Here is a 72,089-nt window from a genome sequence, read left to right as displayed (position 1 = left end):
ATAATTTTCTCCAGTCCTTGTAAAATTTGAATCAGTTAAAACGAAGGTGATATATGCTGAGGAATGCAGTTTTGGAAGGACTTACAGAAAAATATGGATGTGTATATTTTAACTAAAATTATTGAATGACATGTATAACATTTTATAATTGAATGAATTGAACAAGTTTATAATTATATACGGAATGTGACTACTAATAGTAAAATTGCTATTCTTTTAAGGTTTATTAAACTTTTTGTTTATTAGAGTCACATCTGACAGTTCCCAAGGCATACTCCTGGCTCTGCTGTACTCATGCACCTGCCTTTTCAGGGGACCATATGGTGTTGGATATTAAGCCTAAGTGTTTTAGGTTTCATCAGTGAACTGCCCCAGAGAAGGGTACAGTGCTCCTGTGAGCACCCACAATCCTCCATGTTTATCTTTAACCTTCCCTTTGTGTTAGTCACAATTCCCCAAGCCGTGGCTGATTACTTATAAGTCAAACTTTCTGATAACTCTGGACTTTGTATTTGTAGTGAATTACTTGCCTTTTCTCTACAGCCTTTTCGTATTTTACTATAGAGCAATGCTGTTTTCTTAACAGAGACCATTAATACTATGCTCCTAGTGTTTGGGCATTGATCGACTCTGTAATATATCTACTCTGGGCATCTGTCATAATCACTTGACTCAGGCTGCACTATGTCTCTGTCCCCTGTACATTTTTTGAATCCTTACATTTTGAATCTTACATATTTTTGAAATGCTTATGCCAAAATTTAGTACTGGGAGACATGTGGGAAAACGCATTTATTGCTAATAAGATGGAGAATATAAACAAAATTTGTGTGTAAATTAATATACTAGTGGTATGGTTTACTACCTTTGGTAAAGCTTCCTATAAGTTTGTGGGAGTGGAGAATACGCTTCGTTCGTGTGCTTTCTTTTTGGCCTGCCTCTTAATTTATTTTTCATTCATGTTCTGCTTTCCCCGCTGTCTGAGTACGCCAACTAAGTAGAGTAAATACTCATGTAAAAACGAAGTGGTATACATTATACCAATTTGACGGTGTTTTAATGATGTTTTCATTTCTTTTATCTTATTATACATGAGTTGGGTCTCTTCTTTTAATGATCAGACAGACTCTTTGAGTGCATTTAAGTCAATATTATAAAAAATTATTAGCACTTAGGGAAAATTAGATATTTGCTAACAATACTTAGCAGTGTTTTTCAAAACTTTACCGACAATGCTACTCTTTGCATACAGATTTTAGGAGCTGTTTCTTACAGAGTCACAATAGTAAGTTTATGATCGTTAAGTTTGACCCCAGTTATTTGGGGCTACGAGATGGCTCAAGGCCCAGAGATATGCCTGGCATACAAGTGCCTCAGGTTTGATCCTTGGCACCACTAGGTCCTTTTAGCACTGTTAGAAATAATTCTTGAACAACAAATGCACACAAAACACAAAGAAGAGAAACACCTGTACACCCAAATCTATCAACCTTCCATTAGATTGGCATTACTTGTCTGTAACTGACAACTTATTCTTTTTACATAAATATTTCTGGACTTTCATTTTCTTCCAACAGCTCCTGATTTGTCATTTTTAAAAGTAGTTTTGTCCAACCATCTGCTCCTGACTTCTTCTTTCTATTTGCATTATTTTCAACTCATCTGAAAAGAATTACAAATAAATCTTGCATGCAGATGTTAAAAAATGTTCCTTTTGCAAACCAAACCATCCACAGGCCACACACACACACACAAACACACACACACACACTTGCACACACTTAAAATATTTTTTACTTACCACCTCTCAAAATAAATGCTGATTATTCAAAATACTCCATTATATATATATATATTTTTACTGTAAAATTGCAAAGTTATTAATGCTTAGTTTCAGGTATACAGTGTTTCACACTGACACTTTCTCCAGTGTCAGTTTCCCTCCACATCAGGGACCCCCTCAGCCCCATTCAATTCCCATCCAACAATCTCTTTCTACAAGAGACACTGTTTTTCTAATAAGGTTTTGCACTATGCTTTATAGTACTGTTGCAGATAGGGCTTCTCACATTAGCACTTAGCACCTTTCAGAACCCCTCCCCTCCTCCCAGGTGACCAATTGCCTCCACCTTAGTCACCATCACCTCCTTGTCCTTACCCCATTACTGGCATGTTCCTTCTGAATACTAGTTCTCATGTATTTTGTTTTTATTGTCATAGACAATAACTACTCTGTTTTATCTCTCTCTTTTTCAAGTCATCCAAGTCATAAACCTTAGCAGCCTCCCAACCCCACACTCTCTTTGCCTCATTCATCATCCATCAGATGCACATGTTATATTCTCTATGTCACTTGCGTCTCTGCCCTTGATCAGATCTGGTGCTCCACCTTAGTTCCAGCTGGTCCCAAGCTCCGGTCTCCGCCTTCAACGTCCTCTGTAATCCCCCTCAGCAGTCCAATCTACATCACTCTCCTGTTCCCTAGTCACTCATTAATCCTGTCCACCTATGCTAGAATACTTTATTCTTACCTAACCAAAATTATCTTATATGACCCCATTGCTTCAAACCAGTTGCTGTGTTTGCATATATTAAATCGGAGATTAGCAAACTATGACCTGTGGAGCTAATGGATCGAACTTAAATCCAGGTTCAACAGACTTATAAGATTTTGTTGAAATACTGCCCAAACTATCCAAGTATAAGTCGTATCATGTTGTATTAGCCCTTGCCAAGGCAGAACATAAAAGCTGTGACAGATACCATATGGGATGCAAAGCTTAAACATCTCAACCTTGAAAGAAAATGTTTGTGACCGGTTGAAATACTAGTCTCTTAAGAGCTAGTGTAGCTGCTGTATACCCAGGCGATGCAAATACTCTGTCCTACAGTTATCAGGACATACAGTGGTATCAGTGTTGACAAACACTGACTTCAATACAAGCTTATATCTTTCTCTAGATAGACAGAAAGATTTGATATATATATATATATATATATATATATATGAAGTTATGTCTATGTGACTTTTTATACCTCACATATATATTTCACTTCAAAATCCAGCACATAACACAAGCATATGTTAAAAACTCTCATGAGATACAAACCATAACTTTGTGTTGTAAACTGAACTTAATCCACTTATTATCTATTGTGAATTAATCTGCCAGTCAAATCGATGATCTACCAGGTCAGTGACATCTTATTCCAGGGTGAAGTAACTGCTCTTTGTCGTGGTCTCTCTTTGACGTTCTCTCCCCTGTAGATGGTTTTTCATTGCAGACACTTTGCCTTGCTACGTCCACATGTGACTTTGGCTCTCCTATCCCTACAGAAGAGGCTGTGTGCATCTTTTTTTTTTTTTTGGTCTGTTTGTTTGCTTTTGTCTTTTGGATCACACCAGCAATGCACAAGGGTAATTCCTGGCTCTGCACTCAGGAATTACTCCTTGTAGTGCCCAGGGATTCTTGGGGTTGAATTACTCCTTGTAGTGCCCATGGGATTCTTGGGGTTGACCTGGGTGGGCTGCATGCAAGGCAAAGATCCAGCCCACTGTGCTAGTGCTCCACCCCTCCTCCCCGGGCTGTGTGTATCTTTATATTTATGCCGCTTCAAACACTATGTGTCCAAGTTGTAACAGTTCATACTTAGAAAATATTTGTGGTAGCCATGTTTATAGGATTTTATATGTATTGACTTTTGGCAAATTTTGTCTTTTGGTAAAATTAAGTATGAGGGGTTAGAGAAATTAATTTGTATCCCTCTTATTGAAAGATATTCCTATCTTAATTTTCCCGTACAAAATGTTATGTGTCTGTCACTGTCACTGTCCTCCCGATGTTGTTCATCGATTTGCTCAAGCAGACCAAGTAACGTCTCCATTTTGAGACTTGTTGTTACTGTGTTTGGCATATTGAATACGTCATGGGTAGCTTGCCAGGCTTTGCCATGCGGGCGAGATATTCTCTCTAGCTTGCTGGGCTCTCCAAGAGGGGTGGAGGAATCGAAACTGGCTTGGATGGGCTGACTGTGCGCAAGTCAGACGCCCTAGCACTGTGCTATCGTTCCATCCCATTATGCGTATAAGCAAAAATAAGTAATAATAATAATAATCAACAGTCTGAACCAACTTATGTCTCAGATTTCATTACATCTTCTACAATGTTCTGCTTTTGTAGTTCAGTTTTCTTTCTTGTGGTTTATATTGACATATTGGAATAAAACTCGACTCTTCTGATTTTTTAAAAAATGCTATTTGAGGGAACAGTGGGGTGAGTGAGAACGGGTCAGGTATCTGCAAACATTGGTGGATAGATTGGTAAGGTGCTCTGCAACTATAAATAGCAACCTGAATATTATTATTGTAAACTATGGCTCACAGATAAAAAACTAAATCAAAAAATTAAAATTCATTCAGCCTGGTAAAACTGGAAAATAGTTTTATTATTTTTATTCATGTCTACTCACAGCCCTGATATGCTAGTATCTCAGAGTATGTTACTGAATTCAGTACTGAAAACTAATAAACAGCAGATCTCCAGAAATTATGGAGTCATAGAACAGCGTGCTAGTATCTCAAAATTGATGTTGTTTTCAATGTACATATCTCTGTAGGAACTATAGAAGCATGTCCTATTGTGTTTTTGGTTAATAACATTTTTCCCCAATGTCATTGGCTAGGTTTCTTTTTCTTCATGATATAATGAGAAAAGGTAGAGTAAGAAATGATATTGTTTAAAACAATAAAACTTTCATAACTACAGCAAAAAAGCATAAGGCAATATAACCGCTCTAATTCTTGCTACCCTATTATTTATTTAGGTTACACAATCCAAGTTTTTCTAATTCACTGAAGAATTCTTGTAAAAATAAATATAATAATATTTTTAAGGGTAGCACTGTAGCACTGTCCTCCCATTGTTCATCAATTTGCTCAAGAAGACACCAGTTATATATCCATTGTGAGACTCGTTACTGATTTTGGCGTATCAAATACACCACGAGGAGCTTACCAGGCTCTACTGTGCAGGAGGGATACTCTTGGTAGCTTGCTGCGCTCTCCAAGAGGGGTAGAGGGATCGAACCCAGGTTGGCTGCATGCAAGGCAAATGCCCTACCTGCTGTGCTATCGCTCCAACCCTTTTAAAGTCAAGTTAATAATATACAACTTAGACAAAGGATAAAAATCATAGTTACTATACTTATTGAATGACTTATTTTTTGAGAGAGAATTTTTTCTCCCATTCATATTTTAGATGACATCTTAGATTCATGAATAAGATTCACTTGATCACTTGATCAGTTGACATTCTGTTACTCATCTATTTGCTCTAGCAGGCACCAGTGATGTCTCCATTCATCCCTGTCGCGTGCTAGTGTAGTCCAATGGTGTCTGCTAATCATAGGAACACAAAGAGCCTCAAACCGATTGTTCAGGGTCTTGACAAGAAGTCTGACCATCTGGTGGTAAGTGGGCGGCCATGCAATCTTTTGATTTCCCATGGAACCCAGTCGGTAATGGCTCTAGTCCAGTGGTCATCTCCAAATCTCATTACGTGTCCAGCCCATCTGATTTTTGACACCGTGGCAAATGAGACAGCGTCCCTGATTCTTGATCATTGATGGCGGTTGGAACTCTGGATTCCTTTTCTTATTTGAGTGAAACGTAATACTCCAAGCTTTGCTCTTCTGATTCCTCTTTGGGAGACCCAAATAGCATTCTCATACTTTTTCATAGAGCCCAGGTCTCTGAGGTATATGTTACTGCAGGAAGAACAGTGGAATCAAAGAAATATGCCCAGAGTCAGGGAGCTTGCCAGACTCTGCCGTGCAGGTGTGATACTCTTTGTAGTTTCCCGGGCTCTCCAAGAGGGGCAGAAGAATTGAACCTGGGTCAGCTGCATGCAAGGTGAAAGCCTTACCTGTTGTGTTAATGCTCCAGCCCAACTATAATCTAGAAATTGAAAATATTTCTGTAAGCACAAAAGTCACTATCTAATGCTGAAATGTTAAAGTAATTGCATAGGCCTTAACTATATTCAGTTATGTAGGACACTGAAGTTTACTACATATATATATGTATACATTATATGTATTATAAACTTTAATGTATGTACTATATACATTAAACTTATACCATAAATTAAACTTTATACTATAAACTTTAGACTATAAACTTATAAGTTCTATATGTAAATATCTGGTTATAGTTTGTTAAAGACACTATTCGTATGAATAAAGCAGAGACAGATGAACAGGATAAATAGATCCAGAGATCTATGTCAAGATCAGGATAAATAGGTCTAGATAAATATAACCATGCGTTTCAAGTTTTTTTTAATAGAAAGATTATTATGTGCTAAAGAACTATCAATGAGATATTCCCGGTATTATAAATTATATTTTGTATGCAGGCAGATATGTTTATTGAATAACAAAGAAATATTCAACCTAGCCTATGCGTTGAGCCTTTGGAGACTGTAATAGAGAAGTGAATAGAATAGCGAAAACACGATGTTGTGTCTTCCACATATTAGGTGTGGGGAGGAGTAAACACTAGTCAGGAGCAATCCGTCAAAGCCAGGTGTGTGATGGTCAGCAAGGAAAGGAAGGCAGGAGACGCTGAGACAGTTTCCTCGGAGCTGAAGTGTCAGCTGCCCAGTCTGCAGTGAAAAGGGAGCTTGGTCTCTAGAGCTGGAATCTTCTCAGGACACCTAACCATTGCCTTCCTGCTTCCCTAGCAAGAGGGTGGCAGCAGTGAAACCAGAGAGAGTGGGGGCCTGAAGATTTGGACGAGGGGCACCAGACAGAGAGATGGGGAAGGTTGTGACTGGCAGCTCCAGTGCCATTCCAGGCCCAGGGCTGGCATCTTGGGTTCAGCTTTTCTCAGTCCCTTGGCCAGAGCATGGTGGGCGTGATCAGGCACCTTTTCCACTCTGGGGGAACCTGATCTTGGTGCCCAATTCTAATGGACCCGGAACAAACCCTACAGAGGTTCAGACTCTTGGCTGTGGGATGGTTGTCACAGCTATTCTGGATGTCACACGTTGTTCATCTGCTGCTCACTTGTTGTTATTATTAGCTGCTGGCCGATACAGGTTCCACCTTCCCTCCATCTGCTGTCAACTCCTCTCAGTCTACGGCATGCAGCAGGGTGTGTGTGTGTGTGTGTGTGTGTGTGAGTGTGTGTGTGTGTGTATGTGTGTGTGTGAGAGAGAGAGAAGAGAGAGAGAGAGAGAGAGAGAGAGAGAGAGAGAGAGAGAGAGAGAATCACCTAAGCACAGTCCCATCCTTTGAGACCCCTGGATGTACGTAGACCTCCAGCCTCACCTCGGGAATGGTTTTCTGTCATATGTCTATGCTCTCTTCCTAACCATCTGTAGTGTGGACACATGATCACGATCACGATCACGGCCATCCTGTTATTCATCGATTGCCTTGAGCAGGCCCCAGTAACATCTCCTTCGTCCTAGCCCTGAGATTTTTAAAAAAGTGTCATAACTCTTTCAGAGTTAGGAGAATGAGACCCATCATTGTTACTGGTATTTGGCATATTGGGTTTGCCACGGGGAGTTTGCCAGACTCTGCCATGTGGGTAGGTTACATTCGGTAGCCTGCCAGTATGTCCAAAGTAGAGATGAGATAAAAAGATGTTGCGCAGCCGCCAATGCAGCCACACGCTTCCAGAAGCTATATTTTATAGTCTCTGAGTCTTGGCCATTGGTGGGATTACACGGGTGCCAGGGGGCCAGTTGGTGGGTGTGACCCCCGCCTACTGGAATTTGGAGGATCTGGGTGGAGGATACTCAGCCCCAATCTGAGTAGGCTTGGAGATCTCAGTCCCGGGACCCGCATGCCTCCGTTCCTCTGCTAGTACCTTCATGTGTGCGGAGAGTGGTCTCAGCATGGTGGTGGCTGGTTCTGGAGGTCTTTGGCTGCTGGAGCCCTGGTCGGGGCAGGGAGGGAAACTCAACCCGCTCCACTCCAAGAGGCCCCGGCGAGGACAGCCAGGCGCAGGGGCAGGAGACTCTGCCGTGTGGACACAAAGGCAGCTAATTTACCCCTACTATAGCTTTTTTTTTCAAATTTATTTTCTTCTGGCGGTACCCCCAGTTGTTCTTAAGACCTATTTCTTGTTCTGTGCTCAGGTATCAATCCTGGCAGGACATAGGGGACCTCATGGGGTGCTGGTGATTGACCCCAATCCTACCTGCTGTACTACTGCTCCAGAACCCCATATTTTCTTGCAGTACAAATCTGAAGGATGCACTAAATAAGTCTTGGTCAATCGCAAAATAAGCCACGATAAATAGTAGAACTCACTTGCTCTGTGTTGGAAAGCAAATAAATTATTTGCCCAGTGATCAGTAGAAACATTCTACATCAAACTGGCAGAGGATAACATAAAAGAATAATTTATCTCTCAATTCATTTTTAAAGCTTAAATTATTAAGTCTCATTCCAAATTCTTATAGGTTGGAGAGAAAGGAAGTAGGCATGAAAGGACAAAAGGTCAGTGAGCAGCCAGGAAGGACATTAAGCACTGCAGCACCGTCAGCACTGTCAACCCGTTGTTCATCAGTTTGCTCGAGCAGGCACCAGTAACGTCTCCATCGTGTGACTTGTTGTTACTGTCTTTGGCACATCGAATATGCCACAGGGAGCTTGCCAGGCTCTGCCATGTGGGCAGGATACTCTCGGTAGCTTGCCGGACTCTCCGAGGGATATATATAAATCTATGGTAGAAAAAATCAATTAAAGTTTGAAAATATAAAGGAGTGATAGACCCTAGTTTGTACAGTTTTTATGCTATGAATATAATTTTTCTGGCATTCGTTAGTCTGGTACTGACTGTTAAAATTGAGCAACTGTATGTTAACAAAGGTATGTCAAAGGCATTCACTTGATGACAACACCAAGTATCTAAAAGATATTTAAAAAATAAGAATATAAAACAGGCCAATATATTTTCCTAGAGGTGGGCTGTCTGGGAAGTTTGCCTACTGAAATGTCAGTAATAGTCATGTCTGTTCCTTAAGAGTGTTGGGTCTGTGACTGTTCCCTAAGAACCCTAAGAGTCTTGGGTCCGTGACAAGAATAATTCCCTGTGAGTTCTTTCCTCAGTTAATTCCAAGTAATTTTTTGTGGTGGGTTGGGGGGTCTTCTGGATATGACACTGAAGTTAGAGATTACAGTGAGGTTATTTTATTAGTTTCCCTTGTCTGAGTTGCCTCCAGCTTCAAAGCCTTTGGGAGGGAAGGAAGCAGCTCAGTCAGGTTGAAAGAAATACTTTCTATAAACCCTTGAAAAAAAAACAAAACGCCTAAGGGGAGCTCTTGATTTGATGCAGATCGCCTCAGGGGGCTCTGCAAGAGCTTACCTTGGCAGCTAAATATTGGTTTGAAGGCCCACCTTGAATAAAGTGTGATATTCAAAATAAAAAAAAATTCAAGCTAGGAGACAGTGAGCCCTGCACAAAATGAAGTGGGCTCAGGAAGAAGAATTCACCTGAGGAATGATGCTTTTGTCTTTAAAAATGTGTATTTTAGTCACAGTAGCCCTCCCCTCAGGGCTGGGGGAGCCCTTACCTTAGAAGTCCTGATTTTTCTGCTGGGGGCAGGGGTGGGGGAGTTCTCTGCATGGGTCAGTTCCTGCTACCATACCCATTGATTCTTTATTTTCAACAACTGGAATTTGATTGCAAAGAGTGTCCTTTACTAATTAACAACACAGGTCAGCCTACCAAATGTTACCTGCCCACACAGAGTCTGGCAAACTCCCCATGGCGTACCCAATATACTAAATACCAGTAACAATGATGGGTCTCATTCTCCTAACCCCTAAAGAGCCTTGAATATGGCACTTTTTTAAAATCTCAGGGCTAGGACTAAGGAGACTACTGGGGCCTGCTCGAGGCGATCAATGAACAACAGGATGATCGTGATCTGATCTTCACCCTACCACCATTCTGTGGTCTGTTCTTCCACTCAGGCACTTGAAAACCTTTTGGCATCAAGTAAGGAAGGAGCTTTTTTAATTTGTGACTTCAGGCGTCATTTTTCCATGCAAAATATTGTTTTGAATAAAATTAAGTCAACTTCCAGTAATAAATACAATTTTTTAAAAATGCCATTTATATATTATATGAAAATATTTAAAATATGTTTACATAAAATACAGTTACTTAATCTATTCTCATACATTATATTAGAAGATAAAATTCTAAATATCCAAATATTTAGAAGAATAGTTTGTGGTATAAATTCCATTAATTTTTTGGTTAGAAGTTTAAACTGTATCTAATTATATCTAGAGAAAGATGATAAATCTTAAAAGTCATAGATAAAAACATATATGAAATCAATAATCCTATCAGTCACTTAATTGTACTCCACATAGGTGAAAAAATTAAAAATTCATTCTTCAAATCAATAATCTTCTTAAGAACGGAAAACAATAAGGGACATTTTTATAAAAAAATCAGGTAGATGTATATCATCATAAACATTTGTGGCCACGCTACATCTTATTATCTCATTCTTACTTTGGACAATCTGGCAGGCTACCAAATGTAACCTGCCCACACAGCAGAGTCTGGCAAACTCCACATGGCATACCCAATATGCCAAATACCAGTAACAATGATGGGTCTCATTCTCGTAACCCTGAAAGAGCCTTGAATGTGGCACTTTTTAGAATCTCAGAGCTAGTACGAAGGAGACGTTACTGGTGCCTGCTCTAGGCAATAGATGAACAACAGGATGATCATGATCATGATTGATCATGATCATAAGCTTCAAGTAGGTAAGAAAAATAATGAAAATATGTTTAATCATTATGGTAACACAATAATGGTAACATAATAATAAATAACTAAATAATTAAAAGATTTGTGAATAAACAAATTTGTTTTATGGGATAATAACCAGACTTCAAAAATAGTAAGAATGATCAAAGTTCTAGATAGAACGGTTATTTTAAACATTTCAACATTTCATGAAGTACTTCATTCATACATGTAAAATGATTTTCATTATTTGAGGAACTGTGAAACATTAGCCAAAATGGCTGATATTTGTAATAAATATTTTATAAGGAAAATCAAGAGAAAAAAATAAAGGGTTTATCAAACCAGTAAATTAATCAATAACATTATAAAAATTAGAAACTATTATAGAATTTTGGAACATTTTTGCTCATAAATAATAAAGCAGAAACATACCTGGCATGTATAACCTTCAGAAATCTTATTTAAACATAGTCAATTGTTTGGAGAACCGTCTGCCTCTGCATTCATCTAACTTAAATGTTTTCCTGCTTTTAGCTGCTCAACAAAATAACTAGAGGACCATAAATTGTTATTTAATACTTTTTTTTTTTGGTCAGCCCCACAAATGCTCTGGGCTTACTCCTGGCTATGTGCCCAAGTATCACTCCTGGTGAGGCTCAGGAGTCCGTATGCCGTATTGGGGATTGAACCCAGTTCAAGAGCATGCAAGGCCAAGCACCGTACCAGCACTGCTATCTCTCTCACCCATATCTACAAGTTTTAATCAAACTTTACAATCATAAATTATCCTTCTTTTTCCATGCTTATGACTATTATTAACAAATATTTAATGTAAGTATTAACAAATATTTCATATGACTCATTCTAAAAGCATTCTCAATTCTGTCCTACTTGTCCCAAACCCTTAGGAGTAATTATCTTATTTAGTTGAGGAAGCCTACACAGTATTTCCTTGTAGCAATATATATTGTATCTTTTAAATGAGATATGGGGTTCCCTAAGAGATAACACAGTGGAGAGGACGCTTGCCTTCTATGGGGCCTGATCAGGTTCCATCCATCATGGTACCAGACTTGGTCTCCTGAGTCCTAGCACTGATTCAGGAATAAACACAGGCAGGGGGGATGGAGAGAGAGAGAGGGAGGAAGGATCCTTCATTGGCATTTCTAATAGCTTGTCAATTATATAAAATATTTTTTTCTGTTATCAATACTGTAGCTTTCCCTATAACTGTAAAGTACCTATCTCTTATAATGCCACAAAAATCACTAAGCCCTTCACAACTTCAAGCTGTTTTGGGTGGTAACATTTCAGAAAAGGACACTGCATTTAGTGAAGGTTATGTGCCTACTTTGCCAATAAATTGTTAAGATCTGATTAAAGTCCATAACTATCAACTATTTGATTATTAGTCTGATCTAAAACCAAATAAAGGAAAAATAATTTTGCCAAAGAAAGGACCAATGGTTAATACACATAAAACTCTTTATCTCAATTCTCTAAGTTTATATCATATACTGAATATATGTATACACAAAGTAGGTTTTTAAAACCTAATTTCACATTCTTATTAGTAAAGCAACCAAAAATATTTTATAAATGTTTTGTGAGATAAAGTGTATCTAAATTTTTGAGTGTAAAAATATCTTTGCCTTTTACTGTGATGTAAAATGGAACACAAACTTAATGTCTTTGCCCATCATTATAAATTAACATTTATTTTTCTTTGAATTCTATACATCAAGTAACAGATGAACTCCCCTAGTAGAAGACAAAAAAAAAAAAACTACGCAAGAATATGGTTTAAATTTAGGACGTTGGCTTCTAAAATTTATATAAAAATTTACCATTGACAGATACCATGCCACATACTAAATCAATTAGATTTGTATTTATACAGTTATTATATTCTGACTTATATGAGAGCACCTTGAAACATTTTTAAATGAAAGAGTAGCTAGCTTGCAACCAGTTACACTTTTAACATTTTGCATTGTATTTCTGAGCAGTGCTGTGATCTTTGGTGGCATATATCTCTGGTCCCAAAGGCAGGGTCCCTGAATACTGTTTGTCAGCCCAGTCAATCCATTAAAATGGTTTATTTCTTCTTTGCTTAACAATAAGAAAAAATTACTTTTTTTTTAAAGATTAATATTTTAAAGTCATGGAAAGATATTTAGAAAATATATGAAATATCAATATACTGCCTAGAGATTAATGTACTTGTCACTGCAACAGCCTGCAATCTTTTGATTAATTTTTCAGTGCTCTAAAGAGATATTATGGAGATATTTTCTTTGTAGCATGTCTACTCTTTAGAACAGTTATTGGATTGATGTGGAACACTATTTGTTAATGCTAAAAGAAGGAAAGCATTTTGATTCGATATATTGAAGTTTGTTTTGAAAGAGCGGTGATAAAGCAGAACTTTCATTTTGCTTTTACTTCTTCCCTATAAATACAAAATTTTGGAAGCATAACAAAATAATACAGATGGTTTTAATGAAAATGCGTGCCCTTCATTCAGCACAATGAAGATTAAGGAAAAAAATATTTCTTTTTCAATTAAAAAAGGCATATTAAGACACATAATTTGTACAGTGGCATGTGAGGTTGATAAAGAATTCATGAATGAACAGATAGATGATTGAGAAGTGATTGACAGCATAGACGAATATAAGGCATAGAATCATGATCACGACCATCCTGTTGTTCGTCGATTGCCTCGAGCAGGTCCCAGTAACATCTCCTTCGTCCTAGCCGTGCGATTTTTTTTTAAAGTGCCATATTCAAGGCTCTTTCAGGGTTAGGAGAATGAGACCCATCATTGTTACTGGTACTTGGCATATTGGGTATGCCACAGGGAGTCGGGGAGTTTGCCAGACTCTGCCTTGTTGGCAGGTTACATTCTGTAGACTGCCAATTTGTCCAAAGTTGGAATGAGATAATAAGATGTGTCTTCTGGGAGCTGGGTTTTATAGTCTCTGAGTCTTGGCCATTGATGGGATTACACGGCACTAGGGGGCCAGTTGGTGGGTGTGACCCCTGCCTACTGGAATTTGGAGGGTCTGGGTGGAGGATGCTCAGCCCCGATCTGAGCAGGCTTGGAGATCTCAGCCCTGGGACCCGCATGCCTTTGTTCCTCTGCCGGTACCTTCATGCGTGAGGAGAGTGGTCTCAGCATGGTGGTGGCTGGTTCTGGGTCTTCAGCTGCCGGAGCATAGGCATAGAATGGGATAGACAGACAATAAATGGATTAGAAGAAAGACAAATAAAGGAATAGATAGACAAATAAATAGATAGATAGGAAAGTATATGAGAGATGGAGGTGGACCAAGAGATGATAGATGAAGAGGTAGATAGTAGACTACAAATAAGCAGGTAGATGGATGACCAGATGCTAAATAGGTAGATGCCTCGCTAGATGGGATACAAGGCAAGTCTCTACACACGCTGCCTTACATGCTCTCTAAATCGGGATGTGTGAATCTCACCGCACTTTAGAATACCAACAAGTAATTTTGAGCATCTGTTTATTTTCAAACCTACATAGAAAATTTATATTTATATATTAATTTGGTAATTTTATGCGATGTCTATATAAATACATATGCATAATTTGTGTGTATACATATATTTTATGTGCATGCTTATGTGTACATATATTTTTTAATATTGTATAAATGAAATAATACTAGATATTTATGATTTGCAATCAAGCATCTGATCATTTCATCATCACACCTTACTTTTTTAAAATTAAATAATCAAAGACAGAGTTTTTTTGGTAACTGAGATAGTTTGGTTTTAAAAGTAATTGGTTCACTGACTGGTGGGCACAACTATTGCTCTGTGAGAGATTGTGAGCCTCTATTCACATTTTTCCTGGTATATAACATCAATTTATTTTCCTAAGCTGTTTACCAAGGTGCATGACTTTCTTGAAATCTAACACTGCCTGGCTCAGGTATTTTCTCTACAGAGTAGATGATGACTTCTAACAGTTTACTGTGCATTCTTTTTGCACTATCATTGAAGGCTAATTAAAACAAGAAACTTACCACAAAAACACAAACTTATTTAAAATATGACATAAAAAAACGCCATGAAAATCACATGAAAAGGTCTCTTGTTTACAATTTGAAAGCTGACAAAAATTCAAAACATGATATTCCTTATTTCAGCTGGGACATGCATTCAGGGACTCTGCACCTCTTCCTGAGTCCCCCCAAACCTGGGAGCTAATTATTTAGTTGTGAGTTTCTGCAGCAGAGTGAGTTGAGTCCCCAGCAATGACTGAGTGCTATGGTAGAACATTTCCAGTGAAACTACTATTGGGACAAAAAAATAATAACAGAAGTAAAGTCATCAGTTCTGGGACAAAGTGTAACTGTAAATTATAAGTTAACTAGAACTTCTCTAAGAGGAGTTTCCCTGAGCAAATGATAAAATGATGTTTTGGTGAGATCAATGGCATGTAAGGAGGCTGAGATAGGTCTGAAGCATTATCTAAAGGACAGGACGACTGGGAAGAATTATGGCTGTGCTGGGAAGGAGGGAAGGAGGAAGAAGAAGGGAATGGGAGAGAGAAAATGAGACGGGGGGGGGGGGCGGGAGACAGACAGAGGCAGAGACAGAGAGACAATGACAGTGACTGGAAGTGGGAAGACTTCAAATAAATCAAGTAGTATGGCTGATCTGCATTTCACAAAAAACTCATTAGCCTCTATTTGAATAGAAGGGAGGAAAGGGCAGGTTCTCAAGAGAAGAATCGGATTATGGAGTAGTATGTTCTGTGGAGGCTGATGGCCCAGCCTCCAGTGATAACACAGGGATGTTGAGAATGGCATTAGCTACAGCAGGTATGGTATTTGCCTTGTACATTGGTTGCTGACCTAAGTTCAATTTGCAACACCTATACAGACCCCTGAGCACTGCCAGGAATGACTTCTGAGTGCAGGGCCAAGAGTAACCCCTAAGCATAGCTAGGTGTGGCCCAAAAGCAAAATAAAAAAGTGCATTTAAGGATGAGAATAAATGACAATAAAAAGATTTGATTATTAGCCCTACTTCTCTAGAAAAAGTTTATTATTATTATTACTGGTTTTGGCATATCGAATACACAACGGATAGCTTGCGAGGCTCTGCCATGTGGGCGGAATAGAGCTGTTACCGACTGGATTCCACAGGATGTCAAAAGTCCAAGTGGCTGCCCACCTACCAGATGGTCAGACTTCTTCATCAAGATCATGAACGATCGGTTTGAGGCTCTTCGTGTTCCTAGAACGAAAAGACACCACTGGGCTACACTAGCACGCGACAGAAACAAGTGGAGATGTTACTGGTGCCCACTTGAGAAATCGACGATTAATGGGAAGTCAAGTGATCAAGTGATTATATTATTATTATTATTATTATTATTATTATTTTCATTCAGGGAAGGGCTGCATCCTGCTATGCTCAGGGGTTCCTTCTGACTCTACACTCAGGGATCACTCCTGGCCATGCTGGGGGTGGGGATTTGCATATGGGGTGCGGTGGTTTGAACCCAGGTTAAGTGCATTCAAAGCAAGTACCTAACTTTAGCCCCCAGAGAGAACATTTCATCTTTTTTCCCCTTGTAACTTTCTGTATAATTTTTGAAAATTATCTATATTTTAGTGAGAAATTAATTTTATCGTGATAAATAACACAATCCTTTTTAAAATGTTGCTTGATCTTATGACTTTAATGCTTCTCTATTTTCTAAAATAACTTTGATTTTTCAGTAGAGTTCTTCACTAAATATAGCCTTTACATTTATTTATTTTTCACATGACACAGTTGGATAACATGGTAAATACATTTATCTCTTGCCATGACTCTACATATAGCTTGAAACTCATACTTACATTTGACCTTAACTCTTTTGTGATTTTCTTGTATCTAATAGGAAATTTTAACACACCGGTTCCAAATATGTCCTTTCAACCATATCCCTTCCCAGCCCCGCCTACTCCTGCTGCCTTTTGAATCACTATGAATTGCACTATTATTCACCCAGGTGCTCATTTCCAAACATGAGATTTTTTGATTTTGCTCTTTCTACCATTCTAATCCATCATCAAAGACTGTCAGGCCCTCCCGTTAAAATACTGCCTCGATTGCATAATCTTTCATTTCAGGGAGTTCTACAAGACTTTTATCTGGAATGGTCCTTTTAAAGTGGAAAACACTTGACAATTCTCACACAAGTTTGAATCAGATCTAGACTGCTGTATGCCTTGTTTTCCCGAGGACCATGGTCTTGAGAATTCCTTTCTCAGGGAGAGAGAGAGCGAGAGAGAATCTTTCTTCAGATCATGTCTCAGACAATGTTTTTCAGCAGAGATATTCCTCAGAACGTTGAGCCATCACCAGTTTTTTCATCCTCACTCGCATCTCCTACTTATTTATTCTTTTGTCAAAAAAAAAAAATCATCTTCGGATCATGCTCTCATCACCAAATCCAGTGCTCCTGTTACAGTACATCTTGAAAGTTTCTGACATCATGTTTTCTCACCTTGATGAACTCATTGCCATTATTTTCCTGGAGTACTGCTCCCTAGCCCTATTAAATTATAAATAAAATATAATCAAAACAAAGATTATTTTTTCCTCTTTCTTAGGTGAAGTTCTCAGAGGAGTCATTTCTTATGAAAGGGCCACGTGGTTATGATCCTAGAACCCTGCACAGAAGAATTGAGAGTATTAGTTATATTTGGTAGAAAAGTGAGTACACATTTATGAGATTTTTTTGGGGGGTCACACCTGGCGATGTACAGGGGTTACTCCTGGTTCTGCACTCAGAAATTACCCCCTGGTAGTGCTCAGGGGACCATACGGGATGCTGGGAATCAAACCCGGGTTGGCCGCACATAAGGCAAACACCCTATCCTCTGTGCTATGGCTCCAGCTCCCAGATGTTTATGAGATTTTTCAAGTTAAATGTGGAGTGGGTTCTTTAAGCAAATGCCATAAGCCCTGAATTATCTCTCCTTCCCAAAGTCTGCTATTTTCAAAAATCCGCTGTTTTATATGTAAATTACCAACTTAAAATTATTGTCTTCAATATTAACACAAATGGGGAGAACTAATATTCATCTTAGAAAAATGTCAATCTCTAAACCTATTTTGTTAGTGTCAAAAACTCAATCCTTAAATCTTCCAAAATTTTTGAATCTGAATATGCGATAATAATTGTACATCCAATTAACATGATTTGCCCAGATCCTGGCACACATGTAAGCTGGCATCTTGAACAGTGAATGCTGATTCTCTTTTGCTCCAGTTTCTCCTGATCTTGGAGCACAAGAACAAAATGTTTTATTTATTTATTTATTTAAATTTTTATTAGTGAAACACCATGTACAATAGACTTACAAATTTTTGTGCTTGGGTTTCAATTATACAATGATTGAGTACCCATCCCTCCACAGTGCCCATTCCCCACCTCCAATGCTCCCAGCATTCCCCCCACCCCACCCACCCAACGCCTGTGGCAAGGCATTCCCTTTTTTTCTCTCTCTCTCCTTTTGGGTGCTGTGGTTTGCAAAAGAGGCATTGAGTGGCAATCTTGTTCAGTCTATAGTGTCTACTTTCAGCATGTATCTCTCATCCTGGCAGGATCCTCCCAACACCCTTTACTTGGTGCTCCCTTCTCTATCTGAGTTACCTTCTTCTCCAGCATGTGCGGCTGCTCTCCAAGCCACGGAGTGAACCTCTTGGTACTTATCTTGGCTATTTTTGGGTGTTAGCCTCCCATTTAAGAACAAAATATTTTTATCCTTTTGCTGGGAAGTCTTTCTGATTGAAGGGTTCACATTCCCAACGGAAGAAAAGAACTATGTGAATTATATTTACTAACATGTGACTATTAGATACTATATAAATATATGTATGATATGTGAAGTCTATAAAGGAGCAAACACAAAATTAGAAGTCTCGGTGAATATTTTAGGACTATCAGTGATGGAGTATTTCTGACGTGGTTTGAATTGGAAAACTTTCTACCACGGTCCTTCAAACTTCTATTTTAGGAGGTGCAAGATTGCTTGCTGTTACCAAATGAACCTAACTTAGTGAACAAATCCTTGCTGGGCAAGAAGTCACATAAAACATCAAACCATAAATCATCAAAACATTCACATCGATGCTTACTTGTGCGTTTTTTTAGGAGGGGATTGGGGTTCATACCTGAAAGTGCTCAGGAAATACTCTTGGTCCTGCACTCAGGAATCAATCTTGGCAGGACTCATTGGACCATATGGGGCATGGGGGAACAAGCTTGGGCCAGCCATGTACAAGGCAAGCATACTGTCCTATCTCTCTGTCCCCCACCCTGAAAAATATTTTTTAACTAAATTGTTGAGGTATTTAGATAAGATATATTCTATTAAAAAAAATAACCAGGGGGTGGGGTGCATGAAAATGGAGTAAGACAATATAAAGAGGGCCACGGAAGTGGCCAAGGTCACATGGTCCGGTCCATGGTCCTCACATGTACCAGGGACCAAGTTTGATCTCAGGCAAGGGATGGTTTCTTTACCCAGACATAAAAAGAAGTAGCCTCTTAGTTTTCCTGAGCACTGCTTGAGATGCATCCCCTGATGTCAAATTAAAATACCAAGTTATGCATGAGAACCAAAATAAATCAGAAACATAAAAAGACAAATAATGATAAAGTAATAACAAAGATCATTAGCAACCAGAGATGATATGAACAAGCATTCCCAAAAATCCTTCCCCTAAAACTGTATGTGGCCAAGATAATAAAAAGCCGGAAAGTTAGGCCAGTCACCAATTTCTAAAGAAGATTTACCAGCTCATGAAATTACAACAAACTAACCAACCAAAGCCAATTAATAAAGTCTATTAAGATTTGTTTCAGGCAGATGATTTTAATGATTTTTATAAACTCATGATACATATGTAATGTTTTCTCACTCCCCAAATAGGAGATTCCTTCTAATGCTCTGATTCTTGCATTCAGACATCATTTCTAGTTGCATGCACTTACATTTATAAAGTCTTTGGGAAGTCTGCTAGGCATGAATATTTATCCTCTTTATTGTCTTTCTTTAAAGAGTATTTTGTCTCTATGGCATTCGACTCTTTATATGCTATAATATACTCAAACAATTTATCCTGTATTTTCATTTTAGGTATTTAAGCACAAAATGCTATAAACATTTCCTAAAAACAACTTTCTAAGAAAGACAAACAGTGTATACTGCTCACTTTTGGAGTTAGACAGTTGCATTAATTAATGGAGTTATATAAATGGAAATCAAAATAGAGTAATTCACTAAGTATAAGTCACTACACTCTCAATATTAATATAAAAGCTATAACATTTTTCTCTACTTAGGCCTTTTCTTCTCCATGAAAATTTCATTTCCTCAAAGATTTCTGGAAAGGCTAACATGCACCTTTTTTTTTTTATTTTGTGACTTGATAAGAAAAAAATAATTTGGAGTTCATAAGATGCCTGATCAAGAATTTTCTCTTTTGATAGCATAATCCTTTTAAAAGAGTCACAGGGCTCAGGTACAGGGTTCCAGGTGTTTACTTTGCAAATGACTGACTTGGGTTGGAATTCCTGATATCTCATATGATCCCTCAAGCACTGCCAGGAGCGATCTCTAAACACAGAGCTCAAAGCCCTAAATACTGCAGGTTTTGACACAAAAACCAAATTAATGATAGTAATAACGTTAATATACAAATTAAAAGAGGTACATGAGTTTGGTTTCTGGTAACTTGAATTATTAAAATGAACTAATCTTGAGTATAGTGAAGATCCCCAGAATAATCAAACATTGCAACTATCCGATATGCCAAACATAGTAACAGTAAGTTTCACAATGGAGAAGTTACTGGGCCCGCTTGAGCAAATTTATGAACAACAGGAGGACAGTGCTACAGTGCAACTATTGATCAAAACTATGGCCCAGATTGGAATATAAAGGAACGGCTATATAAAATTAAATTTTTATTTAGTATATAATTGGCTGGAGCGACAGCACAGTGGATAAGGTGTTTGTCTTGTGCGCAGCCGGCCCGGCCGAGCTGAGTTTGATTCCTCCGGCCCTCTCGGAGAGCCCGGCAGGCTACCGAGAGTATCTCGACCACAAGGCAAAGCCTGGCAAGCTCCCCGTGACATACTCAATACGTCAAACACAGTAACAACAAAGTCTCACGATGGAGACGTTACTGGGCCCGCTCGAGAAAATCGATGAACAAGGGGAGGACAGTGGCAGGGACAGTATATAATAACACTATAACATATACTGTAACATATATACTTCATGAGCTATTAACTTACATACTTGGTTATTTTAAAGTGAGTATATATATATATATATATATACATATATATATATTCTTTCCTGTACCAAATATTCCACACTTCCTTGAAAGATTTGAGTTTTATGGTCCACACCATCTTATTCCCTTAGTTTCCTACTCTGAGAAATTTTGTGAAAATTATAGTGAGCAATAGGGCAAGGCTTAGTTTTCCAAATTTTTGCAGCTTCTGTAAGCTCCACTCCCACCCCATATAATAACTTAGACATTCCTGTGTCTGCAGTGAGCTCAGCGCTGACGCGGCAGTCAGGGTGGTGTGGGGTTGGGGATTGTCTGACTTTTAAGGGCAAAGGCAGCTCTTCTTTTTTTTAAAATTCTTATTAGTGAAACATCATGAGGTACAGTTGTAGACTTACACGTTTTTGTACTTGGGTTTTAGTTATGCAATGATCGAGTACCCATCCCTCGACCAGTGCCCATTCTCCACCACCACTAATCCCAGTATCTCTCCCACCCCCCATCCCCCCACCCCACCCTACCTCTGTGGCAGGGCATTCCCTTTTATTGGCGGATCTTCCCAACACCCTTTATTTGGTGCTCCCTTCTCTATCTGAGCTGCCTTTATCCCTAAAGTGTGCAGCTGGCCTCCAAGTCATGGAGTAAACCTCCTGGTACTTAGCTCGGCTATTCTTAGGTGTTAGTCACCTATATTGTTACTTCATGTTCCCCAGATGAATGCAATCTTTCTATGTCTGTCTCTCTCTTTTAGACTCATTTCGCTTAGCATGATACTTTCCATGTAGTACCACTTGTATGTAAATTTCATGACATCATCCTTTCTAACAGCTACATAGTACTCCATTGTATAGATGTATCAAAGTTTCTTTAACCAGTCATCTGTTCTCGGGCACTCAGGTTTTTTTTTTTTTTTTCCCCCGATTCTAGCTATTGTAAACAGTGCTCAGAGGCACCTCTTCTTACATGAGCTGTTCTCTAGTGCCTGGGTCCAATCATGCCAGAGCATTGCATCCTAGGAGACATGCTCTGATTTCTTCTGTATCTCCTCTTAGTTTTTGGTCCCTTGGAGTTTATTTTTGTTTTGTCTCTGTCTTTAGACCACACGTAGCAACACTAAGGAGTAATTCAGGCTCTCGTTGTGGCTGAGGAATCCCCTCTTGCAATCTGGGGGCAGGGGTGTGGTGGTGGGGAGGACCCTATGGGGTACTGGGGATCAAAGCCGTGAGCAAGGCGAACTCTCCACCTGCTGTGCTACTGTTGGTTTTCTTCAAAAAACTTGTATACAAACATTTGTGAAAACTTTTTAATGTCTTTTTTTTTTCTTTATTTGCTTTTTGGATCACACCCAGCAATTCTCGGGGTTGCTCCTGGCTCTGCACTCAAGAATTACCTCAGGCGGTGCTGGGGGACCATATGGGATGCTGAGGATGGAACCCAAGTTAGCCGCATGCAAGGCAAATGCCCTACCCACTATAATATCGCTCCGTCCCAATTTTTAATATTTTTACAGAATAGAGAGGTAGATTGTGATTTGCTCGAGCGGGCCCAGTAACGTCTCTATTGGAGACTTTGTTGATACTGTGTTTGGCATATCGAATACGTCACGGGGAGCTTGCCAGGCTCTGCCGTGCGGGCGAGATACTCTCGGTAGCTGGCCGGGCTCTCCGAGAGGGGCGGAGGAATCGAACTCGGGTTGGCCATGTTGGCAGCGTGCAAGGCAAATGCCCTACCACTGTTTGGAGCAATAGCACAGCGGGTAGGGCGTTCGCCTTGCACGCAGCCACCATGGCCGACCTGAGTTTGATTCCTCTGCCCCTCTCGGAGAGACCGGCAAGCTATCGAGAGTATTCGATATGCCAGACACAGTAACAACAAAGTCTCCAATGGAGACGTTACTGGGCCCGCTCGAGCAAATCGACGATCAACGGGATGGCCTTTACCTTTACCTTTACCTTTAGAGAGGTAGATAGATAGAGATATATCTTCTTAAAATAAATCAATATTTTTTGGTTGAATATCATGACTGACAAAATAAAATTCTTTAGTACATATGTATGTATAGCTATCTATCTTGATTGTTATATATTCAAAAGAATATACCACTTATTACATGAGATTTAGCCCACAACGAGTTATTTAAAAACAGTTCTCCAGAATGTATAATGCACAAATGTTAATTTCTAAAATAGTTGTTTTCATAATCATGCAAAACTGCACATTTAATACAGTGGTAATTCCAACTTGCAAATAGCCAATTATATACTTCATAAAATAACTGCTCTGATCAATTCCTAAGCACGATAATCTTATAAGACAGAGACACTAATAAAAATGTTTACCTGAAAACATAAGGAGATATTTTCAGAAAGTCATAGGTTTTAATAGGATGGCTAGTTTTAATATTGAATCTTCCTTGAAATAGAACTCATAAAGATCCTCATATAATTACTCTTTTTTCTTTATAAATGAATATAAGGAAGACATATGCTTTATTTCAGTCTATTCACAAAAATAAACTATAGCAGTGTCAAAAAATAGTATTTCTGGCATCGGAGAGCTATATAATAGGTGGGGTGCTTGTACTGCGGGCTGAATACAAACCATATTCAATCTCTGGCACACTTTATAGCCCCCCAAGAATCAGAAGTGATTCTTGAGTTCAGAGACAGGACTAAGCCTTGAACTTTGCCAGGTGCAACAAAAACAACAAAATAACCTTTCACAAAGAAACCTTAAGTGCTATTTTTATTTTATTATTAATGAAAACTTTTTGCAATATAGTTTTCCATTAATAAAATCAAAACACAAAAATATCCCCAAAAATGGACTTGATGCCCAAATCACTGAAAAATTGAATCTTGTAGATGACGTTCATCCTGAGTATCTAAGATCACTCACCTTGGACTTTTTTCAAAGGAACAGTCAATATTCACACAAACAAAAAACAAAGTCAACCTATTTATAGTATTAACCACAAAACCACTTATTTACTTTAATTTTTTTTTTTTGCATCATACCCAGCAATGCTCAGGGGTTACTCCTGGCTCATGCACTCAGGAATTACTCCTGGCGGTGCTTGAGGGACCATATGTGATGCTGGGAATCGAACCAGGGTCAGCCATGTTGGCTACGTGCAAGGCAAACGCCCTACCTGCTGTGCTATCGCTCCAGCCCCTTTACTCAGTTTCTTTCACAGTAATATTTTGTTCTTTCACAATCTTCAGAATATCCCAAAGTGTTACAAACAGTTATTAATAAAGTCTTCTAAATTTCTGAACTGAGACAATGATAAAGGTATAAGACAAATTGAAATTCTTCATCCTGAAAGAGTATAGTGGAAGCTATCTCTATATACCACCATTGATGTGTAAAAATGTACACTGCCATGCAGAATCCATGGAAACTATCTTTCCACCTCCAACCTTTACCAGTGTTAATTTTGGGCAAACAGCTAAATATAGTCTAAAAGGTAAAGGTAAAGGCCCTCCCGTTGATCGTCGATTTGCTCGAGCGGGCCCAGTAACATCTCCATTGGAGACTTTGTTGTTACTGTGTCTGGCATATCGAATACTCTCGGTAGCTTGCCGGGCTCATTTTGAAATAGTTTCCTAAGAAATGAAGACATAAGTTCAGAAATAAGGAGTCTAGAGTCCGTACTACACATTTATGGATCCTTGAGTTTGATCTCTGGTATATTTAATTTAAAAAAAAAGGGAAAAAAGCAGATGAAACACTTTCAATGTGATTAACTTTTATTTTGAAGCTCTAGAGTAGAACCCACTCATGTGTAGGTACCATTGAATAAAATCCTGCCCCACAAGCTCAAGGTTTTGTTAGATTGAACAGATGTTTTTAACTGTTAAATTGCTGTAGTAGTCTTATACCATTTCAGGGTCTGATAAAAAATAAACGGCTCATCGGGGTCAGAAAGATGGCTGGACATGCTGGAAGCTGGGGCCTTTAAAATCCATTATTTGGTCCTTCAAGCAATTCTGAGCTCTGAGCTGAGAGTATCCCATGAGCACTGCTGGGTTTGGCCCTCAAGCCTAATCGAAACTAAAATAGTCACAAGACATCAACAGATCCGTAGCATTTTTTGTCTAGGAGGAGGAAAGGGGGCAAGGAATGAGATCTGTGTCATGTACTGATGTATCACTGTATCACTGTCATCACGTTGTCCATCGGTTTGCTCGAGTAGGCACCAGAATGTCTCCATTTGTCCCTGTCACGTGCTAGTGCAGCCAGATGGTGTATCATGGGCTCTTTCAGGGTCAGATGAATGAGGAACATCATTGCTACTATTTTTGGCATTTTGAGTAGACCACAGGTAGCTTGCCAGGCTCTGCCATGTGGGTGGGATACTCTCAGTAGCTTGCTGGGCTCTCTGAAAGGGACGGAGGCTTTGAGGGCAACCTCTAATCACATTTACAGGAGTTCCCAGTCAGGCATATATGAGGGCATGATAATCTTGGTAATCTGCCGGGTTCTCTGAGAGTGAAAACTAGACAATAAGAGGTCGCACAGCTGCAAATACAGCCACATGCTTCTGGGAGCTTTGTTCTATAGTCTCTGAGCCTGGCAAGCTACTGAGAGTATCTCACCACCACAGCAAAGACTGGCAAGCTCCCCGTGGCATATTCGATATGCCAAATACAGTAACAACAAGTCTCACAATGGAGACATCACTGGGCTTGCTTGAGCAAATCCATGAACAACAGGAGGACAGTGGACAGTGGATCTTGGCCGTTGGTGGGATTACACGGCAGTTGGTGGGTATAATTACTGAAAGATGGGGGATCTGGGTGGAGGAGGCCTAGTCCCTATCTAAGCAGGCTTGGAGATCTCGGCCCCAGGTCCTGCACACCTGGGTTCCTTTGCCGATTCCTTCATGAGTGAGGTTAGTCCGAGTGTGTGGAGAATGGTTTCAGCATGAATGTGGCTGGGTTACAGAGGTCTTCAGCTCCCAGGGCTCTGCTTGGGGCAGGGAGGGAAACTCAACCCGCCCCCCCCCCCTCCATGCGGCCCCTGTGAGGACAGCCAGGCATGGGGGGAGAAGACTCTTTATTTATGGCCATGTAATCCTCTTGCTTTTGTTTGGTACCCGTTCTCAACTTTGGTGTTCCTTATTTTAGAAATTCAGTTTTACTTTTTGCAGAGAATAAACTGCCATACTTGGTCGATGATTGAGTCACAGTAGTGGCCTAGCATTGTACCTGGGGAAGGAAATCTTCGCATTTAACAAAAAACTCAAGTTTTTCCTAATTTTCTCTTATTTCAGCTTCTTTCGCCTTTTCCATTGCATGGTTACTCGGTACTGCTTTCCGAAGGTCTAGAATGTATAATGGGTTCATAGCTGTCACCACTCTGCTTGGCATCACATTTTCCTGATCTTGCACTCTGCTATTTACTAATCGATCTACTTCATCATGTCTGGAATTCTGTCACCTTTCCTACTTTCCATTGTCTGTATATTTATATTAGACATGTGGCAGACATGTAAATATTCTTTTTGTCCATTTCCTGTCTTTTTAGTATGATTAACAAAATCCTAATATTGATTTCTTTTCTGGAGATTTTATTATTGACAGGTTTTTCAATCCTATATATGTATTTATGGGCTGGAGCGATAGCACAGCGGGTAGGGTGTTTGCCTTGCACGCAGCCAACATGGCCAACCCGAGTTGGATTCCTCTGCCCCCTCGGAGAGCCCGGCAAGCTACCGAGAGTATCTCGCCCTCATGGCTGAGCCTGGCAACCTACCCGTGATGTATTCGATATCCCAAACACAGTAACAACAAAGTCTCCAATGGAGACATTACTGGGCCCGCTCGAGCAAATCGATGAACAACGGGAGGACAGTGACAGACAGTGATATGAACTTATATGTGTATATATGCATGCATATATCATACTTAGGTGTTAGGGCCACATTTATCTGAGCTCATGGCTTCCTCCTGGATTTGTGCTTAGGCATGACTCTTGTCAGTGAAACCCTGTGTTTCACTGACAGGAGTGATCCCTATATGGTGCTACGGATTGAACCCTGGTCAGATTTGTGCATGGCAAAGCACCCTACCCTCTGGTCCCACTTTTACCCCCCCCCTTCTTCAATTTAGCCTCCAAAGCAGAGCGCAGGGAGCCTCGATTCCACTCCTGTTAATATTTAACCAAGCAAAATGGCTAAGGACTTATATATACACTGTAGCATATTTAGGGCTGGAGCAATAGCACAGCAGGTAGGGCATTTGCCTTGCATGAGGCCGACCCGGGTTTGATTCCTTTGTCCCTCTCAGAGAGCACAGCAGGCTACCGAGAGTATCTTGCCCACATGACAGAGACTGACAAGCTTCACATGACATATTCGATATGCCTAAAACAGTAACAAGTGTCACAATGGAGACATTACTGGTGCCCCCTTGAGCAAATCGATGAACAATGGGAGGACAGTGCCACAGTGCTATTCTAAGGATTTTTTTTTTTGCAGTGTGGAGGGATTTTTGTCATAGAACTTGGAACAAAATATTTGTAAAATGAATGAAAAGTTAAGTTTCCCGATGGGTTGTCTATGTTGAATAAAGTCTAGAAAATCAGAGAGCGATTGGGATAGAACATCCCAGGAAAAGTCATCGTCACTTAGGATAATGTTGTCTCCTCTATGAGCAAATCAAGAACTGACTTTCTTTTTTGAGTTTTTGGGTCATACCTAGCAGTGCTTAAGGCACACAAGAGAAGTGTCTTCCCCACTCTACTATCTCTCTGGATCTAGAAACTGTCTAATTTTAGAGATTTTGAACTTCTTAAGTATGCAAGTGGGAATGGGGCTGAGAGCATTTCCTCTTGAGTATTTCCAAGTCTGATGTCAAGTGTTGTTTAAGTGGCTTTATTCTATTTACAGCTATAAACTTTTCCACCAATATTGCTTATTTTGTGTACTTGCTTTATTTCCTTCTCCTCAGCTTTATCACCGCTATTATATTTTGTAATTCCTTTCTCCTTTTTCTCATTTGTCTTCTAACTCTAGAAGGGAAGCCAGGCTTTTTCAGTTTTTATTTTTTATCTGCATCTGTCTCTGATTCATTGATCATGTAAACTAGTTATATTTGTAAATATGGTAGAATTATATAAATTTAAATATTATTGATAGTTGATATTAATGGTATATCTGGTAACATTAGAGTTTCTCCCTCAAATAACAAAGGTTTGTGTTACCTTTCTGCTAACTGTGGACAATATCAAAGCATGGGACCTAAATTTATGGCCTATAGTTAAGATTCTGTAAGAGAAGGCTGAACGTCTGGTGGTCTTGAACAATAAATAGTTGCTAAAGCAAGACATTAAGATGTCTATAAATGTATTACTATCAATGTTTTTATAGCTCATTCCCATATACTTTGTAGAAAGTTCCCTAAAGGTAGCTTAAATAAAAAAGAACTATGCTTATGGTAACTGATTTCTTTTCACTTACTTAATCATACATATTTATTTAAAATGAGTCTATAATAATATTGTCTCAGTCTTCATACCGAGTATCAAAAGGATATTGATATTAGGTTTAATAAGGTAAATCACGGGCCAGTCATAGATAAAGAATCTTAGTGAGAATATGCCCATAACTTTAGGCAAACATTAGATTACCTTTACACGTATTAGGTATGAGTCAATGGCATTCTGTAAGAGGAATAATGGAATTGCTGATGTTTAATAGCTTTCACTGGAAATGTGGTTATTGTTTTAATTTATTTTTCACAGGGAAATTTTTAGAGTCAAAGAATAGGGTTCTGGAGGAAATGTTGGCAACTCAGCATCACTTATATCTTCTGTCACTTTTACCTCATTTTCTAATTCATATGGGAGAAACTTGAAAGTGCATTTCCCAAATTCCCTTTCCAATATGTTCCCAGAATAGAAGCTGACAATGAAAAATTTAGAAGGTAGAGGAGAAGGAACTCTCAGGCAATCGCTATACAAAAGCATTGAGATCCTTGGCAAGAACTTCCAGAAGTTCTGAAATTAATCCATTGAGTGTCAGAGATATATTATTTTTCTGAGACATATTTTCTTTGCCCCACAATTTTTATGGAATCTCCTTTTCCAAAGGATATTTACAAAAGTGCTGATTCATAGAATGAGTGCTAGATTAAATTTTGAAAATATCAGAAATTAATATATAATGTGTGTGGTTCATTTCCATGATCATGGGGGTATAAATGAATTTTTACTCAATTATTAAAACTGAGCGTAAACTATAATTTACTCCTTCAACAAGTTATCAGGTTAAAACTAGAACTTAGTGTGGTTTTAATGTATGTAAAGATAAAAATGTAATTAACAAATTTGGTGGTTAAGCTACTCTAATTCAAGATAATTATCCATAAAGTAATTAAAGTCACCAGGAGTGATAAACTGAAGCAAAATAAGAGTGGGTCAAGCACACAGAGAACATAGAAAATCTATTAATTGTGTATTTCAAACCTATGTTTGAAGTTTATAGGAGTTCCTCTAAAATCATAAATCAACAATATACATTGGATAATTTTTAAAAGATGAAAATTAACAATTTAAGAGTCTCTTCCTGAATTGATTTTATATTTTTATAGGAATCCTTAAATAGATTCTTAAATCTGTACCAATTCTTTTGCAGGCCTATGCTTCCTAAGTCCATATTCATATTTATTATATACACTCATAAGAAAAAATCTAAATCTCAGATCCACCTTAGGATATTTAGAATAATTTTTTGTTTGTTTTAAATCAAGTCATTTTTTATCGCTTTTACTTACAAAATATTTAAAATAGAAATATATATCATGAAAGATTTGAGGTACATTTACTTAACTATTTACTAAATATTAATTGTGATAATGTGTAAAGAGCTGGCCTGGAATCATTTAAAATTAATTAAAATGTATTGTATTTAGTAACAGCAGAAATACTAACATAATTGCAATACACACGATGCATATCTAATTTTGAATAAATATAATTAAGCATAGAAATAAATCTTAAAAAATAGCTTGGAAAGAAACTCTAGGCTTTAGCACTGATGTCCTTTCTGGATCTGGTACATTTGGTTCAAATGAATGAGAAAGTGGTGATTCATGAATTCAGTAAGAAAAGTTACTTTGAAATTTTCTGATCAAGTTGTAAATGACTCATGTCTGTGAGGTGAGCATTCTTTAGCTAATGTTTGGAAGCAGAAGCATTTAAGGAAACAGTTGCTTGTAGGGTGCGGTGGGGGGTGGATATTCAACGATAAAGGGAATTCTGAGGTGACTGCATTGGTGGTGAGAAATCTCTGTAAGATTGCCACTGATGCATTGCCCATGATAAGTCACTTATAAATCATTAATAAATCTAGCCCAGAGTAACTCATTTGAGTCGAAAACCCCAAGCGGACACAATCTTACGGTTGGTTGGTTGGTTGGTTGGTTGGTTGGTTGGTCAGTTGGTCGGTTGGTTGGTTTTCTTTTACTTGGGAGCCCATGTATGTAGGACACTGCTCAGTGCTTAGGGATCACTCTTGGTGACCCTCTAGGGAGTTAAGCATTGAACCTGTGTCAGTCATATGCAGAGCAAATGCCGTCTGTCTGTGCCATGTCTCTGGCCCAAGACCAGGACCCACCTACCTGCCGTGCTATTGCTCCAGCCCTGAAACCCTTTTTGATTTTCTTCAGTTTCTTTCTCCTGTTCCATCTAATTGTCTTTTCCATGAAAACGTGCAAAGCACAGTAGCAAAGAAAAACCACACTTGTGAGGAGAGACAAGAAATATCAGAACCAGAAAATTGTATAACTTTTATAACAGAAATCTTAGAGTTCTCAGACTGGGAATTCAAAACCATGCTGAAGACTAGGTGAGCCTTCAGATGGGCAGGCAGAGAAAGAGACTTCAAGAAAGAATTGAAAGGAAGGACTCTCAAGTTAGAGATGCTGGCACACCAATGACAAAGAGTCCCTGTCATTTCAGTTCTTTACAAAACAGATTTTATTGAAAGCCCATTTGCCTGAAAGCTTGTGACTGTCTGGCATCTTAAGATTTATTCTACAAAGTACTTTTGTTTTGGAGTAAAATCAAAATTTAGAGTTTTAGGACTTTTGACGTGCTTTACTTATACCTCTTAAATTTACTAGTTAACTTTGCTTGTATATATATATAGTCACTTTTTTCTAAGTGCTAATAGTTTGCTGTGGATTTAGTTTGAATTGAAGCCTTTATCTAACTCTGTGAGAACAAGATAAAAGGTCTTCATGCCAATGCTGTGATTAACTTTGTAGATGCAGGGGAATTATGGAAATGCATCATGCAAAATGCCTACTTGCCAAAATTATTCCATGACCTTGTATTTAGGCTGGGTTTTAAATAATTCAGTGATGTATTAAATGAATAAATCTGTATTGCTTGTTACTTTAAACAGTCATGCATTCACTTTGCCTTGCCATTTTTAATAAAGCCTAGTTTTCTAATATTCATGAAATATTGCATTTCAATTAAATTACATAGGTTTCGAGAAAATAGTTTGCCCTCAGCTGTTTAGTGCTGACACTAACTGTCATTTGATTTTTCTTTGGTATAATGCCCAAGGAGACTTTGAATACAACTAACGCAAATTGCTGTCAGTCTTTAATGAGATACTTTTTGATCATGTATGATACAGTGCTATCTGACAGATAGAATAATAAAACTCAAACAATATTTTGTTTTTGAGGGTTAGATACATTGTGTATGCAGAAACATTCTAAATCAACTTTGGTTACCTTACTGAATGTTGTAAGAGTAGACTGACCCAACATGGCTGGATTCCAAACACAGGTATGGAAAGAGCGTATTTTCTCAAAATGTCCTTTATGTGCATAATATATATTATATATACTATATATAATATAATAATGTATATATTGATGATACGCAAAGAAGTAGTTCAGTCAAACAAGAATTTTTATATTATTGGAGACTTTTTTAATTTTACTGGGTTTTATTTTACTAGATTAGCATGTCAAAACATAAATTTTTATGCACTCTACCATTTTCTAGCCTGCTGAATTTGTCCTGAATTTAAAGACATTAATGCCTCAAATAGTTTTAATGTTACCTGGTTATTTCTTTTTTTTTAATTTATTTTAATTAAATTATTTATTTATTACCTGCTTGTTTCTTAACTGAATCAGGACACCAGTCGTTAAAAAATGTGTATTCTCTAATTATACATAGCTACATTCATTCTGGTTGTTAGGATTTTATTTTTCACCATATCATCTCATGTTTAATGAGACATGCTTAATGAATTGGGCTTATTTTGACAGTAGCATATTTTCAGTCTGTTTTAGTCACCTTGTAACTATAGTCACCATACCCTTAAAAGAAATATTTAATTGAAATGCATAACGCTTTACACTTGGAATACCGTGGTTTAATAGTATTTACATAATAAGAGCTTTTTAGTTGTCATTTTATAATTTTTTTCATATGTTCTATAAGATACCCTGGGGTTAGTAACTTGAGAATATTTCACATTAAAATTATTGGCATTTTCATAACAAAACAATCCTTTCAGGTACCCTCTCATTGCCTTCAGCTCTCTTTTATAAAGCAGGTGGTTTAAGGCATCTGGGAGCTGATTCCACAAAAGAATTTTAAATCTGTTGTAAAGGGTTTTGAATAAAAAAAAAATAAAAGATCAGAAATCTGTCAAAAGAATTTTGGAAAGTGTTTTCCTTTTTACAAAAATAGTAAAGGGAAAGAATGCTATTGGTTTATTTTCTTTAATTTACTTAATCAGCCCATATAATCCATGAATTCTGTGCTGACTTTAGGTACCAAATTAACACAGGGCCACGCATTTCTCTGATGCAGATTACTACTAGATTGATTTACAATAATATAGACAGTGTGGGGAGTAATAGACCTGGGCTGGGCGTATGTTTTGCATGCTGGGGCTCAGTTTTGATGCTCCACACTACACGGTTCCCTGACCGACTATGAAAGTGATCTTTGAGCACAGAGCCAGGAGTAACCCCTGAGCATTGCTGGGCCTGGGTATAAAATCAACTAAACAAAAGCAAAATAATTATCTAGCCAGATAGAGTGCAAATTCATATTGATAAATTGTAGAAAATTTCAATGGTTTTTAAAATTGACTTACTACTTACCTATGTCTCACAATATTATATGTCAGAGCATCAGAAAGAGATGCACTGCTGAACTAATAGTTGGCCTAAAAATTTGGCAGGGAGTCAGAGAGAGAGTCCAGCAGATAGGACACTGGCCTTGCATGCAAACCCATGTTTCAATCTGGCACCCTCAAGTCCACCAGGAGAGATCCCTGGGCCAGTAATAAGCTAGTGTGGTCCCAAAACAAACAAAAAAAATTAGAAATAACATTATAACTTATGCTCAAATTTGGCATGTACCTTATATCTTACAAATTACTATGTTTTACTGCAAATGCTATGTATAGAAAAACGATACCTTATACAAAGATATATAATATATAATATATATTATATATGTCACTGTCCTCCTGTTGTTCATTGATTTGCTCAAGCAGGCCCAGTAACGTCTCCATTGTGACAATTGTTACTGTGTTTGGCTGGAGCAGTTTAGCACAGCGGGTAGGGTGTTTGCCTTGCATGCGACTGACCCGTGTTCCATTCCCAGCATCCCATATGGTCCCCTGACCGCCACCAGGGGTAAATCTTGAGTGCAGAGCCAGGAGTGACCCCTGTGCATTACCAGGTGTGACCTAAAAAGCAAAAATAAAAACAAAAAAAACCCCAAATATATATAATTTTGAAAGCAAATCATTTTTGAGTGTTTTTATTGTATTTTTAAAATAGTATTCAGGTTTATTGCCAAGATAAATTATGCTTTGCATTTTGTTATTTTATAACTTTCACAGAATATTAGAAGTGCACTTTTGATTAATCTTGATCACTTGACCTCCCGTTAATCGTCGATTTGCTCAAGCAGGCGCCAGTAATGTCTCCGTTCTTTCCTGTCGCGTGCTAGTGTAGCCCAATGGTGTCTGCTCGTTCTAGGAACATGAAGAGCCTCAAACGGATCATTCAGGGGGGTCTTGACGAGGAAGTCAGACCATCTTGTAGGCGGCCACGCGGTCTTTTGATTAATCTATCGTGTTAAATTTCAATTTGCATTCAATACCATAAAGTGGCATTCAGTTGACAAAATAATTTTAAAAGACATGAGATTTTTCAGAGTCTAAGCATTTGATCTATTTTATCTCTTTGCATTTGAGACACAGTTGGGGTGCACAGGGTAAACCCTGTTTCTGCACCCAGCAATGACTCCTGGAGGTGCTTGGCAGATCATAGGGCACGGCAGGGATTGAGCCTGGTTCTGCCACATGCAAGGCAAGCCCTTCCTACTGTACTATCTCTGTGGCCCCATTTTCTCTATCAGTGATGAGTGATCTTTGCACCTTTCTACAATTTGCATTACATTTGGCTTGTAGATGTTTCATTTTTTTAAAGCTACTTACTATTAGATGTATAAGAAATAACCATGCTAAAATGAATTTTATTGTATCATAACTTACCCTCTCTCAACATTATCAGAAGACAGGAGACTAAATTTGGAAGAAATAAAGGTGTGAACCAACTGAACATTAAGTTTGTGAGAAATTTAACGAAGGGCAACAAATAAAAGGTAGATTAAGAAAATATGCTGAGCACAGAGCCAGTGAATATGTTTTGAAATTTTAATCTGCTCAAAGGTCGTTTCCTAATCAAACAAAGATAGAATAGCATCAACTGTAATACAAAGGCTAAAGGAGCTACTGTTTTATTAAAGTTCTACTATGACTTTAAGATAGTCTCATAGTTTTTATTCATGTTAAAATACCGAGATTTATTCAGTGGGCTAGAGCTTTGAATGGGCCTAGCTAAGCTTATATTCTGAGTAGGTAAAAATATATTTTGGAAATAAAAAATATGTATGTATATTATTAGGTTAAAGCAAACATTTACTAATTACCTCAAATTTTGAGCAGTTATTTAAATGAAATTGTCCAAATATAATTTTGTTATGTGTTGATTATATCTCTATTTCTATATCATGTCAATAGACTCACAGCCATATCTTGCTAAAATAATACAACTGCCCTCAAGTATTATTAGATTAATTGAATCAGATGTGATTGCTAACCTATTTAATGACTATTAGGAACCTTTAAAAGATGGTAGAAAGAAAAAGATAATGCAGATGGTCTCTTCCTATGGATCTATTAAGAAACAAAATGAGGAAAGACATAATGTCCAAGGAACAACCAAGGAAAAACTAAGTTGTTCCAAGGAATTTTTTTTTTTCATTTCATTTCATCATCCTGTTATTCGTCGATTGCCTCGAGCAGGCCCCAGTAACGTCTCTTTTATCCTAGCCCTGAGATTATATTCAAGGCTCTTTAGGAGAATGAGACCCATCATTGTTACTGGTATTTGGCATATTTGGTAAGCCACGGGAAGTTTGCCAGACTCTGCCCTGTGGGCAGGCTACATTCAATAGCCTGCAAGTTTGTCCAAAGTAGGAATGAGACAATAAGATGTCATAAAAAAAAGTCCTGATAAGATGTCATTTGCGGCCGCGCGGTTCGTGGATCTGGATTTTATAGTCTCTAAGTCTTGGCCGCTGATGGGATTACACGGCGCCAGGGGGCCAGGTGGTGGGTGTGACCCCCGCCTACTGGAATTTGGAGGATCTGGGTGGAAGATACTCGACTCCAATCCGAGTAGGCTTGGAGGTTTTGGCCCCAGAACCCGCGTGGCTTTGTCCCTCTGCCAGTACCTTTATGTGTGCGGAGAGTGGTCTCAGCATGGTGGTGGCTGGTCCTGGAGGTCTTCGGCTGCCGGAGCCCTGGTCGGGGCGGGGAGGAAAGCTCAACCCGCTCCCTCCAAGGGGTCCCGGGAAGGAACACCCAGGCACGGGGGCAGAAGACTGCACTGACGGACGGAACAGTGCAGTTCCAAGGAATAAGCCCTTAAATTAAATAACAACGTTTAGGGTGCCAAGAGGGGGGTTTGAATGGACTGTAGTGGAGGAACTTAGAGGTAGGTGTGATACGGTGATATTATACACTAAAATATTCACATTCCCACTTCTGTCAACTGTTACTTTTAAGTGAATAAACTAAATAAAGTAAAAGATTCCTTTCGGCTCTTAAAATACTAGTTAAGAAACCCAGTTTTATGTTATCAGAGTTTACTGTGAGTGAAAATACATAGCAACTATGAGTAACTATTCAATATTGACAAGATCTACTAAAAAAGGTAACACTCTGAAAGAGTCTTTTGCCAGGAAATGCAAGAGTATCAAATTCACAGTCTTTTCTCTTAGTTCCTCAAGCCATACTAATTAGAAATTTGTCTTGGGAAACTACACTTACAAGTCTCCTCTAGATAATACTTCATCTAAATAGCACCCAAACTTGCCCTGAGCTAATGATCACACTTTATCTAGTTTATAACCCTGTTGCCACCTATAAAAGTGATCACAAATTATTGCAGCTTTGTGTACATCTGCCTCCTATTGTATAGGAATAGCGATAGTATTTTATTTAACTACATAAATACAACAAAATACCCTTTGCTAAATAAAGGCTTTACTAGGATGAACTTTGAGGAAAGAAGGGAATTATGTAGATAATTTTTATGAGGAGAAAACATGAATATGATTACCTTTTTTATTTATTGCCTTTGAATTGTATGATTTACTGCTCAAAGTGGTAACATATCTCGTAGTTCAATTGCAAATCGTGAAATGTAATATCTCTTCAATATTTACATCCATGTTCTGTTGAAAACAGAACGTTAGTTTAGTTTGTAAGGAACTGCTGGCTCAGTAGTTTGTGCAGTGCACAATGAAATGAATGGTTTTGGTGGAGCAACGGAAAGAAGAAACTACTCTAGATTTAAAATGAATTTCACAGCTAGGATGGGGCAAGGGGCTTCTCCTGATATCCCCTGGAGCCTACCCTCACTTCCTAGTTACAAAGATCTTATCCCTCTGTAAATGTGTTTGTTTTAATTTGTTTGTTTTGGGGCCACGCCCAGCATTGTTCAGTGGTGACACCGGGCATTGTGGTAGGGCATGACACCTAGTGGTACAGGGAGACCATATGCAGTGGCAGGATTCAAAGCAGGGGTGTGGCACTAGCTACAAGCTCGGCAAATGCCATGGTCTTTGAACCATCTCTCTAGTCTAACACGTTTGATCCACTGGAGACAAGGATATAATGAGAGAATAAGGAAACAAGAGAGACAGAGAGATGGAAATAACGAGTAGACTCAATCAATTGGAAAAGACTGATTTCTAATGGTAGAAGAGGCAAGACTAATTCCCTGTTATGCATTATGGGAATCAGAGCCCTCTTTCATTATTCATAGCGATTTTCTCGCCAAGTTTTTTTTTTTTAACTCTGTGTCCTTTAAACTCAGGACCTCCCCAGCTTCTTCTGAACAGCAACACCCCCTTCCACAGAAGCCTGCTTTTAGGTTAAAATTGAAAAAAAAAAGTGCCAATTTTGCCTATTCCCTCTATTAGCATTTGTTAGTGCTTTGAAACTTTTATAATAGTACAATTTTCACAAGTTCTTGTGTGTGTGTTTTCTATTAATGCCATATTAAGTTGGCTGCATAAATGAGTTCGTTGTGTACCATCCATCTCTGATTAAAGTCTATGTATGTATTTACATCAGCTCTTACTGTGAAGGTCAAGCTCACCATTTTTTCTTTTACGTCGCTACTAACTTCAACAACAGACTATTATGCATTCATGTTTCAGATTTCTATTAGTCGTATATGGCCATATAACAAAATATCTGTATTCATTTGGAATATTCATTTCCTTTTATTTATGAATTTGAGGAAATTAAACAGCTTGACTTTATATTTTTTTCCCTCTCAGCCCTGTTTTCAAATAATTCAATGAGATAACTTTCTAATGTAATTGCATATAGCTTGTTTGAGTGACTTGGAAAATGAATAACAGAGAGTCTGCACCAACTTTTTATTCATGGCAATATTCAATGTGTTGACTGCCATTCACTGATAGTGCCACAAATAACTCTGTTACCTACCACCAGCTTCTTTTCAGGCTGTTATTACGTACTTCCACATTCTGCAATCACTTATTATATAATTCAGTGGAGGGTAACCAACACATTTGAAAGCTTTCCTTTTCACCCCGCCCCTTGATTGACAGAATTCCTGGTTTCTATTAGGAGTGGACTCATTTGTATGTAAAATATTCTGTAACATCCAATTGCTCGCATAAAAATTTAAAACAAACAAGAATCAATGCAATTTTGTCCCAGTTTCAACTGACATGTGCCGGATGTGGCACACTGAGGAAATCCTCCAAGGAATTTTTGCAAGTATGACTATTTTTAAAGTATTTAGACAAAGGCAAAGAACCAAAAGAAGGACTTTAAAAGAGGAAATATCAATAAAAGTGGCATCCGGATTATTTGATTTTGAGGCTTGAAGGTAAACATAATTCAAGTGACAGACATGGGGATACATGCCTCCAGCTTTTCCTCTGTACACTCAACTCTGCATTTCTGAACATGGCAGCTAAAGGTTGGATGCCTCGTGGTTATGATGTTAAATAACACAATCTATATTCACAGCTTGCAGATAAGACAGTTAAATCAGAGAAATCCTTCACTTTCTAGTACTTTAATGTTTTGTTTTTGCAGCCTTCTTACATTGTGATGCAATTTAGGAAACACTTTTCATTTTCTAGTCTAAGCAAGAAGTGACTTCTTGGTAAAAAAAAGGCAACCCAGGTGGTTATTTCTGAAATGAAAAGCAAACCATACCTATTAGCATGATTATGTTTGCAAATGTTTTGTATGATACTAAAGTAACTAAGGAAATTTACCTCAAGCTCCTTTTGTTCAAATTATATTAGTTTAGAATTGGACCCTGAATAGCAGTAACGTAATATGGTCTTTATAGTTTGGGACTGTAATGAACAAATATGAGAATATTCTGAAATGTTCTATTATTTTATAGGAACATAGTGTAATTACGGGCATAAAATGTTTTTGCATGTAGAATTTATAACGCATTTAGAAGTTTGGACAGTCTTCAAAAATCTGGTGATACATTGGGAGAAGTCGCAATGACTGAGTTTAAGAATTAATTAATTGAACTGCAGCAACAGACTATGGCTTAAATTCCAACATAGTTCTCGAATATGATGTGAAATACAAAGGAGGGGTGTAAAGAAATATGAAAGAAAAAGGCAAAATGCTTTCATCCATTCGTTGATGTCTTCTCCAGTGTAACTTAGCTAATTTCAGGTTAATGAATAAGTTATTTTCAGGCCAATTGAACCACAAATATTAATTGGAAAATAGCTTTTGACTTTTTTTTCTTATTTGCTCTGAATTTTCAAAGACATCCATAATGCTATAAAATGGGGTAACAATTGTGTTCAATTGTGAAGCAAGTTAATGGAATATGCAACAGGTCAATGAGAAGGAAAGAAATGGGAGTGGTGTTCTACATAAATGCTCAGTTCATGCACACCCACGATTTAGGTCTTTAGTGAAAATTAAATTTCATGTTTCTCCTCCTATCTAAAAGTGGCCTCGCCTATTTGTTATGGTTTATTTGATATGGGATTTGGACAATACTTTTACCGTGAATTCATCTGGGGAATATTTTATAATTTTTCAGAATTAAAAATAAAATCGCACAAATAATATTAGGTAGAGACACTTGATAAGGGAAAAACCTATATTTGGAGATAAACTGGGCAAAAAAAATGTTTACTGTCATGGAATACTTTAGTTAAAATCGTTACTGCAGTGCATTCAATTAGTCGCTTTTTGTCACACAGGAGAAGTTGGAAACAGAAAATTATAAGCTCAGTACTTCATTCAGGATCAAAGGCTTGATTAAAGCATAAAAATAATAACTGTGATCATTGTTTCCTCTCATCAGAGGGATGGATTTTTGAAACCATAATCCAAAGTCTTTTCCTTGGGTGAATGAATCACAACACAAATTAAATTGACAACCTCGCAGGGTCTATTATTATCGGACATTTATTGTGAAAAAAATGGCCTCCTGGAAGATGGAATGGGGCTCTACTGGCAGAATTTCATGCAACACCGGACTCACAAATTCCTTCTGATGCCCCCTATAGGTATAGTCATCTTTTCTTCCTTTCTTTGAATTATTCAGTTCTTCTAGTCTGAATTCAAGCAATCTTGAATTCCCGGAGGTGGTTATTTTACCAGTCAGAGACTTCTGGTTCCCTTCAAGATCTTTCCTTGTTCCTCACAGTCTCCTACTGCCTCTAGATCTGAAACCAGAGTGGAGTAAGAGGGTGAATCAGAGGGAAGGAGAGAATGATGTGACTCATGCAGAACCAAGATTAGCAAATATGGCAGACAGTGTCACATTTGATTATTAGACCCATGGAGAAATGCTTTGGAATGGGTACTAATTGTATTGTTAAGCGGAAAAGAAATGCATGTTGCTTTTGCTATAGTCACTGATAGTGATATAGTAAAAAGCACTTTGAGAGGCCAGAGGATAGCCTGGGGGTGGAGGTACTTTGCTTTCTCATAGTCAATCCTACTTTGATCTCCTGCATTGCTTCTGGAACCCTGAGCAGGACCTGCTGATCCCTTTGCTTAGAGCTAAGAGTCAGGCCCGAGGGCTGCCAGGTGTGACTCCAGGAACAAAAACAAAAACAGACAAAAAAATGCACTTTGGATTTAATTGTTAGATCAGGTGACTATAAATAGCTCTAACAGTTTGATTAGCTAACACCTTGATTTTAAAGTAACCTAAATTAAATGGAATTAAAGTAAGAGGCTGTGGATTCCTTGGTAAAGAGCAAAGGATGTTACCCACAGTAGTATTTCTCAATGTTTTTCTGACTGTGACCCTCTTTCCTATTTTGTTTCTTTTCCACAAACACTTGTCCTATTGATTGAACCCTAGTCTTGTACCATGTCCCCCATTTTTATGATTTTTCACCTGCGGTCCCACTGGACTATGCTGGGAATGCTGTTCTACAGAGCTAAGAGACATTTAAAGGCTGGAGCATGCAATACTCCAGAGGCTAAATACTAAATACTAAAGGCTAGTATCATGCAATTCTCCAGAGGCAAAGCCCTTGGAGAAGACAAAAGATGTTTTATACAAGGAGTCCCAGGGTTCCTAAAATCCTCCATTGGTGGGCCTAGAGAGGCGACTCATTACACTGGAACAGATCCTTTGCATGTGGGAAGCCCAGGTTTGATCTTGAGCACAGATGTTCCTCAGTACCATTCATCCCCCTAAAGCACCAGCCATGATTAACCCCTGAACAACGCGGCTTCCGCCATGTGCCCCAGAAATCCTGCATTGGTTCTTCTTTCCTCATTTTGAATTCCAGATGTTGGCTCCAGGCTGAAAGATCCAGCTGCAGGAATCAATGATTAAAGATCAAGTCATCATGATTAAGTAGTAATCATCATAGTTTGACTGTCACGTGGGCTAACTAGGCACAATGGTCCAGAATTCAAACAGATGGGCATCTTGCTAAAGTCCTTCTTATTCAAGTAGAAAATCTGTAGACATTCTGAAATATAACAGAATCATTGTAGTGGAGAGAAATCACTACCCATCTTCTTTCCAGATTTAAGGCAATTAATTTTCTACAGATTTGTGAGTGTTGTGGAGACCCAGTTTCACACTGGCAAAAGCTTATGTTGTATGTCTTCCTCTGCTTTCTCCTAAGACCTGGCTTCTTGAATGAGGCATTATAGAAATGATTCAAAATTTGCTCTAAATATTTTTATGATGATCATAAATGTTAAATACAACCACCTATTCTATATACTAATATACCAGAATTTATTAAATATTTCTAGGTGAAAAAGGGTCACAAAAGAAAATCATTTGGGAGGGTCTGATGTAAATGACCTACTAACCAGTGTCAATTTACTACATGGTGGCCCAATGGGAAGGAAATGCTATCAGACTCTAGAGGGTGCCTGACACTTGTTCTAAGCTGAAATTCTAAATGTCAGCCCACCATTCAGAGTAGAAGAAAACAGGAGACAGACAATTAAATTGACTTGCTTTGAGATCCCCTTGCTTTCACACAATGGCACCCCAAATGCTATCGGTGGATATTTCCAAAGTAGCACAGTAGCACTGTCCTCCTGTTGTTCATCGATTTGCTCAAGTGGGTATCAGTAACATCTCCATTGTGAGACTTGTTACTGTATTTTTTTTAAAATATACTCTTGGAAGAGACATATTCCGTAATAGTTTTCCAGAAATCAAAGACTGAAAAAATAATATAGTAACCAAGATCAGACCAAAGCAATCATGACTTACAACTTGTGACCTCATGATTCACTCCACAGTAATATCTCATTATATGAGGGTCACAAGAGGGTACCCCAATCTTGATGCAGAGGCAAACCCTGTCCAATGCTCAGACAGCACTTCTTTCTGACCTCTTCAGCAGACACAGGGATCTATGGAAATGGGAGCAGATTCTTGAAATTTAATTGTTCAAACCAATTAGCTGTTGTCCTACATTTAATTTCAAAACTGGACCAAATTGTCCTATCACCCAGGGCCCATATGTAGATATTAACAGTTTTATCGTTTCCTGAATCTGTAGTAAAAGACCAATGGAAGTTTTTTTTTTTCTTTTTAGTCAAAAATATATCTTAAGTGCTGTACTCAGGATTACATTAATTCTCCAACCTTATGCTGCAGGAAACTTAATTGCCTGTCCACTGCAAACTACATCATGCTGGGCAGGGCCTTTGATGGCATTTCGTTGATTACATGAAGCCTCTGACTTAGCAGGTATCAGTGACTAATAAAAGGAAATGCATTCCTACAGGTGTGGATTTCACAGAATAAATTGTATCATTCCTCCAAGAGCCGAATTCTAGCCAGAACATTAATCAAACCCCCTAAAAAACTAAAATATTTATTTTATGTTAGGATGCTGTAAATATTTGTGGAATTAAATATTGCATAGCTACTCTCTTGGATAGAATTGGAATAAGTAAACCAGAGATTGACAGAATTCCGTGTCTTATTTTTCTGAGTTGTATATAATACAAAATGTAGCATATATTATATAATGTAATTATCTGTAGCTATTAACCTATAGGCAGAAAAAACTTATTTTTTCCCCTATACCATGCCTCCACTTATAATATTTGACTGCTCCAAATATTGAAAATAACTGGCAATGGGAAAATTTCTGAATTTTCTTTCTTTGTAGGCTTTGCTATTTGAGAAATTATATATTAAATCTTGCTGGGTCAAATTCTTACCCATCAGTCCGAGAAGTCATTCCCTGCTCTGAGGTACACGATGAAAATGGATCTGGGAAAATATTGTCTTACGCACAAATTTTAAAATTCTCTTGCCCAAGGTGACAGGGAGACAACCAGGAAAGTAGCTGTTGGGGTCTCACTCTGCAGAACACTGAGCAGTAAGATCCCTGTTTGCACTGGAGAGATAGTACATTCCTCCATGAATGCTCAGTGCAAATGATACCTGATATGGGTTGCATATGTCATTAGCTAAATCTAAATCTCCATCCCCTCTGGATGTTATTTGCCTAGTGGCACTATAAGGACAGTGGTGGGGACTCTTAGGAATGCTGGGACTGTTGGTGGTGAACAATGACTTTGTACAATAATGGGAGCTCTAGTTTGATTGTAAATACATTACTTACCTAGTAAGCATGCTTTTTTTTTTTAAGATAAAGTGAGGGATAACGTCACTAAGTGGTCAGCATCAGAGTCTCCCTTTGGCACAAAAAAGAGAGTGTCTTTTTTTTTTTTTTGGTGGTACTGGTACCTTTTTATGAGCAATTCTCTCTCCATTTATATCTCCCACCTGCTTTACTTCAGAGATTCATTGCTCAGGGATACATGGATTTGGCCATTCATTTAAGGGTGGTCTGCATAGAAAAAGGCAGGTGTGAGGCTGGATAGCCTTCCCTTGAGTTCACCATTGCCTTGTGCTTGTGTAAATGATTCTTCCTCCAACTTGTCCAGTAGCTATCATGTGACCCTATTGTGATGGGCCCCTCATTACTCTATGACCTACCATGTATTTTCATTTCAGCTAGATTCTTGATAAACAGAGTTTAGTTGGTCTGCATTGAGAAACTCTCTTACTCTGAGAGAAAATACAGACATTTTATTCAAGATTGACCAAAAAACCTTGAAGACTTCAAAATAGTCTTTGAATTTTGTCAATACTCTCTTACATGCCCTGCTTTCTAGTTTTATGAAGTTATTTGGTTTCTAACAAACTTGCAAGTTAGGATTTCACATGATCACAAATGTGTTTTCACCATAGGTGACAAAATTTGAGATCTTCTATTTCAACTTAAAGGTCTCATCCCCCACTTAGAGAGAATTCTGATAGGTGCTGTTTCTTTGTTCTCTTTTGAATCTTGATCATGTCCTCAAGTGACACAATCCAATCTGAACAACTTTGTTTAAGGATGGGAATACATTCTTTATTCTCTGTTGGATGGCTTTGCCTCTGTGATGAGATTGATTTTCTCTCCTTAGGATTCACACCTGTTTTCCTGGAGCCATCCATGCATATCAAAGCCAAGAAAAACTTACCTTCATGAGTTTCTTCAAGAAGACTGGAGCATCTGGGTGGAAGTTCTGGGAACATTCCATCAGCTCAAACTGATAGAGAATTCACCAAGAAGGTGAGCAAGAGGCCACAATGGGATGGAAATTATTGGAGAAAACCCTCTAGTGATATCCAAATTGATAGTCTTACATGATCATTTTAACATGGCTAAAAACCTTGGGTCCCTAGTCTGTAGGAGTTAAACAAAAGAAAATAGTTTAACAACTGCTGTCTCCACAGAGAGGAAAGAAAATGAAAGAAAACCACAGAACATTTTGGCCAAGTGTAATGAAGTGAGAGCCCAGGGGAAAATCCAACTTCCCAGATGAGACAGCAAGAAAAACGTCCAGAGACACAAGGGAAATATGTCAAGATAACATATTTTCTCTGAGGGACGCAGAGTCTCAGGAAAAACAAATTGGGGGAATCATGGACAAAATTGGAAACAGTAAAGACACAAAAGGTAATGAGCAAAAGACAAGACAGAAGAAAGTGAGATTCTGTTTATTCAGAAATGTTTGCCGTTATCAGAGTCCGCATGGTGGCGATTTTCTTCTAAAACAACTTTGCTAGCCTAAAGACGTTATTCATGTACATGGCTATCGTAGTCTCCTATAACTTGGTGATAAGGATAACAAAATGTTAATTATTGATCAGAAATCTAGGCTAGCAATGCAATTCAGAAAGTCTTAAGAGTGACTAGATTGTCCAGGGCATGTTGGTAAGAGTCAGATGATACTGATATTACGGGATCATTTTATTCTCCTTAGTTAACAAGTGGATCTCGTTACCTGAAATAGAAACTATAGAAATAAGCACATGGGCAGAGAAAAATAAATTACAATATTATCATCAGAGGGTAGCATGTTCAGAGAAGACTGTATCTAGGTTGTTTTTTTTAATGTAAAATCTTCTTTAGAGCTGCACTTCTAATATTCCTACAGAATATGAGAACATTTTCTGAAAATATTTCATGACCATCGGCCAAGAGGCCATACTGTTTTTCCTACTGGGGAAAATAATGTCTTGTACTCTTAAAGATATTTCACAACTGAGTTGAGAAATTCATCAAAACATATTTTTATTATGATAATGCGGCAGTAATATTTCAGTACATTTTTAAGACAGTTGGAAAAGCCATGTAATCTTTATATTAAAATGTTTAAAGGAAGAGGTTTCCATAAAAATAATTTTGCCAAGATATTTTAGGAAATCTAATTAATGTGGCATTTAAAATGATAACTCAATAAACATTTATAAGATATGGAGAAATGATTTTACTGACATTTAAATTATAAGATAAAATATACTATCATAAGATTTGGCAATTATACATTTTTCTATTTTATATGAAATTATATTGATTTAAAAATCAAATGATATCATCATATTTTCATACTTACTAGAAAATGAGCAACTATTTTTCAGATGAATTATAATATGTTTCCATAATTTTCTGTTTATGAATAATCACAGGAGTGGGAGAAACATGAAGCATTCAAGTATGAACTCATTTCAATAATGTTCAGCCTATTGATTAGATAAACTCTGGATTCCTGTGGAATCATATCAAGAGGCGGCCAACCTCTAAAAATTATACTTCTTTCCCAATATATTATCTGAAATGACAATGCGCTTTTGAAATATTAACATCCTTAGACGTTATGATCTGGGTGAGGTCAAGCTGCGTGAGGCCACAGATGTCTGTGTTCAGGGCTCTGTTGAAAAATGCACTAAGAGAAATAGGATAAGAGTTATTCAGCAACTTCCTTTCTGGGTCATTTGTTTATTCTTGGGAAATATCAGAGGTAAGACAAATATTCATCACTTCTATTGTTCGGAAAAATGTTGTAATGCTTTCTTGTTGAACACTTTAATTTGTATCCCGAGTTGTGGTGGAAGTTCCAAATCTTTTATCATTCCCACAGACTTTATATTTCTGTCCCTGAACTGAACGTAATGGATGATATACTAAAATTTTCAGGTTAAAAGTTTCAGAAAGCAGGTCAAATGCTATAAGCTTTTCATTTCTGGACTTTCTTCTTTTCACACTTACCTGCTGTGTTGAACATAAAATATATATATATATATATATATATATATATATATATATATGTATACAATAGGCTAGTTGGCTTAAAACAAACCTCAGCAAAATTATTTAATTTGCTCTATATTTGTGTCTTTTGATCCAAGTTCTATTTTCTCTCTCATACATATTATAAAATGAGCAACCTGCCTGGTTCTTAGAGGCTGAATTGTATTCTCAGATTCATTTATTTAAACCTCAATCTTCAGTTACTTAGAATGTGACTAGTTTTTGGAGATAAGACCTTTTAAAAAGGTAATTAAGCTAAAATGAGGCCCTCAGGGTGGGCACTAATCCAATCTGACTGTGTCCTTATAAGAAAAGAAAATTAGGCCATCCAGTAAGAGACTCCAGGGAAGACCCAAAACAGAAGAAAGGGCCATTGCAAGGACCCAGCAGGAAGGAGGTGGAGGGGTCTCAGAGAAACCAGAACTGCTGACTCTATTTTAGAATTCTAGCTTCCCAAACTCTGAGAAAATAAATTTCTATTGGGCACATCACCCAATTTTGGTCATGTCAGCCCCAAGGAATAAATCCACAAATCCAAATAATCCAAATTCAAGTTCAGTGTTATTTCTCTGTTTTAATTTGCTTTCCTCTGTAATGAATTTCAATATTTTTCCTGTAATCAAATATTTGTAAACTTTTAAATATAATCTTTCAACGTTTGACACATGTAGTCTTTTTGTGTGTGTGTGTGTGTGGGGATTGGCCACACCCTACTGTACTCCAGGTTACTCATGATTCTGTGCTCAAGAATCACTCCTGGTGGGCTCAGGGGTGTCCTGTTGGGGAGCTAACCCAGGTTGGTTGCATGCAAGGCAAGTACCCTAGTCATTGTCCTAACTCTTCAGCCCCTAGTGATATACTTTTATTGTCAACGGAAACACCAGCCCATGCTTTTACAGTAAAACATGATCAATGTCATGGAACCTGCTTCAATATAGGCAGAAAGATTTTATTTAGCAGCTCTAGTGCTGTTCATTACAACTAGTCCAGTTCTGAGGGTTTCAAAGAATGATAAAATGATTGATATAACAACGATATTTATTTTATCATTAAAGGTTTCAGCTTGATTACTTTCAATTTCTTTATGACAGGGTAGCACGGAATAGCATAGGAATGAGTTCCAATGCATTGCAATCAATCACAGGGATACCTACTGTTAATGTCAATGACAGGGGTTTTGTTTGTTTTGTTTTTATATTTTTAAACAAAATTTTTGAATCCCCATGAGATAAAGTTACGAAGCTTTCGTGATAGGTTTGAGTCATAGACTGTTCCAACACCCACCCCTCTACCAGTGTGCATTTCCTATCACCAATATCCACAGTTTCCCTCCTAACACACTACAACCACCCTGCCTCTGTAGAGAACATTTCTCTTGTTCTCTTGTCCTCTCTCTCTCTCTCTCTCTCTCTCTCTCTCTCTCTCTCTCTCTCTCTCTCTCTCTCTCCCTCTTTTGGGCATTAGGGTTTGCAATACAGATACTGAGAGGCTATCATGTTTGTTTCTTTTATCTACTTTCAGCACTCATATCCTATCCAGGGAGGCTCATCAATTGTAAGTTTTATATAAATCATTTGTTGGATGTCAGTAATTAAAATAGTAGAAAATGAAAAAAAAAGAACGTTGAAATATTTAGTGGTACAAAAGATGTATGATGTTAAAAAAAAGTCATAAAAAATCAAGGAAAGTGCCAAAGCATAGTGGATAGTACAGCAGGTAGGATACTGGTCAACCAGGGTTCAATCCCCGGCATCCCGTATTGTGCCATGAGTCCACGAGGAGTAACCCCTGAGTACCACCGGTTGTGTCCCAGGAAGGAAAAATAAGAAAAGGAAAGAAGGAGGCAAAGAAGTAAGCAGATCATTTACTTTATTTTGTTGATGGTATATGCCTGCATAGAATATTTGATGTCTGTAAATATATAATGCTGAGAGTCCTGTAAAACAGTTAAAACTTGAAGGCCAGATTTGTGTTGTTTACAAAGTTTAAAATTTAAATATGTTCACCCAGGTTATGGCTTGGTTATCTAATTTTTAGACCTCATTTTGAATATTTTGAAGACTTGAGTCCTTATCTTCCAGTTCTGAAGGGACCCATCAGGACAGGGATAGCAGTTATTTACAGCCATTCTCACTCAAGATTAGAGATTATTCAGAGAATGATGAGTATGATCAAACTTCCCAGTAGAGGTTTGGAAAGGATATTGCTGAAAGCACCATCTGTGTCCATGTTGCAATACCTGTGACAGGGGAAATGGAATAATTTTTTTTAAAATGCGTAAGGAATCTATTATGTAATCAGGTTGTATTGTATTTTAGATTGCATATTCAGACATTAGATTTCCCTATTCAAAATGGTAAGAATTTATTAGTCTTTGAATGTACGATACATGTATAGTACATATCCACAGATGATCTATAGTGTGGCTATATGTACACTAGGGTTTGATCTATATAAATGAACTCTCACTTGTAGGTATATTTAAATTTGCAGCAGAATTGAGGGAAATTATAGAGTTCCTTGACATTCAGTCTCCGCACTATTAATATCCTATACCAAAGTCATACGGTTATTAAAGTTGATAAGTCTATATTCCTCTATATTGGTTAGCACTTTGGCTTGAAACAGTACAAACTAAAGTAACTCAATGTCACCATGGTTTATCGATTCTTAGGATCTCATAACAAGTACCATCTTGATTACAGCCTTAGGTAAAATAAAGACTCAAATAGTATTTCAGAATTACTAAATGGTTATAAGTACATCGTCTCTGGCTACTACTGGAGAAATAAAAGAGCTCTCATCTCTTTTTTAAGCTCTCATCTACAAGTGACTGAATGACTGTCCAGTTTATAGTGAGTACCGACTTCTTGCTGAGGCCTTAGATTCTTGACCAGTGAGCACCTTTTCACTCCCCTAGACACAGAGAGTCCACCAATCATCTCACTGGTCACAGGCTTGTACTCACAAGAAGACTCATTAGGGCTACAACCTGCCTTCAAGATTGGCATCTACAGTGAAAGGTAGCTTAGTTCACAATAATGATCATAGATCCTTACTGTTTATGGATAACGTACTATACAAATGACCTCACACTTAATGAATATTTGCATACTAATTAGATGTTAATAATATTTTGAATATATGGCCAGACCCTACACACTCTATTACTAAGAATCATGTGCATGGAAGGAGGTATAACAGCTTTTTCTCGATTGAAACATTATTTTACAGAGGAATTTGCATGGAAAAACTATATATTAAGAAAAAGAACAATAATTAACAATCAAAAATGTGCAGATTTCATCTTGATATGACTCACAGAAATTGCACCCCAAAACCATTAGGAAACAGTAACCTACAAAATACTGGGGTCTATCCTAACATATTTTGGACATATATAAGAATTGCTATATATATCACTGATGTTTGCTGTATGCCAAATTCTCCAACAAAAACTATTCAAAGCTTGTTCAATCTTATCACCAGATTTACATGGAATATATTGCCACACTCAGCTTATTTGAGTGGATAAACACTAGTGCTAAGGAGTGGGAAACCAGGGATTATGAAGAAATTACATGTTCCCTTCATTTTCAAAATAAAATATTCCTTTTCAGCTTAGTGGTCACTGAAGATGTACTAGTTAACCATTATCTGATTTTGACCTCAGTGTTTAGATGAAGAGTTCCACTTAACTTTAATAAAAAAAAAACACTTGGATAGATATTAACTCAGAAACTAACATTGCCTCAGTCTGGTATTCTTCTCTGTCTTCAAAGACATGATAATAATAAATATGAATATAAACTCAGATATTGGATATATCATTCCAGAAAGGACAAACTTTTGCATCATTCTCTGTGGATTATATATAAATATCGGGGGTCCTCTGTGTGCATGTATACATACACAGAGGACCCCAGATATTTTATTTTGCAGTTATTCATAGCAAAATTAACAAGTGTGAACTCAGAATAAATCGGTCATGAACTTGGATATTCAGTTCCCACCTAACCATAGAGTGAGAGTACAGAGATGCCCAGCTATAATATAATGTGAAATTAATCTACACTTGTGGATGCACATATATTTTGGGAGCCCCTCAAAAGCAAAGAGAAGATAAATGGAAGCCAAATATGGAAATCTACGAAAATACAATTATTTTCCTCTTAATAACTAAAAATAGAAGAGAGCAGGCTAGAATACTAAGTATTATCTCTCAAGATACTTTCCAAAGGAACTGGTATACTGATATTGTTTCTTTGTATTCACTGTTTAGTGTTTATCCTAATACTCGGAGTCTTCAATGTAATTTTCATTTCTTTGAAAAGCTAAATGTTCCTTATGAACTCTGATCCTGATTTTGTGTGTGGGCAGAATTCATAATCTACTGGATTACTTTTATGGCTATTTTTGTTTGTTTGATTTTGGAGTCACACTTGGCAATGCTTAAGCCTTACTCCCAGTTCTGTGCTCAGAGTTCACTTTTGGCTGTGCTCAGGGCACCAGATACAGTGCTGAGATTGAATACAGTTCAGCCACATGTCTGGCAAACACTTTCCCTTCAGAATTATGTCTTGGGTCCTCAGAGTTCATTATCTTTCAAAGTGTTCTTAGTCCTAAAGTCACTAAAATTCATATTCAAATATAAAATGGCTTTATTCATGAAAAAGCTCTGATATGCAATGACTGAAATGATCTTTTATGAGTTAATTATAATAACATTTACTTTGATGTAGTCTCTAACTTTTTCAGGTTTACGTTAAGAAGATTGTATTGCTCTTCATGAATTCAAATCAAAATTCACTGCTATTCAGGGAAAGCAGGAGGGGTACCCAGCACAACTCCCTTGGCCCACTGTGTCACCTTGTGCAATCAGCTACACATCTAGCCTGGACAACTCCATCCCCTGAGAATTCACTCAGCTCCCGGGAGAGAACAAGGCAGAGTCTCCTACCCTGTGCCTGACTGTCTCCACCAGGGCCCAACAGCTGAAGACCTCCGGGGCCCAGCCAGGGCCCACTTCTTATCATCTTATCATAACATCTTATCATCTCATTCCTACTTTGGACAAACTGGCAGGCTACCAAATGTAACCTGCCCACACGGCAGAGTCTGGCAAACTACCTGTGGTATACCCAATATGCCAAATACCAGTAACAATGATGGGTCTCATTCTCCTAACCCTGAAAGAGCCTTAAATATGGCACTTTAAAAAAAATTTTCAGGGTTAGGACGAAGGAGATGTTACTTGGGCCTGCTCGAGGCAATCGACGAACAACAGGGTGATCGTGATCGTGATCGTGATTCAGGGAAAGAGCATTATCAAGAATTAGTAGTAAGAAAATGAAAATAGTTTGAGAGTGACTGTTAATTTTGTAGGTTCTGGGAATAATGGCCTTTGTTTCCAAAACTGATTTTCATTCTGAGTATATTGAGTTGCTGAACACTCAAGAACAGTGCTATCTACTATCATTAGGTGTCAGCCTCATCTAATGTTGTTTTATACTCCACAAATGAGTGCAGTTCTTCTAGGACTGTCCCTTTCTTTCTGACTCATTTCACTTAGCATGATACTCTCCATGTCTGTCCCTTTATAAGCAAAGTTCATGACTTCATCACTCCTGACAACTGCATAGTATTCCATTGTGTAGATGTACCAAAATTGCTTTAACCAGTCATCTGTTCTTGGGCACTTGGGTGGTTTCCAGATTTTGGCTATTGTGAACAGTACTGCAATGAACATATAGGTACAGATGTCATTTCTACTGCGCTTTTTTGCACCCTTGGGATATATTCCCAGAAGTGGTATTGCAGGGTCATATGGAAGCTCAATTTCTAGTTTTTGGAGGACTGTCCATATTGCTTTCCAGAAAGGCTGGACTAGTGGGGATTCCCACCAACAGTGAAAGATTGTCCCTTTTCCCCCACATCCATGCCAGCACTGGTTGCTATTGTTCTTTTGAACGTGTGCCAGTCTCTGTGGTGTGAGATGATATCTCATTGTTGTTTTGATTTGCATCTCCCTGATGGGATGCACTGGACAGATAGATTGCTCCATAGCTGGACACCTGCCTCATGAGCAAAGGGGAGAAGGTAGTTGGGATAGAGAAGGGATCATTAAGAAAAAGATGGCTGGAGGAATCGGTCAGGATGGGAGATGTGTGCAGAAAGTAGATAAAGGACCAAACAGGATAACCTCTCAGAGTCTGTATTGAAAACCATAATGCCCAAAAGTAGAGAGAGATTATAGGGAATCATGCCTGCCATGGAGACAGAGGGTGGGAAAGGAGGGGTACACAGGGGATATTGGTGGTGAGGAATGTGCACTGATGGAGGGATGGGTGTTTGATCATTGTGTGACTGTAACCCAAACATGAAAGCTTATAACTATCTCACGGTGATTCAATAGAATTAAAAAAAAAGAACGGTGTTATAATATAGGAATATATGGGGTCAGAGCAATAGTAGACCATTTGCCACCCAAGTTCTATTCCTACCAACCCACCTTGTTCCCCAAGCCCTCCAGGAAAGATCCCTGAATGCATAGCTGTGCCAGGAATAAGCCCTGGAAACCACTGGTCGTGGCCACCAAAACAATTATAATAATAATAACAGGAACATATGTTGACAGAATTCAGAATTTAACAAAATAATCAACAAACTGTTAAAAGTGCACGTGTGCTCTTGTATGATTTTATATAATTTTGTTGTAAATATTAGTTATTAAAACTAGTTGAACAATATATGATAAAGTCTTTTAATTATCCATTTTTCCCCTGAGAAATTACTTACATGTTTTACTTTTCTCACAAAAAACTCTTATTATTCTATTATTGGTCAGTTAAACAAAGAGAAGGGCTTCTAAAACTCAGGAAATGTTTATTTTCGAAATAAAATTTTAGTACAGATAGCAATATTCCCATTTTAAAAACAATTTTTGTCCACTACAGAAAGATGAAATAATATTCTTCTGCCACTTACTTGCTGCTGCATCTTATCTAGGGAATATTTTCTCACAATTTAAACCTTAGAATGTAAACGGTGCTATAGAAAGCCCCAGCTCTAATCCGGGTATGCCTATTGCAAGCACAACACATAATACTAAAAACAAATTACAAAATAAACCAAACTTTATCATCATAAAATGTGAAATATCTTTATTTGATGCCTTTACAAACTTGCTGTTTAATATATTCATTTAAATGTAGGTTTAGTGACTGTGGGCTGGAGCAATAGCACAGCGGGTAGGGCGTTTGCCTTACAAGCGGCCAACATGGCCGACCCGAGTTCGATTCCTCTGCCCCTCTCGGAGAGCCCGGCAAGCTACCGAGAGTATTCGATATGCCAGACACAGTAACAACAAAGTCTCCAATGGAGACATTACTGGGCCCGCTCGAGCAAATCGACGATCAACGGGAGGGCCTTAAAACTTTTAGTTGACTGAATACTAGTATACCAAGATTAGAGGTGTTTTCAACTTAACCTCATCGATTACAATATATATATATATATGTATATATATATATATATATATATATATATTTTAATCACAAATCGCAAATCATCCTGTTATTCGTCGATTGCCTCGAGCAGGCCCCAGTAACGTCTCCTTCATCCTAGCCTTGAGATTATATTCAAGGCTCTTTAGGAGAATGTGACCCATCATTGTTACTGGTATTTGGCATATCGGGTACGCCACGGGGAGTTTGCCAGACTCGGCCGTGTGGGCAGGCTACATTCGGTAGCCTGTCAGTTTGTCTAAGTAGGAATGAGATAATAAGATGTCATAATAAGATGTCGCGGCCACGCGGTTCCGGGAGCTGGTTTTTATAGTCTCTGAGTCTTGGCCGCTGATGGCATTACACGGCGCCAGGGGGCCAGTTGGTGGGTGTGACCCCCGCCTACTGGAATTTGGAGGATCTGGGTGGAGGATGCTCGGCCCAAATCCAAGTAGGCTTGGAGATCTCGGCCCATTTACTCATTTTAAGAAATTGTAACTTACAGTTCTTCATAATAGCGTCAGGCTTACAGTGTTCCAACACCAATCCCACAACTAGGTGATCTTCCCTCCACCAGTGATGCTTTGTTCCCTCGCACCCCTAAGCCAGCCCCCCCTGGGTGAAGTAGTTTGGCCCTGCCATGGCAGTGTTGCTGTTTATACAGAAGCATCTGTCTCACCTCTATAGCACCACGTGCCAGACAATATGCCTGTGACCCCTGACCCCTGGCTCTGTCAGCTCCCACCCAACTCTTTATAACCTCCTTGATTCTTTCCTTTCAAACCTTTTTTATTTCTGTAATTGAGCTCCAGTTTGATCTAGGTATCTTCCCTTCGATACTATACTTTCTCTTAGCCAGTTATTGTGTATACTGCAGACAACTGAAACCATACCATACGGTATATGACCTACTTCCCACTCACTTCATTCAACCTGATAGCCTCTAGTTCCAGTTAAGTTGGAGCAAATCCCGTGACTTTTTTGTCTGTGTGTACTACTGTTTGGAAAATACTGGATACACAGAAAGCTCTACAGCTGTGTGCCAACCAGCTGGAATATTAATAGTAATGGTTATTTTCACTGAGTTCTCAAGATATCCTAGTCATAACTTCTAAGTTCATCAATGCACATCATCAAAAGAGAGATTAAAATTAATAAAAATACCATATCAAAAATTAACAAAAAATTCTCTAGGTTTTTCAATACATATGAGAAATATATAGATTATCCTATTTTCATATTATATTGATGTATACATAACTTAACATATTAAAATTTATAATAGCAAAGCTCTATGAAATAAATCAACATGTTAATTAACTACAGTATAGATTTTAAATGATATAGGTAGGACCCCTAAATCATAAGTGATATATATATATGTGTGCGTGTGTGTGTGTGTGTGTGTGTGTGTACTTTGACTTAACCTTTACCAAACATTTTTATTTTTAAATAATCACATGGAATCCATATGACTTATAATTTTGTTCAGTATTATTCCTGAGTATCAGAGAACAAACTAAATTTTAAGTCTTTTTATTTAGACTGGTAATTGCCCTATGTATTTTGTAATGCTTTAATTTACCAGAATAATCCTGTTCATTATATGGTTTCTTGTTCACAGATGTACAATAAATAGCATTCACGAGTTCTATTATATCTGAGAAGTATTCAAGCATATGTAACTTCTCATTCTAAAGTTAGTATTTCTATGCATTTTTCATAGAACAAGGTTCTCAAAAAAATGCACAAAACAGGTTTTTGCATAAGAAAGGGCAAGTTAATATTGTATCTATATTTAATATTTGTGTTCAAGATTGTGAAATTGCAATGTCTTTAAAACATTTATCTCAGGTTTCAGGTGGTAATCCAGAGTTTAGAAAGCCAAATGCTTTTTCTGTTCAGCAAGAATATAATTGACAGTTAACTTGAAAGCTTGCACTTAGATTGTTTTTCAAATTCTCCAGCTATAATGAGGCAATGGAAACAATGCCAATTACCTGGTTTTCACAACATCACTAACAGAAAGAAGAACAAGTAACAACCATTAAAGAACTTGGAAAAATAGGAACTGGACTTACAAGAGAAAATCTTCACTAAGTGGCCTTCACTTTTAAAAGATCAGTGAAAATCTTAACTTAGAGTATAAAAAGGAAAGATCTCCCAACCATGCTGGTTGGTTGGAATTAGCATTTATTTCCTCTCTATTCTCACACATTTAATTGGAATTTTTTTTCTCTCCAGCAGTCCCCCGAATTTGTGTCATATTATTATTTTTGAGAGCACTTTTAATACAATTGCATCCACTGAAAGCATCCACCCTAGATTCTAGAAGAGAACATAATTGACCAAAATGACATATAGATGTTCCATATTATCAGGAAGGTGTTCCATGAATATGAAGACCCACTTTTAGTCCTTATCCCAACGGAGAGGAAACATGTTCAAAAGAATTGCAGCAATGATCCAGAGACTCTTCTTTTCAATCTTTCTGGCATGAATCAATATTCTTTCACACACATACATATATTGTAAATACATACAAACATTACATTTATGCAAGTGAAAACAGAAAACACACTTTAATAAAAAACAGAAATATATTTCCATCCATAAACATCGATCATCATTTTAATGTCATTAAGAAAAGTCAACAAATAAAACAAATTATTAACTTAACAAAGTTGCTTCAGCAGAAATATATAACATAGAAAACATTGTTCAAAATTAAGCAGCACCATTCCTTTAGGAAGATTTAACAGATAAATCAATGTGCAGAGCTAATCACATCACTCAACCTAAAACCTTTGGTTTTCCATGAACTTAATCTATTTCATGAGAGTAAATAGGAAAATATTTTCTCGTAGCTCCATTTGTTGACAAACAATGAGCTAAGATAGGACATGTATTTATGCTTATAGTTGAACTCAATCATGGCATTAACAAATGGAAAAATATCTGTTCTTACTATATCATGACAGAGCCCACGCACCAATGTGCTTAGTAGAAAATATTTTATTACATAATAGAGCATATTTTCTGTTATTTTGGGACCATGAGAATATTTTCTTTTTGAACCCCTTAAAAATGAGAATATAGAGAATATATTCTTTTTTACTATTTTTTTTGGAACCACGCAGTATTGGGCATCACACATTGGACCCTTACATGTTTTGCATGCCTTCTGCTATCCAGAAAGTCACAGAGATAGTACAGCAGGGAAGGTATTTGCCATATACACAGTCAATCCCGACTCTTTCCCTAGCATTGCTTATGGTGGCCTGTCTACCACGAGGAGTGAGTACTGAGCATGAATCCCTGAGTCAGCTTAAAGGACAGCCAGATATGGCCAAATCCCCTCCCTTACCCAAAGATAATTTAAAAAATAATAATTATGTAAAAGCTCTCTCTAAAGCCTAGAAGCCCCCCCCCCCCCTCACACACAGACACACATACACACACACACAATACTTTTTAAAAGAAAAAAAATAGGGATTAGGAGTCAGGCTAATTTTATGAATTTTTAAGACTTTATGAATCTTCATATTTTCAAACTCAGAAGAAATACGTACATGAACTTTAAAAATCTTAAAGTAGGTGTGGGAGAGCTATTCTAGGGGGCAAATGCTTACCCCTATGATAGGAGATCAGTCAACTTGGCTTCAATCCCTGGGCCTGCATATGGTCCCCAGAGCACACCCTGCGAGGTCCATGAAACAGCTATGTTTGCCCAATCAACAAAACAACAGAAACAACAACAAAATTTTTGTTTTTAAAATGGATGGCCAACATAAATACAAAACTAAAGTATGGCTTTATTCTTACAAAATGAGGACATAAAGAATATCAAAAGAGGAGTTCTGGACTTGAAGATTTGTGATGAGTGACATCTTAGTCTTAGCCAGAACGGAATAACTGAATATCAACTATGTGTATGCACAGACACACAGATGATATATTAAAGACATTAAGACATGAAGCTGACTGTTAGCTGGTAAATAACCTGTGTCCTTTCTTTTCTGTGTCCTTCCTTTTGTGACCCTTTCCACTTAGTCCCCCAAATACATGGTGGTTTCACTGTATTTTTTAAAATTTCCATATACACGTTTCCCCAACTAAAAGATTCTTTTCTCGAATCTTAGATGAGCATTTTCATTTTTTTTAAAAAAACCCAGATCTAGTTTCAAAGTCTGTGTAATCTTCTGTGAACATTTATTTCTCATTACCTGTTCAGCAATCTTTATAATATGTGATCCATCATCGATATTTTGATTTAGTACGTGGTTTCACTGCTCATTGTGCATCATTTGTATTGATATCCTAAAATAGATATTTGCACAGCATGTTACTTGAAGTCAGTTTCAAGTGTAGATGGGAATTGGGTCAGGCTGGGTTCTTCAGAAGAAAACACCAGCCTGAAATTGGGATTTAAGGCACCACTATTCCAGAGCTGAGTGACAGCCTTCCTTGAATGAAAGTTACAGTTATATGTATTGCACTGAAATTTATCTGATCACCAGAACACAATTGACAGGAAGTACTCAAGCACATCTCTCCTGTAGTAAATCTATTATTTCTAGCTGACTATTGGCTAATTTCCATAGAATAAGCCCATGCATACAAAATGGACATGGGATAGGGAAAAAAAAAGGCAGTACCATATTCTTTAAGAGAAATTTTCATGGTGAGTAGGTTGACTTCTTCAGGATTATGTATATTACTGTCTAGCGATCAAAAGGTGCTCGCACCTCACTCGAAAAGTTAATCAAATTAACCCAGGCAATACAAATTGGGTCACATATAGCCTATCTTCTTTGCACCAATTAAATCTAAATGCCAGAGTTTAAAAAAAAAGTCAAATTTGATGCTGAGAGCAATTAATTAGTGGGTACCGCTTCAAAATGCTTAAACAGCTCAACAGGATGCCTACATACTCCTCAAGGAAGCTAACCAGTGAGTTATTACAAAAATTAGCAGTATCAGTAATGAAAGGTAAGACAACGAATAATGAAATATTGGAAATAATATAAAGGACACTATGATTAAAGCATTGGAATACTTAAACTATCAGACCAAAGATGATTCCCAGTATTAAATCAGTTACTCATAACAATATATATGTACATATATATGATATATATACATGTATATATATGATATTGGAAGACATGTTGTTTTAGCTTTTCCAAATCTTTGTCATTTGTAAAAAAAAATCTGTACCAATCAGGGACCTAGATTTTGATAGACCAAACAGTTTATAAAAAATAATTTTATATATGAACAAGAAAGAAAACATGGCAGAATCCCAAAACTATCTTCATTCTCTTTCCAGCTGCCCCTTCTCTCAGGGCACTCATCATTCTGAGATATTGTAACACATAAGAGTTTTGTTTAGTTAAAAAATATGTAATTTTCAAGTAATTTAGAATTTTGAGACTCATCTTCAGCTTTATCATTTTTTTCTCATTTTTTTGATCAAGCTTCTTGACCCAGACTTTGAGTGTTAGCAAGAAATATAGAGATTAATTTCTAATCCTACAACCCTAACTTCAAATATAGACCTTTAATAGTGATTTTTTCTGTTTAACTTCATATCATTCACCAATGCTGACAATCGATATAATAATGCATGACCTTCCTTTCAAAAGCTCACTCAAGCATCCAACAGATTCCCTTTCATTGGCCATGCAGCATCTCATTTAGTAACAACATACTTGCTACAGTCTGTTTGGCAATTATAAATATAATGCTCCTAAGAGTGTAATCATAATGTTGATTTGGAATCTTTACTCGAAGGAGTCTTCCTCAAGAGGATGTGGGCTCTGGGGCCAGGGATAACACAGCAGCAAGAACACTTGCCTCTCAAACAGCCAACCTAGTGTTTATCACTGTCATACGGTCCTACATCCATCTTTACTAATGATCCCTGAGCTATGCATTGCCAAAAACCAATAATGAAAGAGAGAGAGAGAGAGAGAGAGAGAAAGAGAGAGAGAGAGAGAGAAACTGACAGAGAGAGGGACAGAGGCAGAGAGACAGAGGACAGAGAGAGACAGATAAAGAGAGAAAGAGAGAGAGAGAATCAGAGAAAGACAGCAAGAGAATATGCTTTCATATTTTTCCCCTGGAAGATGATCATCTCAGAGCTTCTCCTACATTATTTAATTTGTGGGTTTCTGAATGACAGAGACCGTGAAAGCTTTTTTGGAATCATTCCCCTATGATGGACAATGGTTGCACATTTTCAGTGACATAAGCTCAGCTGTTTTATCGGTTGAGACAGGAGAAATGTCTTCCTTATCATCCTTGTTCAATAAATAGATTCCTTTCCCCACTATCATCCCCCTTGTAAAGTATCCCTTGATACAATCCAGGCTTTCAGCAGAGATTTTATTTCCAGTTCTCAATGAGTCATGGGCCAAGCCCTCACTGTTGTCTTCTGGGGCTCTGGGAACTCACATTTAAACCCCACACAACACTCTGTTTCCTCTTTGCTACAGGCTCTTGTGATTTGCCTCGGTGTGTTGACGAGTTTTTGTTTAGGGTAAGCACACATGTAAATATTCATATTTAATATGTCTTGCATCTTAGATTGGATCATGGATAATTAGGAGAAAGATGCTGTTCATATCATGCATTCTTCTTAGTGCATCCCTGTTTTGTGGAGACCTCCTTTTTAACAAAAAGATAAAAATAAAGTCTTTCTATTCCAACATGCACTCTAAATCATTTCTTCCCCAAACCACTGGCTGTGGATTACTAAATATTTCCATGTCTCTACTTTGGAAAGTCTTGAAGTTGATGAGCTCAACAAGTCTAAGAATCTTACCAACAATGCAATCATTTCTAGGAGAGTAGATACTTCCTCTTTAGAATAAAGCGGGGGGGGGGGGGTCGGGAATAGGGGAGAGAGAAAAGAAACCAGATACTTCTTCATTTTATAAAAAAATTACTTGCCACCTAGGACAAATCATTTGTATCACAAAAGTGATAATGTAAGAATTTATACAAAGAATGTTTATTTCATTAACCAACTCACTCAGAAAGTTATTATAGAACTTATATGTGGACATGAATTCCCTCTGTCTCACTGGAAAGGAAGTTACCTGAAGGAGATCCTCAATTAATTTCTGTAGTGATATCTTATAAACACAAGATGAATTATAATAAAATGCAAGGCATGGGCATAAGATTTTATATAAATATATCAATGATGGATTAAACAACTCTAATATGAAAATAAGGCAACCCCACCAGGCTTAGAATATACTGGGGTATCCAGGGAGATGCTAGAAATACTTAGCAGAAACAAGAAGAGTATCTTGAAGGGAGTAAATTATACAGTGTTCTGAAATTTTATAAATGTTCCAAATAATTCTATTTCATAAACTTTGTGAAAAAGAATTATTACACACAAGTGGGCAGCATTATTAACTTTCCAGAATGAGTTTCAAAGAGAAATAACTTTTGTTTGGAAACTAAACGTTAATCGGTTTCCTTCACTAAAAAATAAAAAAATACTAAGAGCAGATAATATCCTCCGACAATTTTCTGTGTCCATATGCATACGTATTTTCAATGTACATGTATTATTAGAACTTTATAAACAGATATGTATATGTACACATTTATAGACACAGAGGTGTATATGTCTGCTTTTCAATAGCCATGTTTGCTTTTCAATAGTCATGTTAATTCATGGCTTGGAAATATAATGATTTTCTTTGATGCATGCATGGCTTTAAACAACTTCGAAATTATATTTACTTGAGCCTTAACAATGAGCCTTAACATTGAAACTGTCACTGTCACTGTCCTCCCGTTGTTCATCAATTTGCTCGAGCGGGCCCAGTAACGTCTCCATTGGAGACTTCATTGTTACTGTGTTTGGCATATCAAAGACATCACGGGTAGCTTGCCAGGCTCTGCCGAGGGGTGAGATACTTTCGGTAGCTTGCCGGGCTCTCCGAGAGGGGCGGAGGAATCGAACTCGGGTCGGCCATGTTGGCTGCGTGCAAGGCAAACACCCTACCACTGTGCTATTGCTCCAGCCCAACGTAGATAAAGGTGGTAAAAGAATCTGTCCTAGAGTAGTTGTTTCGCTGCCTGTGAAAACTACTTTAAGTGAAAAATTTTAGTTGTTAAAAAAAAAAAAGAACAAAACAGTTAAGTACAAAGAAAATAAAGAAAATGTGTATGTGTGTGTGTGGGGGGGATGTTTGTTATTCTGTTTCCTGACTGCAGTGATTCCTTTTCCTGATGTTCTCCTCCAGTTCCCTAAGCAGTATACATCAGTAACAATTTTTTTTGGGGGGAAGAGGTGCAGGATGGCAAAGGAAGTGGGCTGCTGACCCCAGCCCAGCTGTCTGCAGTGGGCCTAACCTTTCCTCATCCAGAGGTTCCTGTGAACTGCATATCCCCTGGTGTCCTGTTCCCTTCTTCCAGAGACGCCATTTTTTTCCCTTCACTGCCCATTGTTCAAACCTGCAAATGCTCACCTTTCAGTGGTCTGACTCTTGTTGAGACTCTTCCTTGTTTTAGCTTCTAATCTGCTGGTGCAGGGAAGGAGTCCGGGGACAGGAACGAGGCTACACTTCACAGTGTTGCCAGTGAGGGGTTCTCTTCTCTCAAAATTGTCTCCTGAGCTGTGTCTGGCCTACTTTAGCCTCTCGGGCTTTCTCTTTCTGAACCTTTTCATCTGCCAGACACGATCATTTAGGAGCTGACTGTGCCTCACGCGTGTGACTTGTGTGCAGAGGTAGGAGGGGAGGGGCTTTATTTTGTGCGAGTCCCAAACCATCAAACAGGTACCGGCCACCTAAGAAGCTGTTAGTAATCGGCATAGCCTTATGAAATAATAAGGATCCTCTTTCTGCGCTCACAAAATTTCCCATTTTCCTACGGAAGACTCCTCTCCATACTCCTCCTTGAAAGACGCCTTTTCTCTCCTCTCTGCAGGGAATAATCTGTCCTTAGCTTTGCTCCTTTCTTTGTAACATATGCTATAGTCAATGCTTGGCTTCCTGCAGAATCATATTATCAACAAGCAAACACTTAATGGTACTGAGAAGTAACCCTAAAATTTCTTTTTCTTTTTTTTTCTTCTTTCTTTAAATTTTTTATTAGTGAAACACCATGAGGTACAATTGTAGACTTACAAATTTCTGTGCTTGGGTTTCAGTTATACAATGAGCGAGTACCCATCCCTCCACCAGTGCCCATTTTCCACCACCAATTATTTTTCTTTTATATTGAATTTTATAATTCAAAATTTTGTTGATTTTTTCCACTTGACTTGTCTGTGTGTGGGGGGGGGAGTGTCACACCTGAAGGTATTAGGGGCTTATTCCTGGGGTTCGATGCTGATAGAGGTTCAGGTGCTTTATGAGGTTCTGGAGATCTACCCACGTCAGCTGTGTGTCAGGTCAGGGCCCTACCAGATGTTCCATCTCTCTGGCCCCTGAGAATTGTTCTTTTGAAAAAGTATTGCTCTTTTGAAATGTCCTTTTGAAAAGAAGGCAGTTTTAGAAATTTACAGTTGCTTCAAGCACCCGGGTCATCCGTCAGGTGAGAAATAGGCCCAGGAAGCACGTGTGTCGGAGTTAAATCTAGATATTGCAACCCAAAGAGCCAGGATCCCCCCTGGAAGATGTGAGTCAAGGGAAGCAGAGAAAGAGCCAGCCTGCTCTTTTCTCCAGGCAAGTATTTTCTCTTGCTGCCCTGGATTCAAACTTCCATGACTTTGGTCCATCCCCCCCAGCCACCAACCCCTGCTGGTACTGACTTTTACCAGGGTTTTTTTTTTTTGGCATCTTTCTACAGGATTGTCTAGTGTGGTATTTGCTTTGCATTCTCTTTCAGAATGTCTTTCTGCACCAATCTGTACTATTTCCCACCATCCTTAATTTAGGATTTATAAGCGTTGTCCCTCTGAGTTGGTTTCCTTATCTCCGCTGGGGATGAGGCAGGGACAGACTGGGCTATGAAATAAATTTGGAAATCTCTACTCTTAGTAGTAATCTCAGTATTCTTGAGGTCATCTCTATAACTCAATGCCCTACCTTAGAGGTCATTGCTGAGCACTGTATTCTTTTTTTTTTTATTAGTGAAACACCATGAGGTACAGTTGTAGATTTACAATTTTTTGTGCTTGGGTTTCAATTATACAATGATCAGATACCCATTCCTCCACCAGTGCCCATTTTCCACCACCATGGATAATATCCTCCCCACCCCCATCCCCCCATCCCACCCTGCCTCTGTGGCAGGGCAATCCCCTGTGTTCTCTCTCTCCTTTTGGGTGTTGTGGTCTGCAAAAGAGGCATTGAGTGGCAAACATGTTCAGTCCATAGTCTACTTTCGACATGCATCTCCCCTCCTGGGAGGATCCTCCAAACATCCTTTATTTGGTGCTCCCTTCTCTATCTGAACTGCCCTTTCCTCTAGGATACCCGGCTGGCCTCTAAGTTATGGAGTAATCCTCCTGGTGCTGATCTCAGCTATTCTTGGGTATTAATCTCATACTTTGTTACTTTATATCCCCCAGATGAATGCAATCTTTCTATGTCTATCCCTCTCTTTCTGACTCATTTCGCTTAGCATGATACTTTCCATGTTGTAGAGCACTGTATTCTTTAAAACAGCGAAAGGGGCCCAAGTGTTTCTCAGGGGACCTTGCAGTCGTCAGCCTGCTGGGCTGATGGTTCAATGGTCTGGATCTGAGATTGTGGGGCCGCTTAGTTGGGTCTCATAGGCTGCTGGGATTTGAACCTGGCTCAGGTGCAAGCAACGCAAAGCCCTGTCCCTGTAGGAACTCACCAGCCGCTGCATTCCATATTCTTAATTCAACATTATTTACTATGAAGAACTAGATGCTTTTCAAGTATGATGCTCTGTCTTTAATTAATGATGCCTGAATTAATAGGCAAATAGTTTGAATATAGGTTGCATAAAGTGTGAGTGTTATTATTAATAGAAATACTAGGAATGAATGATTGTAGCTAGTACAAATATTTTCATCTTCTCTACTTATGTGGTAGATAAAGTTACTCTAAAATTAATTGAGTGAAACATCTAACACTACTTGGGTATACACATGTACTAAGTATGAGTTTAATAGGTTATGTATATATACTTTTTAAGTTAAGTTCTACAATAGAATAGAAGCATACTATTTTAAATTATTTTGGAGAATTTTTAAAAAGTTAGTTAATTAATCCATAATAAAGGTAAAGGCCCTCCCGTTGATCGTCGATTTGCTCGAGCGGACCCAGTAACGTCTCCATTGGAGACTTTGTTGTTACTGTGTCTGGCATATCAAATACTCTCGGTAGCTTGCCGGGCTCTCCGAGAGGGGTGGAGGAATCGAACTCGGGTCAGCCATGTTGGTTGCGTGCAAGGCAGACGCCCTACCCGCTGTGCTATCGCTCCAGCATGTATTACAAATAATACATTAATCCATAATGTATGACAAACAATACAAATATGCATATAATTACATATTTGTACTGTTCAATTAAGTATACTTTGATAAAGTATGCATGAAGTTATATATGATATATAGGTTATATGGAAATAACATAACTTAAAAATCACAAATATTAGAACATGTTTTAGATGAACAACTTTGCAATACCATTTCATTTTAATCCTGGTGTGTCTTAATAAAATTATTTATATGTATTTTAATAAAATACTGAAATTTAATGTAATTTTTCAACAGCCTTCTCCTGTATTGGCAGGTAGTTATAACATTTTGGCACAACTTAGAGTTATCAAGTTTGATCTGAGATGTATTCACTCTGGTTGCCATAAAATAAATTACACCTTTAAAAACTAGCGAATACATTTAAATTGCTTGGAAGCTATTAAACATTTGGCCCACAAATCCATCAAAAGGAAACTGATTTTTATTTTAGTTTCTGCCTCTTGATTAAGTTAAAATGTTTTTACTTCTTTACCCTACAGATGTTGAAATGTACACACGGCAGGAAGAATAAAAAAATCTATAAGCAAGAAAAATGAATCAATAAAAAATGTCAGCATTACATAAGTCATGCCTATATATATTGGGTTATATGTTAAAATAGAGAAAAGTACGTAAAATATAACAAAATCTGCTTTCTTACTGACACAACTTTTGTGGGGGCCATCAGGGATGGACCACATACCTGGAGGTACATTGCCCTGGACCCAAAAATTTTGCATAAACCTTTTGTGTGTAGAAAATCCTTTGGAAGTTGTGTCAGGAGACTAGGTTTTGCTCTTAAAGTTAACCCTATCTGATTTTATCTATTTTGTTTAAACAGGCATAATTAGCACAATTGCAATATTTGAAAATAAACAAAAGGATGATTTGATATTGGTATGCACTGTGAAATGATTTTACCAAAGTCCAATTAATTTATACAGTCATCACCTCACATAGTCCCATGTGGTCTGTATGTGTGAATGAATGAGAAATATTCCCAGGAAATTCCAAGAATACAATCGGGTATTGTAAATTCCAATCCCCACACTGAACAGTGGGTCTCCAGAGCTTACTCGCCTTATAACTGAAAGCTTTCACCTTTTTCATGATCTTTGTTATTGCTCTTCAACAACAGTAATAACGTTACTGTTTTAAGCCTTTAAGAAGTGAGATTCCTCAAGGCTAAATTCGTGTTTCTAGTACTTCGAAATATTCCAAAGGTCTATATTTATATGCTTTGTTATAGGTTGCGTATACATCATATGCGGTATATTTTGTCTTACATTGCATCTAGATATATGGATTATCATATTGCATATAGCATAGACATATTTGATCTTACAAAATCAGCAATGTACTTTGAATTGCTTATGTGTATTTCTGTACCGTATAACATTATATAAAATGTTGAAAAAACTCACATTAAGTAATTCCCTAGAATATAAATTATTAATTTTATTTCTAAGGTAATATTAGAGTTCTTTTCTTTTCTTTCTGTCTTTTTTTGTTGTTGTTTTCTCCACAGCCGGGATGCTCTGGGCTTTCTCCCAGCTCCGCACACAGAGATTCCTCCTGACAGTGCTTGGGGGACCATATCGGGTGCCAGGGATCAAACCAGGCTGGCCAAGTGCAAGGCAAGGGCCCTGTTCGCTCAATTATTGCTTGGGCACCTAGTGTTCTGTTATTAAAACCAAGAGTACAGAGAATAGTTTCTGATGATGGCTTGAGGAAATGCAGAGGGAGAGATAAACTTGAGTGAACTGCTTGTTTTTCCGTGTCTTCAAAAACTGAAACCAGAGGGATTTTGACTTTTTATAGGGTATAGGTAAAAGCAACATAACTTCATGCTGGGGTGTTTTGTTACAGCCTGGAGTGATTTTTCTATTTGTATTTTATTATCTACCTGTATTATTTGAAAGAATGTCCCTCTGGTCTTTAAAAGGCAATGTTAAATGCAACTTCCTTCAAGAAAAGTGCTTCTCTTATTCTTGGGCAATGCTCTGGGTATTGCTTTAGATTGATAAAAAAAATAGAAATAAAAAAAGAATTGGTTCAAGCTTTTATTTGTCCAGGAAAAGGTGCACTGTAATTGTAAGTTTATCACTTATCAAAAAGTCAGATTGTAGTCTGACTGTCCTGTCTAATGTGATATATTTGAAAATTATATCAAAAATAAAACAACAAAAACTGTCTATAATATACCACAGAAAAGACATCTTTAACCTGCAAAATATCTAAGAGAAACATTCCTACATTATATTTTGCAAAAAGAACTTGTATGTAGTATAAAAATATGTAATCTTTATTTTAAATTATAGGGCTGGAGCGATAGCACAGCTGTAGGGCGTTTGCCTTGCACACAGCCAGCCCGGCAGAGCCTGGTTTGATTCCTCCACCCCTCTTGGAGAGCCCGGCAAGCTACTGAGAGTATCTCTCCCACACAGTAAAGCCTGGCAAGCTACCCATGAAGTATTCAATATGCCAAAGACAGTAACAACAAGCCTCAAAAAAAAATGGAGACGTTACTGGGCCCACTCGAACAAAAACTTGACGAACAACAGGAGGACAGATTTTAAATTATTTACTGCACTTTTATGTATGTAAGATTTAACAAGCTCTCTTAAATAAATTTTATACTGATTTTTATTTTATACTGATATTTTATACTGATGATGGACTGGAGCAATAGCACAGTGGGTAGGGCATTTTCTTTGCACAAGGCTGACCCGGTGGACCCCGGTTTGATTCCTCCACCCCTCTCGGAGAACCAGGCAAGCTACAAGAGTTATCTTGCCCACACGGCAAAGCCTGGCAAGCTACCCATGATGTATCCGATATGACAAACCACAGTAACAACAAGTCTCAGAATGGAGACGTTACTGGGCCCGCTGGAGCAATTCGATGAACAACGGGAGGACAGTGCTGTACTGATGAGAAATAGGACTATCAGAAAGGCCTCATTTTTGTTATTATTTTCTTATCACAAAACTGAAGTTATTGACTTTGACATTTAAAATCATATTGTGTATAATTGTAAACATATGTTGGTTTACTCTAAAAGTCTTAACATGATTAAGGGCTGGAAATAATGCATCAGGTAGGGCTTTTACCTTACATCTGCTGACAAAGATTTTATCCCTGGCATCACCTATGATCCCCCAAACATGCCAAAAGTGATCCCTGAGCACAGCCAGGTACAAACAAAACAAAAAGTAAAATCTCATATGCTTTCTATGAGTTCGATAATTTCATTTGTGTGATTAATAATGTAAGGTAAAAAACTTAGAAAACCAATCATGAAAAATTATATTGAATTTACTCTAAACTATAGGGAAAATACAGTGATATTTTTCTCAATATGAACCTTCGTTTGGAACTCTCTATAATAAAGTTATACAGAGCACATGACAATAATTTAGAGTTGAAGGTAAATCTTTTCAAAAATATATTCAAATTTTGTGTCACGTATTTATATAAAAATTTGAGTCAGTTTAAATTGTAATTCTGATTCTCTTATGATCACAATATTAAATGCTATTCTTTTTTGTCTTATTTCAGGATACCATTTAATTCACTGTATTCCAGAGGACTGACTGACATTAAGAAATAGTTTCAAATGTATCTTGCTAAAAATTGTGGCCATATATTTCTATTGTCCCTTTTGACTTTTATTCTACTCCCCACTCATTTTCTTTTTTCACATAATTTATGAGAAAACAGGACAGTTTTAAAAAATGTCAACAAATCTTTGATTATCTCAATTTATAATAAACTAAGTTAATTTTGCTTGCCTAAAGTAAATATTAGTGGGGAAAGTTATATATTTATATTGAATAAATTAAAATAGAATTTGAGAAAATTGAGTAATTGATCTTAAATCATATTTGGTATCATGAATGATACCTCTTCAATTTACAAAGTTTATGCTTAGTTGGGCTGGAGTGATAGCACAGCGGTAGGGCGTTTCCCTTGCATGCAGCCAGTCCGACCAAGCTGGGTTCAATTCCTCCACCCCTTTCGGAGAGCCCGGCAAGCTACCGAGAGTATCTCGCCCGCACGGCAAAGCCTGGCAAGCTACCCATGATGTATTCAATATGCCAAACACAGTAACAACAAGTCTCAAAATGGAGACATTACTGGACCCGCTTGAACAAATCAACAAACAACAGGAAGACAGTGACAGTGACAGTGATGCTTAGTTTATGTGGACACACATGAATATGTTGCAAAATACCTGAATAGTTTAATTCATAAGGAAAATAAAAAGCTAAAAATAATTAGGAATTAGCAATAGATGCATACATGTAGCAGTAATATAATTTGGCTATCAGATGATGCATTTAATATTTCACTTCTGTCCCAGTATTAGTTTTTTTTTTTATTTGTTAAGATCTATACGACATTCTTTGGCCATTCTAAAGGTAGTTTATGATTGTTATTTTTTCCCCCCCTTTATTTTATTTTATTTTTTTTTAAAGTTGTAGATTTACAATTTTTTGTGCTTTGGTTTCAATTATACAATGATCAGATACCCATCCCTCCACCAGTGCCCATTTTCCACCACCATGGATAATATCCCTCCCACCCCCATCCCCCCATCCCCCCTGTCTCTGTGGCAGGGAAATCCCCTGTGTTCTCTCTCTCCTTTTGGGTGTTGTGGTCTGCAAAAGAGGCATTGAGTGGCAAACATGTTCAGTCCATAGTCTACTTTCGACATGCATCTCCCCTCCTGGGAGGATCCTCCAAACATCCTTTATTTGGTGCTCCCTTCTCTATCTGAACTGCCCTTTCCTCTAGGATACCCGGCTGGCCTCTAAGTTATGGAGTAATCCTCCTGGTGCTGATCTCAGCTATTCTTGGGTATTAATCTCATATTTTGTTACTTTATATCCCCCAGATGAATGCAATCTTTCTATGTCTATCCCTCTCTTTCTGACTCATTTTGCTTAGCATGATACTTTCCATATTGTACCACTTGTATGTAAATTTCATGACTTCATCTTTTCTAACAGCTACATAGTACTCCATTGTGTAGATGTACCAAAGTTTCTTTAACCAGTCATCTGTTCTTGGGCATTCAGGTTTCTTCCAGTTTCTGGCTATTGTAAAGAGTGCTGCAATGAACAAGCAAGTGCAGATGTCACTTCGACTATACATTTTTGCCTCTCTGGGATATATTCCCAGGAGTGGTATTGCTGGGTCAAATGGGAGCTCAATTTCTAATTTTTTGAGGAACGTCCATACTGTTTTCCAGAAGGGCTGAACCAGTGGACATTCCCACCAACAGTGAAGGAGTGTCCCTTTCTCGCCACATCCACGCCAGCATCGGTTGCTTTTGTTCTTTTGAATGTGGGCCAGTCTCTGAGGTGTGAGATGGTATCTCATTGTGGTTTTGATCTGCATCTCCCTGATGATTAATGATGTAGAGCATTTTCTCATGTGCTTTTTTGCCATTCGGATTTCTTCTTTGAGAAAGTTTCTGTTCATTTCATTGCCCCATTTTTGGATGGGGTTGGATGTTATCTTCTTGTGGAGTTTAACCAGTATTTTGTATATCCTGGATATCAACCCCTTGTCAGATGTGTATTCGGTGAATATCCTTTCCCATTCTGTAGACTGTCTTTGTATTTTGGTCACTGTTTCTTTGGAGGTGCAGAAGCTTCTTAGTTTAAGATAGTCCCATTTATCTATCTCTGTTTTCACTTGCTCGGCCAGTGGCGTGGCATCTTTGAAGATACCATTAGCTTCAATGTCATGGAGGGCTTTGCCAACTTTATCTTCAATGTACCTTATGGTTTCTGGTCTGATGTTGAGGTCTTTAATCCATTTTGATCTTACTTTTGTACATGGTGTTAGGCAGAGTTCTGCGCCTATTTTTTTGCATGTAGCCGTCCAGTGATGCCAACACAATTTATTAAAGAGGCTTTCCTTACTCCACTTCACATTACTTGCACCTTTATCAAAGATTAGATGAGCATATGATTGAGGGGAGATGTCAGTGTATTCAACCCTGTTCCATTGGTCTGCAGTTCTGCCTTTGTTCCAGTACCATGCTGTTTTAATTATTACTGCTTTGTAGTACAGTTTGAAGTTCGGGAGGTTGATTCCTCCCATTTTCTTTTTCCCAAGAATTGCTTTAGCTGTTCGTGGGGGCTTATTGTTCCATATAAATTTCAGGAGTGTTTGCTCCATTTCTTTGAAGAATGTCATGGGTATCCTTATAGGGATT

This window comes from Sorex fumeus, unplaced genomic scaffold, assembly GCF_029834395.1.
Source record: "Sorex fumeus unplaced genomic scaffold, SorFum_2.1 ptg000099l, whole genome shotgun sequence".
NCBI lineage: Eukaryota > Metazoa > Chordata > Mammalia > Eulipotyphla > Soricidae > Sorex > Sorex fumeus.
Note: the sequence above shows the minus strand (reverse complement) of the source record.